General features: G+C 45.9%; 1 long non-coding RNA gene across 1 annotated transcript in view; it reads right to left on the bottom strand.

Moving 5' to 3' along the window:
- LOC134565002 (uncharacterized) overlaps positions 1–1,367 on the bottom strand; it is a 1,777-nt gene extending 410 nt beyond the window's left edge. The window contains exons 1-2 of the long non-coding RNA XR_010083750.1: positions 661–1,367; positions 1–385 (exon numbers count right to left, since the gene is read on the bottom strand). The exon at positions 1–385 is cut by the window's left edge and continues 410 nt beyond it. This is a non-coding gene — a long non-coding RNA (uncharacterized LOC134565002). The remainder of the gene's footprint in view (positions 386–660) is intronic.
- Between the last annotated feature and the right edge of the window lie 70,722 nt (positions 1,368–72,089).

Here is a 72,089-nt window from a genome sequence, read left to right as displayed (position 1 = left end):
CGTCCATGGACCTGAACTGCAACAGGGCTCTTTTTAAGGATGTTTTGGCCAAGTACCAAAAACCAGCCATCTTCTCATTTTGGGACTCAGGTCCCCCCCATTTACCCCTGGGGCCGGGGGCTCCAAGAAGCAGGCCAGAACGTCTCTGGGTTTGAGCCAAAAACATCCACCCAAACACAGTCTTATTTATAGTCAGGAGGGTCCAGGGTCCGTCTATGGCTATCATTATGCAAGAAAAGTCCAGCCTCATAAGCCACTCCTCTTCATTCCGGCAATCGAAGGGGCTTCTTTTCATCTCACATTACCCTCTCGGTCCCAGGCTGTCCTCTCTCTTCTAAAACCACCAACTATGAGAATTCAGCATCCAGGGATAACTCTCTTCTGCCTTAGAAAGAGTTAAAAGCTTTTATCTCCCACCACCAAGGTCAGGCACAGGCGATCGCAGGCACTGCAGCTCTCACAAGCAGCTCCAGTTCGGCACCTTCTCTCTGTGGGGGGGAGGAGAGAGACGGGACCGGGGGGGGGGGAAGGGGGGGGAACGGGATGGGACAGGGAGGGGGACGGAAGGCACCTCCAAAGTTCTCCCTCCACCCCTCCATTCTAGATGGAAGCTGGACCAGCTCCACTCCAGCTCCCTCTGTTCCCCACCCCGAGGCCCACCTTGCTCAGCCAGGCCCACCTTGCTCCCCTCCCCCACCCGGCCTAGCCAGGCCTGGGCAGGGGAGAGGAGAAGACGCTCCCTCTCCGAAAGCAGAGCAGGGAAAAAGAGAGTCCTGCTGGGAAATCCGGCTTTTAACCCCTCGTGTCCTCAGAGGCGTGTCCAACCTCTTAGTGGCCAACAAAGGTGCCAATACTCAGACCTAAGGACTGATTGGTTTGACCACTACTTCCAAAAAAACTCACTTCCCTTCAAACCACGACACACAGTATAAATGTACGTCAAATAGCTGAATAAACAAGCAAGATTTTTAACTCATATTGAGTGCTGTCTTGACTCTGGCTGATTTCCCGGCCAACAAAGTAACACAAACAACACCTGGGAGAGAGGTTGTTATGGGAAAGGGATATTGTTTACCCATAAATGTTATGGGAAGAAAAGTTATTTACACAAAGCTGCTTGGGAAAGGAGAAACTGCTGAAAGGTTTCACTTGGGAAAACCAGCAATTCTCAGGCTTCAGAAAATAGGGCCCACAGATATGTTTTTGTGGAAGGGGCTCATCTTTTATATCCAAGGTTTTCACTACTGGAACACAAAAAAAAAAAAAAAATGCAATTAGTGCTTGCCTGGGAGTGCCACACACCTTTAACAGACTCCTGCAGAAGTATAAACATTCCCTCACGATTGGACATGTTGTACTTACCAAAATTTTACAGTCTCACTCTCTCCAGATAATCTGATCAGAGGAGACTCCCCCCTTGAAATTGTAGGGGAAGCTGCAACAGTCATGTGGCAAGCACTTTGTGAATTAGAAGTTTAGATTCCACCTGAATCTCAAAACCCTCTTTTTAATTAACACTGTCAGTTGCATTTTCAACCAAGCATATTTCCTTTCTTCTCTGTTTCACAGGAATGCTGAATGAACTGCACATGGATGGATGGATTAGGCTGCACCAAACTTGAATGTATACAAGAAATACTGTCATTAGTTTGGGCTGTAATACTATTTCTGCTATGCATAATTATCTGGAAACTGAAATTTGTTTATCAGACATCTTAATCAGATTGTTGGTACAATTTCACTTTTATGTAGCAATGCATCTGTGTAACAGGCCATTTTGAAATCTTATCAAGCCACCTGCAGTCTTGTTCTCAGGGTTCTCAGGGATTCATCAAGGTTTCTGGGAAAATAACAGGATTAAGATAGGAACAGAGAGCCTGAGAAACTGTCCACAAGGAATGTAAACCCTAGATACAGAAGATGTGACTTGATGATGGACATTTGACCAATTAGATGTCCTAAAGGAGATGTACCTGCCTCTTGAACCAGCGACTTGGCCAACCAGGAGTGTGTGCCCACATGGGCTGTAGATTTTAGAATCTATAACTGGGATTGTAATGTAAACAATAAACAGCTTCTGGTGAAATCATATTGGTTTGCTATTCAGTGGCCCATATCCCCCTGTACTTTTACACAACCCATGCTTGCATTTTGTTTATGGGGAAAACAGAGTGTAGGAATTCCTAATTGTAGAATGTAAATTGTGAAATTTGTATAAAAAGTGGTGGCTATGGATAGAAGAGAATGTACTTCTAAAAATACCTATGCCTAACCTAAATTTGTTTACAGTGGCACTCCACAGCAACATCACCTTTTATGGGCAAGAGTGGATCATCACAGATGAGAGTCGAAATCAACACATGCCATCTCTAAAAAGAATTAAAGGAGACATCATTTTGATAGGATGCCAAATTCAAAATAACCTTAAATACAGGACTACACTCTTACAAATTGGCGTAAGTTATGTAGAAGGGAAAGGTGTTGCAAATAATGCTGAAGGGTAAACAACATACAGGCCTACTCTTCTAAGCATGAATGCTGGCCCACCTTTAAAATATTCCATCCAACTATTGTAATGTGTCTCTGGACAGACCCCAACTCTCGACTTAGCTTGGGAGCTTGGATCTATTAGAAATTGTTGTTGAAGAGCCTTATTTACCAACTCCGCCTCCTATCGAACTGTCTTTTTACATCTATAGCATTGATCCTTAATAAAAAATTGCCTTGGTTTAAAAGACAAATGTGTGCCAAGGAAGGTGGAAACCTTACTGGAATGGAAAGAAGACCCCTACCTCCAAATTATTATATCTTCAAAAATTACAGGGCTTCCAAGCAAAAATGTAGGAAAAGGAATAACTGTTCTTTACTAGAAAAAATATATATAACAGAATAGAAAAAACAACAAAACAATAACAGAAGTTTCCCACCCATTAAGTAGTTTCCCCTTTGGTGTAGTTATGACCACAGCCGGCAGGTGAGCACTAGTGTCTTAGGAGAGGCAAAAGGGTGCAGTAGTTCACTCGCAGCCAGCAGGGGGGAATAATGGGCTTAGGTGAGGCAAAAGCTGTGGTGGCTACTCGTGGCAGGCAGGGGGTGATCCGATGAGAGCTCAGGACCTCCAAAGGGGTGATGGCGGCTCAGATGAAAAGGATGAGGTGGGGGAGGAAGGAGTGATCTGGGCACTCACACGGACTGTGCTGCTCTCCTGGCACTGGCAGCCACCAAAGGCTCAGTTAATGGGGCAGCTGAGACTCTCTCTCTTGCAAGCAATGGGCTTACAAGCAGGCTCCAGGGAGAGCTCCACAGCAGTGTTGAAACCTCTGCGCCATAGCAATCCAAGGCAAAAAAACCACAGGACCGTCTCTGCTCCCAGCCGGGAAAAAACTATTAACATCCAGCTAAGAACTGCCAAACCTTTGTTTCCTTGAGAAACCTAACCAACCAAAAAAAAAAAAAAATACAGGCCAAAAGTGAAAAGAACAGGGCATATGCCTTTATTAATATTCAGCTCTTTATTAAAGTGATCAGCTCATTATTAAAATCATCAGCAGGATTGCAAAGTCCGATCGGAGTTTTCCACACTACTGCAGCCATCTGAAGGAGCAGGTGCTGTCCCAGTGGATGCTGAGTCCTTGTTCCCATAGAAACAGCTGGCAGTTCTCTCTGGTCAACCATCAGAAGGCAGAGCACTGGCAGTCAGCTCTTTGCCCTCAGGGAAAAGTTTCAAGAGTTTCCCATTCTCTGCATCAGTCAGCTCAGCTGGCCAGTTCCCATTCCATTCAGGCTCCTCACAGGTCATGGCCAATCTTCAAACCAGGCCAGGAGGTGCATCCACTCCCCGCTCAGCCAGGGCACTATCCAATTCTCTTCTGACGAATCCAGCTTCCTGTCCTGGGGTGCAGTTTCCCCAAAAAAACCCTCCCAGGATCCACGGGGGCGGCCCTGCCCTATCTGCATATCCAAATGCATATGCATTTGTCCTGGTCATAGCCGAAGTTACTCTTGCTAAATGAGGTAGTTACAAAGGACAATAGGGCTATCTAGGTGTGGGCAGCTTCTTTTCACATTTCAATTAGGTAGGGAAAAGTTGCCAGGCAACTTTCCTTCAGGGCAGCTCTCCCTACTCAGATTGTCTGGGGTGTGGGAGGGTGTTACTCTAGCCAGGAGAGGGTCAGTTGTGGGGTGGTTGTTTTGTTGTTTTGTTGTTGTTTTTTTTTTTTTTTCTTTTCTTTCGTTCCTAACAAAAGCATTAGTTATTTAACCCAACGTGGTCTCTCAAATGAGTTAAGCTGTTAATGCAGAATAATGTTTCCACAATCGAACCAATTTGCTTATCATTCCTGAAAACCTCTTATGCAGAGTGAACAACATGGTTGCATAAATGAGTCCTCACTTGCACCAGGCAAACCAGGAGGAATGTGACTGGAATCCTGGGAACAGGACTGGGAGTTCTAAATGGCATAGACTCCGAGGTACTAATGAACAAACTACTAAATTGCCACTGAATTAAACTGAAACAGTCACTGAAACTGCGGGGAAAACAAAAAAACTCTCCAACATTTTTAGTGTTAGAGAATCAAGGCATTACTTTATTCTGGCCAGGATGTGCAACAGAAATAATTTCATCTATATTTTGTCCAGGTTGTGCAGAGAAAATCTTTCCATTACATATAACTTTTACTAGATTTTTCAGATACTTATGCAGTCAAAGCCCTTAGAAATTCATTGGTTCAATGTTCGTTGGTCCCAAGTTACACAGTTCTTAGTATTTGGTTTCTTACTGGTTATGGATTTTTTTGCCTCCAATGCTAATTTGGTCTGCATTCCATGGTTCTCTTATCAGTCTTTTCCAGACCAGGTGTCTCCCGACAGTGCCAGGGGTGATGTTTGGATTTGATGTTCGTTAATGGTTGCTTAAGGTCGTTATCTTTTGTGTATCTTCTGTGCTACTCCCAGTCTGTTGAGATGTTAAGCTCATCATACCTTGAGTGAGGAAACAGTCCTTTAAAAAAAAAGTAACATTCCTTTTCCCTGGGGCAAAAGGGAACAAAGCTGACTAAAGTTGCATTAAAAAATTTTAAACTTTGTATCATTTCCAACAATTCCCCCTTTGGAAGTGATCTTCCCTTTTGGCTTTGGGAACTAATCAATGCCTTTTAACAAATATATTATACCTCAGTGAGAGATAATTAATGAAAAGGACCATAAATTTATAGAGCTGCAATTGTAAGGGAAGGTGAAGATACCCTACCCATTAAATGTCAAATGGTAATTGGGAATAATATGATTTATTTTAAAAAAGAGTAAATTCCAGTCCTTGTGGTACCTAGCCAATCCCATCAGCAGCACAGTTGTGCTACTGATACACAATGCTTTGGTATATGAAATATACCCAATAATTGCATTAGGTTTAAATAGCAATGAGACTATTGTCTTGGTTTGAAAGACAGATATCTGCTAGGAAGGGGGCAGGACCTCCCTAGAGATGGAGAATTCAAATCCCCTCCCTCCAAATTATTCCAATTAAAAAAAAAAATAAAGGAGCTTTCAGACAGAGGTATGGGGGTAGGAATAACAGTTCTTTACTAGTATATATGACAAAACGACAAACAAACAACAACTACAGCATCAATAATAAACAGAACCAAGAACCTTGAGGGCTTTCTTTCACAAAAGCCCAGAGCAGTTTGATCTCGGCGCCCCTGCAGGACTCCGAGAGGCCGAGCTGGAAGGGTGGAAAGTCCCGGACCAGTGGATGAGATGAGGAGCTCTGCGCTGGCAGCTGGAGCAGCAGGGGTGTCCCAGCAGGGCTGGGCAGTGCAGGGCTACAGAGTAGCAGGGGAACCTCAAAGCTCCGAAGAAGCAGCGGCGGTGGGGGGAGGCTGGAGAAAACGAGCCCAGGATTCCTGGGTACATGAGCAGATGACGATAGATTTCCCAGGACGAGACAGAGGCAGAGGGCAGCCTGACCGTCCTCCTCGGCGCTGAGAGCAAGAGTGCCTCCCCCTCCCCCAGATCTGTCTTTTTGCCTTTCCCAAAGCTCATCATCTCTCCCCTCTGAGGGACACTCCCAGGGACTCAAAAACAATAGGTGTAGCCTTGTGCTGCCATATCCCTCAAGTACTCCTTTTGTTCTGACTAAGTAGTCATCAAGGCTTCTTGGAAACTTATGGGAAAAAATTCTGTGAGAAGAAAAAAACCAAATCTAACCCCCACCAACTATCCTCTGGAGCATAGAGCATAGGCCTGTTATAGATGAATAATGGGATGATTTGCTCTTGCAATTAAGAAATGAATATTGTGTGTGTGTATGTTAAGAGAAGCTTTATTGTTGTATGGTTTTGTTATTTTGGTTTGTTGTTTAGATGTCCTCTATTCGCCCCATAGTCGCCTTCCCTCACCCCCCCCCCCATTGTTGCTACCAGACAACCTGGGTTGTCTGTGATGTGGAGGGAGGGTGTGAACATGTGCCCCTTGCATGGGGCAGTTGGGAATGGGGAAAGCTTGTTGCTAGTGAGGCATGGCATGACAACACCTAACCTCAAATCAAGTTGCAAGAAAGTAGTCTCCACCAATGGACTGCGAAGAAGAGTTGACTGACAGACTTTGGGAGGGGCTAGAGTTGCCTGATGCAACCCCCAGGGGTATAAAAGGTGGAGCAGCCATTTTGTGGATGAACTCGTGGCAGCCGGTCACAAACTCCCAACCCACTGTCCTTTACCTTATTCAGTCCTTTGTTGTATTTTGTTAAGGTTTAATAAACCTTTGAAATTTTTAAAAGTGAAGGTCATTTCTCACAGGCTCAAAAAGATGGAAATAAGTAGCAAACTCTGGATACGGATGCATACATTGTGCAGGAGCAACAAGGATTAATTTGTGAAAGCAACACCATCAAAGCCCAAGACATTTGTCTTGACACTGAGAAAACTCTCATTTTGAGATTCATCCTAATGAAAATCCGGAAATAGTACTTGTGTATATTGGTAAAGGATGCGTTTGCATGAGAACCTCTTGTGATTTTGTATTTGTAGATAACCTTACTGTAGATACAAGTAACCACTCTAATATTTGTGCTTGTAACTATCAAAGTTACAGGATGCAATTTTAGTTATTTAGCTCCTGTTATATCCTATAAATTTTTGGACTCAAACCATACTCTGATTCAGGACTTGCAGCCTACTCCAATTGCTATGAACCTCACACTGGTAAAGGAACTGTTACAACACAGAGACGTGAGACGCTTGCTGAAACAAGCCCAAGAGAATGGACAAAAGACTTTGATTACTGTTGAATTCCAAGTGGTATGTAACAAAAGGTTAATCATAAGTAACATTGTAACAAGATGTGCAGGTAAAGCAAGCAAGATAACAAAGAAAGCAAGACAGCAGGGCAAGTGAGACAACAAACACCATCAAGAGCAAGATAGCAAGTTTTAATGAAACTTGCAAACTGCAAAATTACTAAAAACAGGTGTCTTGGTTTGAAAGACAGGTATCTGCTAGGGAGGGGCAGGACCTCCCTAGGGATGGAGAATTCAAATCCCCTCCCTCCAAATTATTATTATTTAGAAAATTAAAGGGGCTTTCAGGCAGAGGTATGGGGATAGGAATAACAGTTCTTTACTGGTATGTATAACAAAACAAACAGACAAACAAACAACAACCACATCATTAATAATAAACACAACCAGGAACCTCGAGGGCTTTCTTTCACAAAATCCCGGGGGCAGTTTGATCTCAGTGCCCCTGCGGGACTCCGAGAGACCAAGCTGGAATGGTGGAAAGTCCCGGGCTGGTGGATGAGATCAGATACTCTGCGCTGGTAGCTGGAATGGCAGGGATGACCCATCAGGGCAGGGCAGGGCAGTTCAGGGCTACAGAGTAGCAGAAAGCCTCAAAGCAGTGCCGAAGAGGCCACAACGGCGGGACAGCCAGCCCAGTAGGGCAGGAGGAGGCGAGCTCAGAATTCCTGGGCACAGGAGCAGATGAGCAGATGATGGTAGATTTCCCAGCACGAGACGGCGTGATGCCAGTGAACTCTTTCCGCAGCAAGCAGCAGCCCGACCGTCCTCTCCGATGAAAAGAGCAAGACAGAGCAGCTGCCCCCAGTTTTGCCCTTTACCTCCCCCAAAACTCATATTTTCTCCCCCCTCTGAGGGAAACTCCCAGAGACCCAAAAACAATAGGTGTAGTCCGGTGCTGCCATCTCCTTTGGCCACTTCTTTGTTTTAATCAAGCATCCAGTCATTAGTCTGCTAGCAACTTATGGGAAAAAATTCTACAAGTGAAAAAGAAGCAAATCTAACCCCCAGCAACAGGTTAGACTGAAAAAACAAGAAGCATCAGGCATGCACTGAAGATAGAGGTAAAAAGTTCAAAGGTGAGGAAGACTAAAGAAGCCTTCATCAAAAGATCACCAGAAGACTGACGACCACCACAGAAGGAACTGACATATGCGTGAAACCAACAAACTGTCATAAAACTATGACACAGCTTTATGCAAATATGAATATATTAATGATATGTTTTAATTGTGACATTGTGTGGAAGGACTTTTAAAATGTAACTGAAGGTTAAAGAAGATCGAGTGAGTTTTTGGTGGAAAGATCCCCCTCACTCCCAGCACTGAATAAACAAATACCTGCTCTATAGCTGTCTGACTATAGAGTTTTATTTTCTTGTCCAGTTTTGGGATTCACTGTCTATCATGACATGGAAGAAATACATTGTGTGATGGAGTGGGTGAAGAAAGATGGAGAACACTGATAGTGGGACACTCTTTTTGGATGGTCACCTACAGCTACCAAAATTCCAACCGAGTGCTTCACACTGTTGTCATTTTATTGATGTTATTCCTTTTGCTTTTTAAACATCGGATGGTAAATTTTGGATGATTATGAAACAATTAACTTACTGACTATACCCCACTATACTTGACAATCTACGTGGTGCCAAAGCATGAAATATTCTCAAACTCTGGATATTGTGAAGCTTGAGTGACTATAGTCACGGGGTGGATTATGTGGGAAAATGACTGGGGACCCTGTGGACAGGTAACTGGAGGTACAATTAGAGGGAACTGAGAAGCTTTATTAGCATCTTAACAGGAATTAGTACAGAAATTATGAGGTTCAATCACAGTTGCTGTTCCCTGGATGGAATGCGGTTAGCATGACTTGAAACCTATTCCATGATGATTCCCCATCACCTGCTAAGGGGAATGGAAGGAAGGGTGGAGCACAGTGGAGACACCAGTGCCAGGCTCTATAGAAACTCTTGCAGGGAAGGGAACTCGATGGTACTTTGCAACTGATAAACCACATACCACCTGTCAAACAATAGGAGATAGGAAATCAGACCTTTGGTAGTGGGAATGGAACCTGTTGGTTATACGGAGAAAATGGCTATAAATGGCTCCCTAAAGGATGGTTTGGTTCCTGTTTCCAAGCAATAGCAATACCTCTCTTTAAGGTACTTTGGAAACAATCACAGGGAAGAGTTAGGGCTAAGAGAACGTTTTCTACCCAAAGAGTACCTTTGATTTCAGAAAGCAAAAGATTATGGTTCACCCTAAGTCCAATGTGCACTGCCTTGTCCTATGGACTTTACATTAAGAAGCTAAATAGATTATTAGAAGTAACAAATGATACTAATAAAATATCAAAGAGCACATCCTATGAGCTCCAACAAACACAAATGGTGGCCCTACAGAACTGCATGGCCTTAGATTATCTGCTTGCTAGCCAGGGAGGAACATGTGCTATTATAGGACAGGGATATTGCGCTTATACCAGTGATGAGTTTGAAGTCCAACAACCAGGAAACACCTTGATAAAAAGAGAATTAGAAGAGTGGCAGAAAGAAGAATATTCTTCTTGGTGGGATTGGTTTACTTCATGGCTACCAAATTGGAAGCTGCTGTGAAATGCACTCGTGGCAGTTGTAATCATTATAGCGTGTGTACTTGCTTGTACTATGATTCAGTGTTATAGATGTTATAACACTTTGTGCTGAAAAATGGAGTATTGAGGCTTGTCTAAAAAGAGACATAGTCTAAAGAAAAAAAAGAGGAGTGCAGTGATTTCACTTTTGCCCATTTCTGTTTCCCAAAATTAGTGTAGTGGTTTGAGTGCCTTCTAGAATTATTCACTCTTTATCTGCTGTGAGATAGGATTAAGAGAAAAGTAAAGCAGGCTCACAACTTAAAAGGGTATAAAGACAGGTTTATTAACAAAACTACAAGAGAAAAAAAATTATAAGAATCAGAATAAAACCTTGAAAACACTTCCCCTCTCCCCCCAAGTTACCTTTCCCTTCTCACAGAACATATAGAGAAGAAATTGGGAACTCTAGGTCAGTTTACCACTTTCATCAGTGGTAAACTGATGTCTTTCATCAGTTCTTTTAGAGAGAGAAGTCTCTTTTAGTCTGCCATGGAAACTTCCCACAAGAAAGAACAGTCTTTTTGTGGCTTTAAATTCTCACAAAAGCAGTTGCCTGGGAAACCTGCATTTGTGAAGTCCCTCTCATATCACAGCCTTCCTGTTGCTGCAATATGGGTCATGCATACTCATGGGGTATCATTTTAAAGATGAACGGTCCCAAAAGCAAACGATTTTCTTCATCTCTAGGAACAGAGATCCTTTCTCTTTCTAGGAGCAGATCTTCATTTTCATCTAATCTCTCTCATAAGATCACAGCTACTTTAATATATACTTAGTCCATTGTCACGGTGCTGTGTTTTGAGACCTCAGCGTCTCCACTCACGGTCAGCCCGGGACACCGTGACACGGGACGAGGATCAGTTCGTGCGCGGTGCTACGATACTGATTCCTGTGGGTTCTTTGATCCTTGGCAGCAGTCTTAAAGTGACGAAGCAGAGGCAGGGTGGGAGGCAGTGAGGTAGCAGCTTTTATTGTGCGGCAAGCGTGATCTCTTGCGCCTGCATCTGCTCTTGCAACTGCCCTGAGGGGCGGTTCTGCGTACACCTTTATACAGATGGTGTCAGGGAGGGGTAAAGGCAAAACAACCAATAGAGGGAATTCTAGGGACCGTTACACAGGTGCAATGTTCAATTTTTGCCAACCAGGGGAGAAGGAGAAATACAAAACTCGCGGGCTCCGTGACTGACAGAAAACTGACAGTTACCTAACTTGCCGCAGGGGTACACGTGGATGAGAGGAAATAACGGAACATATAACAAACTTAATAAACTAAATTTCACACACTGCCACAGTCCATCACAAATGCCTTTGCTTATATCAGCAATCTGAATACTCTGATCTCCCCAATGCATATTTTTTCGACAATTTAAAGGGATATTCTAGAGTATTACAATCTATTACCATGGCTCACAAAAGACTCTCAGCCTAAAACCAAGGCATCTTCTCATCGTCTTCCATCTAAGATGTAGCTCTTCCTTCACAGACTTTGATATCTTCATATTGTCTCTTTACATGTCCCACTCTGGCTTTTCTCTGACTCAGAGAAAGGTTAGTGCTTTGCAAGTTTCATCTGTGCAAGAAAAGAGTTAATATTCTCTCAGGTCTGCAGAGGGCATGATGATTCTTTCCCAGGAAGTGGCCGAAGGTGATAGGATCAGGCCGCATTGAAGCTGGGGCAGGATCTCAGGGTTCTGGCTGCTGCAGGACTGCCTTTGGTGATGATGGGTCGATCCTAACCTATGTGCTTCACCCATGAGGCATGAATTTCCACATGCTCCCTAGAACAAAAGTTTTGTTGATTCAACACCGGCCTGACCTGTTCCACTGCATGGAATGGCAAAGCAATAGCTTTGGCTATTGAAGTGTTTTCTGGAATGATCAATGGTGGTCGAAGAGGTTTGGCTAAAACTGTCAACTCTTTGTTGCGATCTGCTGAAATAATTGAAGGATAAATGATGAGTCCCAGAATGCTGCTTCTGTCTTTGCCAATGATCAAAAAGTCTTGTCTCTTCCATGATGTCCCAGTGACCCCTGTGGGTATCACTGCATGATTTTCATCCATGAAGCACGTTATTTTGGAAGTTGCCAGATTGCATTGTACTCCTAGTGGCAACAACTCTGGATCCCTGGGGATCCTGCAGATTTTCCTGCTGAGGGAGTCTGACGTTCCTCGATGATTGTCCCATTTAGGGAATCTGATTTTGAGTCATCACCATCACTTGTGTCATCGCGCCTTGATGACTCACGCTCCTTTCTGAGTTTCCCAAAAAAGGCAGAGGTCTTCCGTCTACATCTGTTTTGGCATGGCAGTGACTTGCAGGATGTTTTCCTCTTCTGCATCTCAGACAAACATCTGGTGGCTTTGGGGCCTTTGCAAGTTCTGGACAGTTTTTCTTAAAGTGCCCATGTCTGCCACACTTGTAGCATTGTCCCCCTACAAGTTTTGCCGCCATTGCCCCCGTGGGATTATTAAATGGAAGTGTTGCGAGAGCTTTTTCAAAGTTCTTCATCTGTACTTTGAGAATCTTCTCTATCTGTTCTCCCAAGACACTTGCTTGGATGGATGCAACATTCTGAGGTGTTCCCACCTTGCTGCATGCTTCCACCATCTCTGCCAGAGAGGGTTGACCATGCATTGCACTGATGATGCATTTGCATTCTGTCGGCATTTGCAAATGCAAGACTTCGGATCAGATCTGGCTTTGCTCCTTCCTCTGTCACTTGCCTGTCCACTGCTTGCATGAGATGATCAAAGAATGAGGTGAAAGGTTCCAAGGGACCTTGATTTATCTCCGTATAAATGCTCTCTGGAGTCCCCGCTGGTGGAATTTGCACGACTGCTCTTCGCATTGCTTCCTTGATATCTGTTAACAAATTTCGTGGCAGATCTCTAGCCTGCTGACCTGGATTGTCATTTGGTGGATCACCCTCCATCTGTGCCATGGTGAGGGCTGCATTTGGTCCTCCTTGATGTCTGTTCCTGAGCTCCTCAAGAGCTCTTCTCCATTTCACATCCCATATGAGGATCTGCCAATCTGTTAGAATCATCGATGCAAGGGACCTGAGATCATACGGTGTTAAGTCGTATATGTTGAATGTGCTCTTTAAAAGCTGTTTAAAATACAGGGATCCCAATCCATTATCTCACATTGCCTTGTTTAAATCCTTAACCACATCATGGTCCAATCATTCCCATCTTGGGTTTGCACCTTGTGCATCATAAGTCACTGGCATTGCTAAGCTTCCTGTGCCTGTTAAACTGAAGTCTCTTTCCTTTAATGCTTTTTTCTTGATATCTGTCCAATTTGCTCACGACTCCGTAGATATTTTCTTGTAGAGTGGAGTCAACTGTTGTGCCTGTTGCCATGATGCAGCCTCTTCCATCCCGGGACTTGCTGGCATCTGTGGCATTTCCACACCTTGCCAAGATGTAGCCCCTTCATTCCCGAGGGTCACTGACATCCTTAGTGCTGGATGAGGACTGGGGACCATTGGTTCCTGCACAGCACCTAACTCCTGTGCTGCACAATCTGGGGAAAATGTGGACTCAGCAGGTGGCCTTGATGTAGACAAAGAAGGAGTATTTACAGAGGATGAGGGAAAGGTGTGGCTACCCTTTGCTGAAGGAAAAGTTGAGGGGAATGAGTCGGTAAATTCGGATAGAGCTCCAAAGCAGTGTCTCTACATTGAAGAAAAAATTGCTTCATAAGATCTTTTGACAACAAGAGTGGTTGTACATGACTTGAGGAACCAGTTGAAGCAGCTGTTGCTGTTGTCCAAATTGAAATGTCTTTTGAGGTAGTGATGTAATTAATGCTGTCGTCAGCAATAGATGCTTGCTGCTGTGCTTGAGCTCAGATGTCTTGAGTTCCATGGTCCTCAGAAGTTGCCAGAAATTCCCTTTGCTGTTGCCCAGATTGTTGATCTTGCATAGAATATAGTTGCTTTGAAGATGTCTGGTTTTTGTACAAAACTGGGAAAAGTGGCTATAATGTTACAATCCCACCACTAGGTGGCACTACACCAGTTGGGTGCTGCAGTTCAATGCCCTGTCTCTGTGGTTCAGGGAGATCTGCTACCGCATCAGATAGCATTTGTTGTATTTGCAAAAAATCTTCGATGTCTGGGTAAAGTTGCTGAACTGTTCTGGTTTTCGGGCGAGCACCTAAACCCATGGTTGTTGCTGCAAGCTTGCCGGTGGGCAGGAGCTGGCTGCTGGCTGATCCCTGTGTGTTACATCCCCCTGGGGAAATGGTTTCTTCTCCCTCAGGGACCCCTGGAACTCCTGTCATGTAGTCTGACCCTTCCTTCCCCTTCTGACCCCATTGGCTGTGTGCCAGCTGGCCCCTCCCTGAGAAATCTGAGAAAAAGACCCCTGTCCCCCGTCCTCTCTCTCTCTCTCTCTCGGGACATCATCCTGGAATAAAGACTTGCAGCTAAAAGGGTAAGAGAGCCTCTTTTGAATCCTTTTCCTGTCTTTCTTGATATAATCCTCCTAGGCCTGAGAAGGGCTGAGCTAGCTGAGACCCTTTGAGGGAAGTAGGTTTATATCAATTGACGCCCAAGTGGGTGTAAATATAGAAACCCATGCGGAGCTGGAGACCTTTCAGGGTCTTATAAGCTTTTTGGGAAGTTCAATTACCCTAGCCACTTCGGCCACATGTTGTTGCTATAGGTGGGTAGGGATAAGCTCGTAGCTTGTGGTTGCCCAGCCACGAGTGAGCTAAAAGACAGGACCTTCAGTTGCTTCTGACTCAGCATATGATACCACGGACCAGGTAAAGACCTCCGTTTGATCAGTACCGCAAACTGGGAGGGCGTAATTTTACCTTTGCCAGTAGCAGTGGGTGGATTTTAGGACCCTGCGGCGGGGATTTTTTTTCTTTTTTTTTCTTTCGTTTCTGATTGCCGCAGCCCGCGGGCCCGTGGGGCGGCTCCGCACAAGGAGCCCTGCTTTTCGGGGAAACCCCGGCCCGGGCACGTATCCCATCGGCCAAGCAAGGCTGCGGGGACCCCCCGGTGCCACCGGGGCTGGAGAAACGGCGCGGACACGTGACCGCAGCCCCCGAGTTTTCCCCACCTGTTCTCTCTGGTTATAGGAGACACAGGAGTTACATACAGCTGACTGTAGCAGCTGGAGGCTGGATTTTGAGCTAATAGCTTTCAATAATATCGAATCATGGGCATACAGCTATCAGCTCCTCAAAAGAGTATATTAAAACAACTCCAGGACCTTTTAATTAACGTTAAAATTTCCAAAAGGTTGCAAAAACGATTTGTTCGTTGGTTAGAACATGAATTTACTGAAGCTGAATTGTTGCAGATAGATACTGTTCCCTTTTGGGATCACGTGGGTACTGTGATCACAGATAAAGTCCAAAATAATGATCACGCCGCTTCTGTATTTATCCCAATATTTTTGCAAGCTCGTAAACATCTTTTAGAGTTAAGCAAACCCAGCCAGGAGCAAAAACTTACCCCATGTAATCCTCCCTCTAATCCACCTTTATACCCGGGTTTACCTTTGTCCCGGGATCCTTTTAACAAAGCCAGTTTCTCTCCCCATGATCTCGGCGGGAGGGCAGGGGCGGCCCGGGACTTCTGCGAGGCTGCAGAGCCCCTGGGAGACCCTCTCCACTTGGCAGATAATAATGGCGGCTGCCATGTGCCCCGACCTTCCCCCCACGACCCCTTCCCCCCCCAACCCCCTCCCTCTGCCCCCGCCCCCACCCCATACCCCTGTGCCAACCCCTGCTGGCCTCCGGCAGCCCCACCCCACCCCTCCTCCCCCTGCCTCCTTCCCGGCTGTTGCGGCGGCTCAGAGGGGGCCGGCCCCTCCTCCCCCTGCCTCCCTCCCGGCTGCCCCGGCAGCAGGGAGAGGGCCGCCCCCCCCACCCTGCACGGCCACGGCGGGGGGTATGATTGCCACACGGCGGGGGGAGGGGGACAGCCTGGGTTGCCCAGCCAGCACGGACAGAGCATGCCTTTCCTTCCCCACCCCCAAGGGACTGCAAACGCTGTAACCCCGGTGTCCCCAGACACGGGGGGACCAGCAGCAGTTTCCAGACCCTTGGCAAATGCAGACGAACACATTTTCTCTGTCGCTCCGGTTACATATGTAGGTAGGAGGCAAGGTTCTAGGCAATACCAGCCACTCTCCTACCAAGACAAGAAAGAACTATGCAAAGTACAACGTGAGTTTGGCAGGGACACCCCCATCTTTAAAGGGATGTTTAGAGCCACATTTGATTCTAATGAAATGGTCCCTAATGATATTAAAGACTTATTCAGATGTCTGTTATCTCCCTCAGAGTATGATCTGTGGGACAATATGTGGAAAAGAGCTTTAAGAACACTTTTACAGGAGCTTCAGCAAAACCCTAATATGGCTAAGGACACTGAAAATAATGATATTACATTTGAACATCTGTGTGGTAAAGGTGCCTGGGCTTGCTCCGAAAAACAAACCCGAGTATTATCCAAACCAATTTTACTTAGGATTAGCAATGTTGCAGAGAAAATGTTTTATCAGCTACCATCAAGGGAAGGGAAAGGAAGTTATGTCAATGTTAAACAATTTGCTACGGAGAATTTCTTACAGTTTGTTGATCGTCTGAGGATACAGGTGGAACACCAAATACCAGATCCCGTGGTACAGGCAGAGCTGATCAAAGAGATGGCTCAAAGAAATGCTAATGAGACCTGTCGTAGAATTATCCTCACTTTACCCTTGGACCCTCCACCTACTCTGTCCCAGATGATAGAAGCTTGTTCCAGACGGGCAGAAATGTTCTGCACAACTGAAAGACATCCTGGAACAACACACCCACAGCATACAGCCCCTGCTGGACCGCACCCCAGCAGGCAACAGATGCCACCAGACCAGCTGCAGCGCATCATCTGCCTCTGCTGCAAGAAACCAGGACACTTCGCCAGATCCTGCCCCCAGACGCAGAAGCAGAAGAAATTCAACAAACAAAAAAACTGAATTTACAGCGCGTGCCCGCGGTTGATACTACAACGCGCAAAGATATAAATGTAGCGGGACTCACATTGGCAAAAGCTTCTCGTTTAAAGAAAAAGGGGGGGGAGGGCAGGTCACGGGGTGTGGAGGTGCAGAAAAATGTAAATGTTAAATGCTCAACTAACAAGGTTTGGCAGCCACTTGGCCGTTTTAGACTTGTAACTACCAAAGGTTTCCATTTCAGATCTACTGAGTGGATGGTTATAACAGTTGACCTGTCTAACATCTCACAGGACCTGACGGTTTACCACATGGGATTGGACAGTGAGTATTTTGTTATTGGGGACACGGCACACACACCCTTGGAAATTGAGATAGCTCCCATGACCATAAAAGGAAAAATAATAGGCCTCATGTTGTTGGCTCGTTGTACACACCCACCCTTTTATCTGGTAGCGGGGCAAATTCTTGCCCAAGCCATACCGGTTCCAGCAGAGATCACAGCAGACGGTAAATCACCAGAGGTCTACTGGACAGAGGTGGTGGGGGAACCTAAACCCTCTATGATGTGCAACATTACTTGTGGGTCAGAGCGCCTCCTAGTGGCAGGAGTGCTTGACACGGGAGCTCAGGTTACCGTACTGCCACAAAGCATGTGGCCTTCGAACTGGGAATTAGAGCCGGTGGCAGGCAAACTTCAGGGCATAGGAGGAATCTCAATGGCAAGGATTTCGAAAAACGTGGTGCAAATTGAGGGACCTGATGGAAAGGTGGCGAATGTCCGTCCTTTCGTAGCAGATTATAACGCCCCACTGTGGGGGAGGGACACCATGTCCCAGTGGGGAGTTCAATTGGCCATTCCTAAGACACCCCAGGATTTTTGCAAGTAGCCACTGTGGAGCGCCCTACCCAAAAGTTAAAGTGGTTGGAAAACACCCCCAGATGGGTAGCACAGTGGCCTTTGAGTAAAGAAAAGCTCAAGGCGCTGGAAAAACTCGTGGAAGAGCAATTGGCTCAGGGACATATTGTGGAGACAACAAGCCCCTGGAATTTCCCGATCTTTGTGATAAAGAAACCGGGAAAGGACAAGTGGAGGTTGCTCCATGATCTAAGAGAAATTAATAAAATAGTAGAAGACATGGGACCCCTCCAACCAGGGATGCCCACTCCAACAATGCTCCCCCGAGATTGGAAATTGGCTGTCTTAGACATCAAGGACTGTTTTTTCCAAATTCCATTGCACCCTGAAGATGCCCCTAGGTTTGCCTTCTCAGTTCCCACTGTCAATAGACAGGCCCCAATGAAACGTTATCACTGGAGGGTCCTTCCCCAGGGTCTCAAATCGAGTCCTTTCATATGCCAACAATATGTAGCCTCATTACTGTCTCCAATACGCGCACAGAGAAAAGAAGCCATCATCCTTCACTACATGGATGATGTGCTAGTGTGTGGCCCCAATGACTCTATACTCCAACACACGCTTGACCTAGTGGTTAAAGTTTTAACCTCTGCTGGATTTCAATTACAGGAGGACAAGGTTCAAAGGATGCCACCTTGGAAATACCTGGGCTTGCAAATCAGTGCAAGGACTGTTGTTCCACAGAGCTTAGAAATTGGTTGCAATCCAAAAACTCTAGCAGATCTCCACTCCCTGTGTGGGTCTTTGAATTGGGTAAGACCCTGGCTAGGCCTCACAAATCAAGATCTAGAACCCCTCATCAATTTATTGGAGGGGGAGAAGGAGCTGACGTCTCCCAGGGAGCTGACCCCAGAGGCGAAGACAGCAATCGAAAAGGTACAAAAAGCCTTGTCAGAGAGACAGGCTCACCGGTGTGAGCCAAAGGTGCCTTTCCAGTTCATTGTTCTAGGAAAACTGCCACACCTGCATGGCTTGATCTTCCAATGGATCGAGGAAGAGAGAGATTCACTGTTGATAATAGAGTGGGTTTTCCTCTCCCACCAAAGATCCAAGACCATCACAGAGCCACAGGAGCTGATAGCGCAGCTGATTCGGAAGGCCAGGGTAAGATTGTGTGAATTGGCAGGTTGTGACTTTGCATGCATTCACCTCCCGGTCAGACTTTCAGAGGAGGGAAAGAACTCTCCTGAGAGATTGACCAAAGAGATGTTTGAGCATTTGCTGCAGAGCAATGCCAGTCTCCAACTATCTCTGGACAGCTACAGGGGACAAATATCAGCCCATGCCCCGTCCCACAAGTTGTTCAATGAGGAATTCCACCTTATTCCTCATGAGAAAAGGAGTCGGAGACCACTCAAAGCTCTCACAGTCTTCACAGACGCATTGGGTGCTTCCAACAAGTCCGTCATGACTTGGAGGAACCCACGGACTCAGCATTGGGAAGCTGATGTTGAGTTTGTGGAGGGATCCCCCCAAGTGGCTGAACTGGCCGCAGTGGTAAGAGCTTTTGAGAAGTTCTCAGAACCAATCAATTTGGTAACCGACTCTGCCTATGTGGCGGGAGTAGTGTCCAGAGCGGAGCAGGCTGTGCTCAAAGAAATAGAGAATGAACATCTCTTCAGGTTGCTTTCAAAGCTAATCTATTTGATTTCTCATCGACAGCACCCGTTTTACGTGATGCATGTGAGGTCACACACTGATTTGCCAGGTGAGATCGCAGAGGGGAATCGCCAGGCAGACTCCCTTGCTGCACCAGTTGAAAAGGCACATCTCCCTGATGTCTTCCAGCAGGCAAAACTGAGTCACCAACATTACCATCAAAATGTGCCAGCCCTGATCCGACAATTCCAGCTAACACGGAGCCAGGCTCGAGCCATTGTAGGTACCTGCCCGAACTGCCAGCTCCAGGTCATGCCATCGATGGGCATGGGGGTTAACCCCAGAGGCCTGGGCAGCTGTGAGGTATGGCAAACAGACATCACACACATTCCTAGTTTTGGTCGCCTCAAATATGTTCATGTGAGCATTGACACATATTCAGGTGCAGTGTATGCCTCTGCCCACGCAGGAGAAAAATCCATACATGCCAAGCAACACCTAGTGCAAGCCTTTGCAGTGTTGGGAATTCCAAAAACAATCAAAACTGATAATGGCCCAGGGTATGTGTCCAAGGAGTTCCTAGAATTTGTCCAGCAGTGGGGAGTGGAGCATAAAACTGGCATCCCTCACTCCCCCACAGGTCAAGCTGTGATTGAGCGTGCACATCAGACGCTCAAACAGGTTCTGGCTAGGCAGAACTCCTCGGCTTCGTGGATGACACCACAGCAGAAGCTCTGCAAAGCCATGTTCACCATCAATTTTCTGAACTGTTCATTTGAAAACATGAGTCCACCTGTGGTACGTCATTTTAACAGTGGTAATCAGTTTAAATTGTCTCAGCGTCCACCGGTTTTGATTAGGGATCCTGAAACTTGGGAAACCAGAGGTCCCTATGAGCTGGTGACCTGGGGTCGTGGCTATGCATGTGTGGCTACTCCCTCAGGCCCTCGGTGGATTCCCCAGAAGTGGGTGAAACCTTTTGTCCCCAAAAATCCAGCTCCAGCAGAAGGGGATGAGAAGCAAGTGACTGATGCTTCGAAGAGAAGACGCCGCCGGATGGAAGAGAAAGAACCTCCTTAGAGGCGGATTCCTTCTGGCAGAAACAGGAACTTTTAACATGTTTTAAAAATGTTTATTTTTCCCTTCCAGAGAAAACCTACCTCCCACTCAACCCTATGATGAACCCCATCCAAGTTGTCATCCTGCTAATGCTGAACAGTCTGGCAGCTGCATGGATCGTCCCTCAACCACGTCAGAACGTCTGGGTAACCCTGGCACAGACACTTCAGCAAGAAAACATATGTTTGTCCACTGCAGCAGCTAAGAATCCTATGTCTACCTGTCTGGTAGGAATTCCTTTGCAGGCTGGAGAATTTCCAGCAGGCTTGGACAAATACAAGTCCAACGAAATTCCAGAGGCACACACCCCACAACCACACAAAGATCATCAAAAGCAAGGTGTGTTCGCCATGAACCCCTTAGCAGAATGGGTGCAGGGTTTGCCCAGGGTAGCTCATGAACCCCAGGAGTTAGAACTATTGGGTTCCTCCCCTGCCACATACTGCATCCAGTTCTCTATCATCCCAATACCCCGTAACACTGACGAGTACCACCTTATAAAGCAGTTCCGGGGAGAATTTACTGCAAAGAGGTGGTGTCATAATATAAGCCACATTGCACCAGACAACCCATTCCACTCCAAACCCAGAAGCCTCCCTAGAGGATTGTTCTTGGTTTGTGGGGATCGGGCATGGGCAGGAATTCCATCCCGGCTTTTCGGAGGGCCATGTACCATAGGGCGATTGTCCGTGTTGACACCCAACCAAACTTTAATTCGTGAATGGACACACAAAAACAAATCGGCTGACAAAATTCAAAAAAGGAGTGCTGACAATTTGGACCCAAATTGTAATTCAGACATTTTTCATTGGGCAAAGTCAAAAAGAGTTGCTGTATCCCTGTTTCTTCCGTGGGTAGCAGCAGCCAAAGCTCTAGGTGAATTGGGCCACCTAGAGTGCTGGGTGGTCAAGCAGGCTAATTTAACATCCATCGCCATCAGCTCCCTCCTAGAAGACGAGGAGATTACCAGACAGGCTACCATCCAGAACCGTGCTGCGATCGATTATCTCTTGCTATTGCATGGACATGAATGCCAGGAATTTGAAGGACTCTGTTGCATGAATTTGTCCTCAAAGGCTCCAAACATCCATGCTGCCCTCCGAAGCATGAACAACATGATCGGACAAGTGAAGCAAGAATCAGAAGATTGGATCAAGGAACTGTTCAAGGGCTGGGGACTCACTGGGTGGTGGACTTCTGTAGTCAAAACAATTTTGTTATTTTTTGTTATCCTTTTCCTTGTAACCATAGCATTCGGGATCCTACGCTGTTTGATTTTCAAGGCTATTAATGGCCTCATATCTTCTACCTCAGAAGTCAACCATATAGAGTTGGCAAATCTAAAGCGGTCCGGTCTCCCTACCAACCATAAGTGGTGGGAAACCCACACTCCGTGTTAAACAGAATTTGAGAATTTCTCTCTGTATCTTTTTAAACAAAAAAAGGAGGAGATGTTACATCCCCCTGGGGAAATGGTTTCTTCTCCCTCAGGGACCCCTGGAACTCCTGTCATGTAGTCTGACCCTTCCTTCCCCTTCTGACCCCATTGGCTGTGTGCCAGCTGGCCCCTCCCTGAGAAATCTGAGAAAAAGACCCCTGTCCCCCGTCCTCTCTCTCTCTCTCTCTTGGGACATCATCCTGGAATAAAGACTTGAAGCTAAAAGGGTAAGAGAGCCTCTTTTGAATCCTTTTCCTGTCTTTCTTGATATAATCCTCCTAGGCCTGAGAAGGGCTGAGCTAGCTGAGACCCTTTGAGGGAAGTAGGTTTATATCACCTGTGAGAGGGTGGCACTGTGAAAAGAATCTCCGCCCTGTCTACACCCTGTCGCTGCCTGAACTAGTACGGGGGTGAGGAAAGGAATGCCTCTGGTCTGGTCATGCCCTGCCTCTGCCTGCCCTGTCATGGTGATGCCTTAGGGCTGGGTTTTCTGTTTTGTTTGATAGCATTGAGTGGTGCTGGGATCTCTTCACGGGGTGATGGGGGTAGGGCAGTCTTGTCCTGGAGGGGAATTCAAGGACATTGTCTCCAAACTCCAGGCCCCAGCATAAACAACGTGGAAGAGAAGGGCAAGCAGGGAGGATGGTGTTCTGTGATTTGGGGTTGTTGATTGGACAGTGGGTTGTTATATGCAAATGAATGGAAACTTGTAAAAGGGGTAAGATCTCGGGACAAGCCCCTTTTTGTCTCCATCTTGGAAACATCCGGGCTAGGCCACTTCTGTGGCTCTGGAGACGCCAGGGCATAGTGTTGAATAAATACTCACTTTGTTCCTTTCAGTCTGTCTAGCCTCTCTTTCAGCCTGTCAAGGCATCAACGGCCACACCTGAGAGAATTCCCTCTCCCTACTTCCACCCAGGGTCCGCTCCACCCTGATCTGTGCTACCAGACTCAGGTGAAATCTGTCCCATCTCGCTTTAGATTGGTCTGTGTCAAAAGACAACAGGAGAATGAAGCTAGAAGTTGTCAGTTTGTTTCTTTAACAGTATAAAAAGTTGGGCTACTGGTGATGCATCTTTCTAATCACTATAGGCATTCTTTTGTAGTAATGATTATGTGTGCTGCTTATCCTTTTGTAATTCTTTGCAGTTTTGCATTATAGTAAATTACACTATTCCTTAAGTTGATGTTTGTGTCTGAGTCTCTGAACCTACCCACTGGCAAAGCACTGGGATGCTGTCAGAGCTACTCTGATAAGAACTAAGAATGATGAAAATTCATGATGAGCATGTCCCGTGTAGGACTCGTGGACTACTGTGCATCAAATCCACAAGATCATAGACTGATGTTGGGGATTAGATTTGGTTTTTTTTTTCTTCTCACAGAATTTTTTCCCATAAGTTTCCAAGAAGCCTTGATGACTACTTAGTCAGAACAAAAAGGAGTACTTGAGGGATACGGCAGCACAAGGCTACACCTATTGTTTTTGAGTCCCTGGGAGTGTCCCTCAGAGGGGAGAGATGATGAGCTTTGGGAAAGGCAAAAAGACAGATCTGGGGGAGGGGAACTCACTCTTGCTCTCAGCACCGAGGACGATGGTCAGGCTGCCCTCTGCCTCTGTCTCGTCCTGGGAAATCTATGGTCATCTGCTCCTGTACCCAGGAATCCTGAGCTCGTTTTCTCCAGCCCTCCCCCCACCGCTGCTGCTTCTTCGGAGCTTTGAGGTTCCACTGCTACTCTGTAGCCCTGCACTGCCCAGCCCTGCCGGGACACCCCTGCTGCTCCAGCTACCAGCGCAGAGCTCTTCATCTCATCCACCGGTCCGGGGCTTTCCTCCCTTCCAGCTCGGCCTCTCGGAGTCCTGCAGGGGCGCCGAGATCAAACTGCTCTGGGCTTTTGTAAAAGAAAGCCCTCAAGGTTCTTGGTTCTGTTTATTATTGATGCTGTAGTTGCTGTTTGTTTGTCGTTTTGTCATATATACTAGTAAAGAACTGTTATTCCTACCCCCATACCTCTGTCTGAAAGCTCCTTTAATTTTTTTTTTTAATTGGAATAATTTGGAGGGAGGGGATTTGAATTCTCCATCTCTAGGGAGGTCCTGCCCCCTTCCTAGCAGATATCTGTCTTTCAAACCAAGACAACTGACTACACCAGCCTCCATGCTGGCAAGTTAGGCAGGGGTACTTCCCCATCTCCAAGATATATTATTAAAAAAAAATTGATATACAATTTATAAGCACAGTCTCTTCCTCTTTGTTTGCAGAACCATCTACAGCCCCTCATTCAAGGAGACAATTTGCTCAAATATGGGGATGAAAGCTGTAAAATGTCAATGCTAGGTCTCAAACAGTGAAATTTTTAGGTTTCTTATTGGTGTATGCCCCATCCCACTGTAAAAGGGGGAGTCAGGGAGAATTCTTTTTGATTGATTTCTCAGATGAAAATAAAGCACAAACAGGGCAATATTATATCTGAGAACTGTTTATTGATAAAGAAGGGTAAGTGTTCCTACCAAATGGCAATAGAAAAGAGAGCAGAGAGGGAAAAAGAGAGACAGAGAGGGAAACAGAAGACACAGACAGATCGTTACCACTCTACCCTGGGCACCCTGTGAGCATCAACTCAGCAGATGGAATGTGTGTGCTGTGAGCAGTGATGAGCCTGAGCGGCTCTTGTGACCAGCTGGGTGCAATTTCCAAGTGGCAGCGGCAGCTTCTTTCCGGTGTCGGTGAACGACGGCTGCGGGCCCGCTGCTGCAGGCTATTGTTTTGGGCAATGCAGAAAACACGGCTGCAGCGACGGATGTGGCCTTGATGCAGGCAGCATCTGCTCTGTTGGGGAAACAGTGGAGTACTAGGTTGTCATGGCGATGAGCTCCCTCAGGGAAATGGCAAAGCAGGGCAGGACAGGTGCAGACAAGGAAGCAGGACTGCAGGGTGAAAAAGGCAAGGGGGGAGGAGGGCCAAGCCAGCCCTTCAGGCGAGCCCCTAATCCCTCCAAAAAACCCAAAGAAAAATGTTCCCCATCATGTTGCAGTTAATTGCTTTTATGTGCTAAGGCTTCTCCCATAGTCTGATGTCTTGGTTTGGAAAGACAGGTATCTGTCAGGGAAAAACTGGAGTTTCCCTTGGAATGGTGAATGTAAAAACTCCTCTCTCTAAATTATTGCAATTTTGCAATTAGGAGGTTTCAGGGAAAAAATATGGGAATAGGAGTAACAGTTCTTTACTAGGAATATTAAAAATGTAAATGCAGTAATACAAAAAAACACCCAACAAGCAAGCAAACAAAAGTCCTAGAAAACCCTGACAGAGTCAGGAATATGACCTGACACCCTGTCAGCCAGGGTATTGGAAGCAGTCCAAATAAGTCCTCCTGGAGAGACAGATGTGGTTCTGTTGGAGTAGAGATGATCCTGTAAACAGGTTCAGTGGCAGTGAGAGGCGTCCGGTCTTCCTCTGAGAATCCAGTGAAAAAGAGGATGTCTGGGGTCCTTGTGTCTCTATTTTTATCTGGGTAGGGAATGGTTGGCTCCTCCCCACTGGGTGGTGCATCTCACAATGGGATGATGTAATGTGTCATGTCATTGGTGAGCCTTAATGGCCCATTAACAGAAGATATCCCCCGGAGGGTGGACAAAGCTGATGTAAGAGATAAGAAACACTGCCCCAGCTGGTTTTAACAGCTGGCCTATTATCAGAAGGCATTTACTCTCCTCCCCCCTAGAGTTACAAGAGATAAAGAAAAAAGAAACCATCTCCCAACTGGTTTCAACAGATGAAATAGAATACACTTTTTTTTGGTTACATAACCCGAGACATCTGATTTCTCAGGATTTTTTCCCAGACATCTGAGCATCTGCCCCCCCAGCAAGTGGGTGGTCACTTGCAGCCTGATTGAGGAAGCTTTCTCTCCCTTGATTGTCTGTCAGGCAGAACCTCCCCAGGGACAGGACTCCCAATTCATCATGCATACAGCCCCTAGAGTAATTTTTCACCTCGTGTAGAATACATGTTGAGGCATAAATAAAAATCACATTGGTTCCTCTCAGTGTATAATGGGAAATAATAAGTCTAAATATAATATTTTCAATTTCTTTTGATTGGCCCTAGTTTGCTATGAAGGCATAACATGAACCAGAGCCGCATCTACACCATTGGGATGCAGCAAACTGCCATTACTAAACATCTTTTGGACAGGCTGCCATCTTTATAGGCAAAAAATTTAGTTTTCAAGAATGGAGATGAAAGGGCATTGGGAAATGCAGTGCAATCTTTAACCTTATTTCAAAAGCAGGTGTTAACAAGCTGCATATTCAACAAGGAAACCCCCAGTGATGGCACTGCAGCTGTGTTATGGGGTAGTATGATTAATTCACCTCTGTAGCATGAATGTTGATTAAATCTGAAAGAAATCTGAATTAGACATCTTAAAAGTACTATATATGTCACTGTAATTGTCTGTGTTTATACATGTATCTGTTTTGAATTTCAGAAAGCAATCATTGCAATTATCACTGCAAGCCTAGCTGATAAGGACACACTCAGGAGGCAGAGGTCTGGGTTCAACAGCAGCAGGGCAGGAGAGCGAGAGCCCGAGAGCAAGTTTGTTTACAAAACTCAGTTTTATACATTTCCTATGGGGCCTGTGGATTGGAGGATGGAATTCCACCTCTCAATCCACATTGGTCAAGCCAACTGTCAATCACCTTTCTCCTCCCACCTAGAAATATGTAAACAATGAGTTAGCAAAACATGGCCAGTGTTTATAGTAAGGAGCGTGAGAAGCTGCACGCTTCTGCTTTAGTATGAACGCTCAGCAAACTAGGAAGATCTCAGGGCAACAGCAATGTCCTGCTGTCCTGGTTCCAGGAGTAGGGTGCCAGTTGAGCGCTATGAGGGAATGACCAAACTGTGTATTCTATCCCCTCTCCCCCACCATTTCTGATGAACTGTTCATGATGGCTCATTTGCAGTAGCTGCCCAGTGAACACTGGACACCTCAGACTACAAGCTGGATGTTAAATGAGATAAGGAAAAAGAGGAAAACCCTGCTTAGCAGGGTAGTGTTTCTTTTTCTTCACACCAATGACTCAGCTGTAATAACTCCCTCTGGAGAAGCACTAGCGCAGTCACACCCAGCATGAGGGGTCATCTCTGCTAATGAGCCATAATGGACTCAATGGCACTAGGAGAATAGGAGAATAGGCAGGTGCAAGCACTTAGACCATCAAAGATTCCCCAAAATATCCCATGACTCACTGTATTACATCATCCATTGTAAAACACCCACACCTGGGGGATGTGGGAACCGAGCTAGCTGTGATGGATAATACCTTGGCCCAGGTAGCTTATGCAGAAACCATAAACCTGAGACCATGGGAGGTGGGATATGGAAATTAGGATGTGAATGGCATCATTCCAAAATAGGTCATGTCTCTGGTTCTGGTTCTCTGTTGGTTCAGGACCTTTGACATATAAAGTCATGCCCCTATCCCGCATTCGGGATTGGATCCTTGCCCTCAGATAACCTTATATATTGTTAAGTTAGCCATGCCCCCAGGTCTTTGAATGCTGTGCCTCGGACTATGAGGTCTCTGTGTTTATTTTACCACCATTACAGTTCTATTTTCGGGCACTCCATCGTTCCTGCTCCTCTATTTTCACCATGCTCCACCCGGCCAGACTGGACCTGGAATTGCAATGCTGACTGTGATAGGGGGAGGTACTGAGCATTCCCACCTGAACCTAAGCATATAAAATATTTGGCTTGAGGACTTTAGGTACAACCACTCAACAGATTTGGAGGAGGATCAGAACTTCCAAAGGAAATATAGGTTGGATGTTAGGAAGAAGTTTTTTACTGACAGAGTGATAAAGTACTGGAATCATCTGGCCAGGGAGGTGGTGGAGTGTCTTGGGTTATGTAACAAAAAAAAATGTCTATTCTATTTCATCTGTCAAAACCAGTTGGGGAGATGGGTTTTTTTTCCTTTTATTTCTTGTAACTCCAGGGGGGAAGGGGGCGGATGCCTTCTAATAATAGGCCAGCTGTTAAAACCAGCTGGGGCAGTGTTTCTTACCTCTTTCATCAACTTTGTCCACCCTCCAGGAGGAATATCTTCTGTTAATGGGCCATTAAGGCTCACCAATGATTGACATGACACACTATATCATACCATTGTGAGATGCTCTACCCAATGAAGGGAAGCCAGCTGTTCCTACCAAGATAAAAACTGAGATGTAAGAACACCAAGCATCCTCTTTTCCACTGGATTCTCAGAGGAAGACCGGACTCATCTCACCTCCACTACAGGATCATCTCTACTCCAACAGAAATACATCTGTCACTCCAGGAGGACTTATTTGGACTGCTTCCAACACCCTGGCCTACAGGGTGTCAAGTCGTATTCCTGACTCTGTCAGGGTTTTCTAGGACTTCTGTTTGTTTGCTTGCTTGTTTTTTTGTATTACTGCATTTACATTTTTAATATTCTTAGCAAAGAACTGTTATTCCTATTTCCATATTTTTTGCCTGAAAGCTCCTACTTGCAAAATTGTAATAATTTGGAGGGAGCGGGTTTTACATTCACCATTCCAAGGGAAACTCCAGTTTTCCCTGACAGATACCTGTCTTTCCAAACCAAGACATGGAGTCATGATCCCTGGATGTGTTTAAAAAAAAGACTGGATGTGACACTCAGTGCCATGGTTTAGTTGAGGCAGTGTTAGGGCTTAGGTTGGACTCAATGATTTTAAAGGTCACTTCCAACCTAGTGATTCTGTGATTCTGTGATTCAGCAAGACTGTGACTCACTCAGACTGACAGGGTGCCAGGTTGTATTCTGGGGGTTTAAACCAGTTTCCTCTGTATCATTTTATTTATTGTAATCTCTCTACTAAATTGTCACTCTGACCCGTAATCTCTCTTAAGATAGAGTGGGATTCATTTCTCCTGCTGGTTTATTTTTAAACCAGCATACCTGCTCAACCAGATGGTGGAATGTGAAATTTGGATTTGCACAAGCTGTTGAGCAGGTGCAACTGTCAGTCTTAAGTGTTCCAAAAGCTTGGTGTAGTGTCCATAGGCCTCTGTGCAGTAGCTATTGGGGGCACTCAGTGAATCCCACCATAGCCAGCACCAGCACAGGAGGAAAGGACTGTCACCAAATGTCTGAAATATAAGAATATTAAGAATATCTTTGAAATTTTCAGCCGCAAAGGTCCAGTGTTTTTCACTGTACACTCTGAGTTGAGAGCCTTCTTAATTCGGGTGCAACGGATCCAGGAGTTACGTCCTTTCATTTTTACTGCTCTTTGTGTTGTCAATAGAACTAGATAAGGTCCTTTCCACTGCTTCTGAAGTGGTTCCAATTTCCCGGTCTTGATGTATACTTGATCCCCAGGCTGAAATGAATGAACTGGGGTCTAGGGTAAGAGGTTCTGAGAGAATGATAAACCTTTCAATTCATTCTAGGATTTTCCCAACAAAACTAAATATTGCCCTGTTTCTTGATTCCAAATTTGTTCTTTGGATCCAGGGTGTATCCAGGGAAAGTTGCAACAGAACATGGTCTCCCAATGTCTTGGTTTAAAAGACGAGTGTCTGCCAAGGAAGGTGGGAACCTCCCTTCAAATAGAAAAAGTGTCCCCCCTCGCTTTAAATTATTATAACTTTGAAATTATGGAGCTATCAGGCAAAGATATGGGAAAAGGAATAACAGTTCTTTACTAGTGTATATATGTATAACAAGGAAAACAAACAACAACAACAGCAGCAACAACAAACAGAAAAAAACCCGAGACCCAACTACAGCCTTCTTTCAGAACCTTGGAGCTGGAACAGCAGAGGCGAGCAGACCCCAGGGTGGCAAACAAAATGTAGCAGAAACTCTACAGCCATAGCAGGAGCCACGGGGGTTTGGGCAAACATGGGCTGTTGAGTTTAAGTGTAGCAAAAAACCCAAAGCAACGGCAGAAAAACAGCAGGGTTGGGCAGTGGCAGCCAGGCTTCTGCAAGCAACTGCCACATGCAGCCAAGAGACCCGTCCTCTCGGAAGGGGGCTTGCTGCTCCAAGGTTCCTGCTGCAGTCCATTTTGCCATCCAGAGGGGTACTGGGACCAACTGCTCCTGTGAGTTTGTAAAGGAAGCCCCTTTTCTATCTCTCATGCCGGCTCACCTGCCATTACCCACATGGAGAGAGGTGGCTGAACTGAGACCACAGCGCCCCCTGCAGCTTCTGGGGAAGCATTGCACCTGCCCTGCCTGGCTGGGAGCCAACAGCATCCCTGCTGGCTGTGGCCATAACTACACCAACAGGGAAAGTGCTTGACAGCCAAAAGAAGGCTCTTGGATGAGAACAGTTGCTGCTACAGGCAGCAGGTATCTGGGCCATCCCTGGCTAATGTTGTCAGGTTGTTATGAAAAGTACCCCACAGTCCTCTTGAAGTCTCCTACCTTCTGAGCCAGAACTCCAAGGGTGAGGTTCTGTCATTTGTGTACAAAAAGCTCAAAGGGCTTTGTCAGACATAAGGACTATCTTTAAGTTAGAGATTGCATGTTCATTCTCAGGCCTTCTGAGGCCTCCTTAATTCGAGATCATCCGTCTCAAGAATGCTGTTACAGGTTGGGGTACTTGGCAGATGGTCAGTTTTCTGCCTGTTCCCAATATCCACTGTCCTGGAATTTTTTCAAACCCTAGGTAGGTACATTGCTGTTTCATGACTTGAGCTTTTTCCTGAGATACTTTGTAGCCTCCTTGGCCTGGGAAATTTAGAGGACTGCTAGCCAATTTCATGATTTTTTCATTCATTAACACACTGTAGGACCAATCCTTCAGGATTGTCCTTCTTCCAATTCTCTAATTCTTTTGCTAATTGATTCCCAAAATTGTTAGGTGAGTTGATTTTGCATGGCTTGACTTTTTGGTGAGGAGGGAAGAAGACAGCCAAGGATGTGATTTTTCTGTAGGAAGCTGCTAGAAGCTTCCTCCGTCCCTGGCAAAGCCAATCACAAGCTATCTCTGAAAATAGACATGCTGCTAAGCCAATTAAAGTAGTTGGTAATGCCTCTGTGATGCCATATTTAAGAAGGAAAAAGCATGTGCAATTCCTCTTTCTTCCTTGGAGGGGTAGGTAGGCTCTGGGGGTGGCCTCGCAGCATAGGCCAGGAGCAGCCTAGCAGCTGGCTCCAGAGGAAACCCCAAGGCTGGGAGTGGCCACGGCCAGGAGCGGCCAAGTGGCCTCCGCCATCTCAGCAAGTCCAGCAGTGGACTTTGCCTGCCTGGCTGCTTCTAGCCTGCCGCACTGAAAACAGAAGAACAGCATCAGCTTCTCCTTTTTGGTGCCCCCCATGAAGAAAGGCACTGAATGGAGCCGGCATCAGGGCAGCCGGTGCCACCCATGAGGTGCCGGCAGGGACCACTTGGCCAGCAGTGAAGGGCATGATTAGTAATTTCCCCGATGCAGAGCCCAGACGGGATCAATCTTTCAGCATTGCGGAACTCTATAAGAACTTTTCAATTGATAGAACTTGAGAACAAATGAACCTATGGACAACAATTGTCTCTCAAGTCAGAGAAAAGGAAAAGGTGAAAACATATGAGAAGAACAACATGGCGACACTAAGGTCAGTGAAAAGGAGGGAGGGGGAGGAGGTGCTCTGGGTGTTGAAGGTGAGATTCTTCAGCAAGCCATGGTGAGGAGTATAATACAGCAAACTGTTTCCCTGTAATTCATGAAGTGCATGGGGGGATGCATAGATCCACTCGTAGTCTGGAAGAAAGTGTGCTCATGCTGGAACCCATGGATGCTGAAAAGCTGTAATCTAGTGGGAAAAGACCCCTGCTTACAAAGACAGAGACAGAGGACCCTCGCTCCCAGCCTAGAACACCTCATCCTTAAAAGACTATACCCCATGAACTAATGACCCACCCAAACAGTTGTGGGATGACCGCTTTGCCCATGGGAGGGCCTCACATTACAGCAGGTCAGGCGGGACTGCTACTTGTTAAAATTAGAACCAATTGGAGAAGTTCACAGAGAACTGTCTCCCATGGGAAGGACCCCATGGCATAGCAGAAGAGAATCTTGTCCTTAAGTGAACTGAAGAAAAAATTTTTAGAAGCGACAAACTGAAAAAACCCCCCATGTTTTGTCTCCCTGTGCTGTTGGTGGAAGAAAGGATGGGGAGGGGGGAAAGGTGTTCTAAAAGTTTTTTTTAGTTCTCATTATATTTTTTTTAATGTTGTTAATAAATTTTTCTTTATACCTTTTGAGTTTTGAGTCTGTTCTGCCCTCAAAGTGTTTCTTCCCAATCCTTACCTCAACTCATGAGGCCCTTTGGTCTTTTCTTTCTCCCTCCTCTGCTCCACTATAGCAGAGGAGAATGAGTGGAGAGGTTTTTTTGTGGATGTCTGGCATTTAGCCAATGTCAAATCCCGATATTGGGCTATTTTTAAATCCTTGTGGTAGTCTTCCAACTAGTTTGTGGTTTTTCTCAGTCAAAGGCAAAAATGCCCTGACTTTGCTTATTGAGAGGTATGCAAAAGAAGGCATTATTCAGATCTATTGCTGTAAACCATTGATGATATTCTGTTAACTGGCAAAATGGGAGTGTTATATTCCAATTCACATTCTATCACTAATCCAAGTTCCCTGAAATTCTCTATTAGACTCTCGATTCCCATTCTAGCTTATAATTTTAAAGGATATTGTTTCTGCCTTACTGGTTGTGATCCAGGTTTTAGGGTAATGCCTACAGGCTGTTTGTCTGGTATGGCTTCTGGTATTCCTCCAGATTTGCCTGGTTCCAATATTCCCTTTAACATAAAAGTTCTTGTCTTGGTTGGCTTTTTAGTCTTATGTACCAATAATTGTATCTATCCGTCTTTAAATATAATCTGAGACCAGATCTCTTTCCAAAAGAGGAATCAAACACTCTGGTATATATAAGAACTGGTGGGTTATCCAACGCTTGCCTGTTACGTGAGGTCGTTGATTGGAGACAAATGACATTGATAGTGGAGGGTTAAAAAAATAATTTCTGTATGGCTAACTATGGGTGGTGGGGAGCTAGAAGAAGCACGGCCTGAAACCTGACGCAGCCTGGCCTTGGAACAAACGTCAGCTTACTGCAATTAGCCACGTACTATTGTTTTAACTGAATCAAGTGTGACTCCAGCCCGGGAGATGATTGGAAAGCATTGTTTTAACCAAATCAAGTATAACTCAGGGTAAAGCATAAGCATGATTTAAGACAGTAACTAAGAATTAGAGCCAGTAGCTAAGGGGGGAGGGTGCTAGTTAACGTATGTGTAACTTGAAGGTATAAAATCACAAACCAACTTTGTATCCTCGGGCACAAGATTTGGGCGTCCCACACGCTCAAATAAAGAACTGCATATGATTGCCTTTGTGTGGTTATGTTTTCCTACGCTAACAACATGGCTCACCCAGGATCAGCGACAAAGAACTTGTTTTATTGTTTTGAACTTCTTTTTCTAGGGGATTCACATTTCCCAGGCTTGGATACCCAATTGGTTAGGATCTCTGCACTGCTCAGCTCTCTGTCCAGTGATATGTTTGCATTCAGGATTGAACAGGATTGGCTAAGGTCCCCATGTAACTTCAAATCTACCCTATCGTTGTTTACCCAGGGACTTGTTCTAAAATGAACTAGGCTTAGCCAGGATGGATTTTCTGTTATGGCCAGATTTATTTGTCCAGCTACAGGCCAGCTGAGCTGTGACACTTGCCAAATTAAAAATTAATAGAGTTAAAGAATCTTGGTGAAACAGGGAAAGCAGAAAAACAAGCAATATTTACAATTTCCTTATTTTCTTTTGTTTGTATTTAGCTTCAGTGTCTATTAAAAGTCTATCTTCTCTATTTTGTTTCTCCAACTCTATGGTAACCAGGGGTTCAGCTGGAGTTCCACCCTGTGGTGGTTTTAGGTTTGAAAATTTGAGATTTCCCAGACAGTGCACCAAATAATGTGGTGGGTTGAGCACTGGCCAAATGCCAGTGCACCCACTAGAATTACTTATTCATTTTCTGCTGTGAGATTGGATTAAGAGAAGAGCAAAGCAGGGTTAAAACTTTAGAGGGTGTAAAGAAAAGTTTATTTAAACAGAACTGGAAAAAAAAAAAGAATCAGAATAAAACCTTTAGAACACTTCTTCTCTCCCCACAACCTTCTTTCCTTTGCACTGACAACTTACAGAGACAAAACCTGGGACATAGGTCAGTTTACCACTTCTAAAAATAGTCTTTCATCAGTTTACTTAGGGAAAGGAGTCTCTTTCGCCATGTCATGGAGACTTCTCTACAAAAAAACAGTTCTCTTGTGGCTTTAATTCTCACAAATAGCAGCTGCCTGGAAATCTGCATTCAAGTCCCTCTCATCTCAGGCAGCCTTCCCACAGCTGTGTTCATGGGCTATGTCAAACTCATGGGGTCCTATTTTAAGGATGTGCTATTCAAAACCAAAGGTTCTCTTCATCTATCTCTGAAATCATCTTCATCTCTGGGAAGAGAGGTCATCTTCTTTCCCTGGGGGAAAAGGGTCTTCATCACTCTCATCATCTTTGTTCAAGTTTCTCATGAGATCACAACTGCATCAACATTTACGTGCTTCAACACTAATGCCTTTGCTCATGTCTGCAATTTGAACACTCCATCCTCCCATACTTTTTTCATTAATTACAGGGATATTTCTACTGCATCACAGTCAGTCACCATGGTCTTGCAAAAGAATTTCAGCCTAAGACTAAGGCATCTCCTCATTCTCCTCACATCTGGGACTTAATTCCTTCACTGACCTTGGTGTCTTCATGTTGTTTCTCTACGTGTCTTCACTCTGTCCTTTTCTCTCACTCAAGAGAGGATCAATGCTCTGCAAGTTTCATCTGTGCAATGGAAGAGTTAATATCTCACCTGGGGCCTGCAGTGTCCATGATGGTGTAAGCAGTCCCGGTGATAGATTCAGGCCGCCCTGGGGCTGTGCCAGGATCTCAGGGGGCCCCTCCAGAATGGTGGCAGCCTCTCTGGAAGCATAGCTGGTCTCCAGCCCCTGCTTTGTTCAATTTTAGCTGCTGGCTGATGGCTTCCCCTCCCCATGCCCTGTGGTTTCTGGTGAAACTCAGCACCGGTAGAATTTCAGCCAAGGCACGGGCTGGTCTGGCCACACTGGAAGGGGGGGAGGGGAGCCCAGCCAGTGCTGCAGCAGAGGCAGGGCCCCACCTGGCTCGGCCCAGCCAGGCCCACAGGCCATGCAGCGGAGCGGGGCTGGCCCCACTGGCACCCTATTATCTGTTCAAGATCTGAAAGGAAGAAAGCTTTTCCCGGGCTTTGTTTGATTTTTAACATGTGTTTGCAGAGGCATGTTCAGCTTTCTAGTGGTTTAACAAGGTATCAATATTCAAACCTAGTCACTGATTGGTTTTGTGAGGCAGGGACGAAACTGTTAGCAGCTTCTCGTAGAAAAATCATTTCCATGTGGGGCTTCTTCCCTCCTCACTAAATGTCAATCAATGCAAAAGCAGCACATACCCACAAACATGATTACAACTGCATACACAAAAGTAAAGCAAGATGAATAATACTCCAAAACCTCAGCAAACTCACTCACACTTCAACACTTAGATTTGTAACAAAGTGTCCTGGTTTAAAAGGCGGGTGTCTGCTAAGGAAGGTGGGAACCTTCCTGGAATAGAAAAGATGACTTCCTCCCTCCAAATTATTGTAACTTTGAAATTATAATATGGGAAAAGGAACAACAGTTCTTTACTGGAATATATATACACACACATATATAAGGACAAACAAACAACAACAGCAAACCAGAAAACCCAATAACAGCCTTTTTCCCGCTTGTCAAGCACTTTCCCTTTTGGTGTAGTTACAATCACAACCAGCAGGGGACATTGTTTGCTCGTGTCGAGGCAGAGGGGCTGCAGTGACTCCCCCACGGCTTCAGAGGGTGCTCCGATGCAAGTCCTGAGCCACCCCAGGGGTTAATGGCATCCCTGGGAAGAGAGAGAAGGTGGAGGGGAAAGCAGGGTTGTTTTCGTGCATACCTCTTATCAGTGTTATAAATAACTATGTAGTTATTGTCTTTTGCTATTATTAGCTTTCATAAATTATTTTGATATAGTACAATTTGTAATTCCTTTTTAACTGCTTTTGGTATAGTATAATATGTCAGCCTTTTGTGGTTAACACCCTAATCCCTGTGTAGACTGTATATCCTAGTGTGATAAATATATATATATAATATTTTTTTTATAGTTTAGGCTTTTGCATAATATTAAAATAGAGGCTATGTACCATGTATTATAACACTAACTTTTGCAGAAGTAATTGTAGTTGTGAAATAATAACTATTGTCTTTATTTTTCTAACTAACTGACAATAGTAAAATAGCTGAGGTTGATTGAAGAGCCAGCTGGGGATCTATTTGCCAAGGCTTAAGGCTGAGGTCCCATCTGGGTGGTCAGTTACTGCCACCAAATGTCCAAAATATTGGAAAAAGATGAATAAGACTCCTTAACACTAAAGTGGTGTTAAAGAGGGCATCATTTATTCAGGCTTGAAGTGCACAAAGTATACTTCTAACCCTACACAGACATGTGGGTCTACAAGTGTGTTGCTTATATACAGTTGTTACATGCATATTATAATTTACCCATTACCATAAATCCCACCCCAAGTTCCCAGATTCAGTCCTTTGTTTCATCTATTGCTGCATTCTTGAGCCAGATGTCTTATCTTCAAACCGTCTTTGCTGGAGAAGCAATGTTTGCATGCCTTGTTTCTCTGGTAAAAGTTTCACAGGCACAGTAATAATTAACCCTTTTGGTATCAGGACTGACCAAGAGCTGTAAAGGGACTGGGGTCATCACCAGGTAGGTGTTTCACAGGGAAGGTGCTGACCTACTACCTCAATATTTTTCGCAAAGCCAAACAGCTCTGGCAACAATTAGTCCAAGGAAGGACCGCTGTAGGCTGTTAAGGTGATTTTGAAAGGCTCTGTCAGACAATGTGCAGCACACAGGCCTGGCCCCGATGCCCGCAGTGCATCACCTGGCCCCATCACTTCCCCACCCTCCCAAGCCAGAAGCATTCACCACACTTCCCCCATGAGGCACCAAGGCAAGGGTCTAGGGGTGAGTGTTAAGGAAACTTACCTGTCTGTCCATTTAGGAGTTGCTCTGGCTGTCACACTAACATGAGACTTTAAATGCTCAGCCAGAAGTCTCTTCGCAGACGGTGGCTCCAGTGAGTCAATGGATGCCCACTTGACTTCTGCACACCCCACACTCAGTCAGACAAGGTTTCCTTACCAGCTTGACCCCAGGTTTCCTGGAGCAGTCTCAGATGTCTCAGTCCATAAAGCAATTTATTCATGGCACAGTAACACAGAAGCAGCCCAAGCCGGTGCCTCCAAGGAGGGACTCTGAACCAAGGAATCTCTGGGCTTTTATACCCTCACAGTCTAAGGACGAGATAGTCTGGAGTTTTCCTACTGAGTTCTTGGCTCCTGCTGTGTTTCTGAGTTTCCAGACCCCTGGCTGTGCCACAGGTCCCTGTGCCCTTTGTTCTGGAAGGTGTCGGCAGTTCAGAGGCTTTTGCCTGGTGTTCCTGCCACCCAGAGATCAACCTGTAGCTTGCAGTGCAGTGGCACACCGAGTTACCTGCACTGAATGTATTCCTCAACAGTAAGGAGGGGCAAGGCAAGGCTGAAGGGAGGGGCCTTGCTCAGGCAGGGGAGGGGACAGTCTGCCATCAGGCTTGGGTTTTTTTGATCCATGAAAATAGAAATGTGCAAGGAATCACAGAATCATTTAGGTTTAAAAAGACCCTTACAATCATCGCTTCCAACCATTTACAAAGTCCATTTGCAAAGGACCTCTTTTAAAATGCTGTTGCATTGGGTTTGCATGGACAAGCTTTGGGAGCAGGGAGCTACAGGGGCAGCTTCTCTGAGAAGCTACTAGAAGCTTCTTCCATGTCCTGCAGAGCCAAGCCTTGGCAACTTCAAAGACAGTCATGCCACTGGTCAAGGCTAGGCAAATTGGAAAAGATGGTAACACCTTTGTGATAATATATTTAAAATGAATGAGGGACCTGTCTTTACATACAAACTGTGGATCTGCTGGTAAATAAAGCTAGATACTGAGATATAAAAGAAACAATGGGAAGGATTCCACTGATTGATAAATGGAATGAGAGATTTGTCTTTACAAACAAACTGTAGGTCTGCTGATAAATAAAATTAACTACTGAGAGATGAAAGAAACAACGGGAAGAACCATAAATTCCATAAGGAATTCCACTAATTGACACAAGGAAAAGACAAAGGGGGGGAGGTGATACATTAGAAGGGGGTCTTAGGTATTAGGTGTTTCAGGGAGTCTGTACCTCTCAAGTACTTCAGGCAATGGGGAAAGAGAGAGGGAAATGCAGCTGAGAAATTAAGATAAAAAGGAGGCTGCCTCCTCCAAAACCAGCAGGGTGAGATAAGGCAGTTTTATTACAGTAAAAGAAAGAAATAAGCAGAGATCTGCATGTGCATGGGCTAAATAGGAAAAAAAGTCAGTCTACTTCCCATCAGCAGCGATGTTCAGACACTTCCTGGGAAGCAGGGCTTCAGTACGCGTAATGGTTCCTCTGGAAGGCAAACACTGAAGACTCACGAATGCCCCCCTTCCTCCTCTCTTCCTTAGCTTAAATATCTGAGCTGACATCATATGGTATGGAATATCCCTTTGGCTAATTTGAGTCAGCTGGCCCGGTTGTGTCCCCTCCCATGATCTTGTCCACTCCCATGCCCTTTGATGGGGGAAGGAATGTCAGAGGGACAGCATTTGGCAGTTGCCAAAACACTGGTCTGTTATCAACACCTGTCCAGCTACCAATGCAAAATAGAGCACAGTAAGGGCTGTGAACTTTACCTCAGTCAAACCCAATACAATCTCCACCCCTTATTCTATACAATGCTCAGATCCCATATAATCTATATACTTTCATTACTAGAATCCTTAACAACCAATCCTTAACAACCAATCCTTAACAACAATCCTACAACAACCATACATTTTATTAACTACTATCACCTGTCCTTTCACGTCCCTTCAGGTGGTGTCCCTTCCAGCAGGATGTGGGGTCAGGACAGGAGAGATAGTACACTTGATGGCTGACAGTTGGGCACTGACACCATCCCTGTTCATCATCACATTCTCTGTGCTCCTCGCAAAATTCATTCTTTGTCAGTTCATGTCCCTCCTGCTACTTTATCTTCTGTAACATACCACTTACACTATAGGTTATTCTTACTCCAAGGTTAAATCTCCTTGAGGTACTGTTTTGGTTTGGAAAGACAGATGTCTGCTACGGAAGGCAGGAGCCTCTCTTGAAGATGTAAACTTTCTCTTTCTGAATGATTATAATTTTGAAATTAAGGGGCTTTCAGGCAAAGATATGGGAATAGGAATAACAGCTCTTTACTAGGAAAACAAAAACAAAAATGCAGTAGCATGAAAACAAACAAACAAACAAAAACACACTGACAGAGTTGGAATATAACTTGACACTTTGTTGGTCAGGGTGTTGGTAGCAGTTTAATTAAATTTAATTAAATTTTTGTTTTTGAAATGGGTCTTGTCTGACTTGATTCACTTAGGGGTGCCATGTCTCCACAGGACTTGTGTTTTTAGGCTTAAGATGGTGTTTTGAGCAGAAGCGTGAGGTACAGGGTAAGTCTTTAACTATCAAGTGGTGGCTTTTACTATGGTCAGTACATAGCATTTGCCTTGGCAGGTTTGGAGAAGGGTGATGTAGTTAATCTGCCAGGCCTCCCTATACTTATATTTGAACTACTGCTTACTATACTATAGGAGCTTTACTTGCTTGGTTTGCTTGATTGCAGCACATATTTTACAGTTATGGATAATTTGAGAAATACTGTTTATGGTTAGATTTACTTTTTGGTCTCATGCTCTACTTATAGGTAGCATTTTTGCCTTGATGACCTGAGGCATCATGGGCTTATCGAGCCAGGAATAACTTTCTCATGTGTTGCTAATTTAAGTCTATTTTTGCCACTTTTATTTTTGCAGCTTGATTTACTTGCTTGTTTTAGTGCCCTTTATTAGCGTGACTCTTGGGGACATGGGCATCTACACGACAGACTTTTACAGGTAGCTTTTCTGCTTGAGTGGCAATGTCTTTTTACTTATTAACAGCCTAGATAGTTAGGTTTTTTTTAAGCTGCCAATTGGCTTTTTTTTTTTTTTACTTTTCTAGCTAACTTTACAGAGCATTAGCTACTATTTACAAATCGGTATAAAGGTATAGCTTTGGCCACTTCTCTCTTTTAGCAATGTTTAAGGTTAGCTGAACAGCTGTGAGTTCAGCAAGTTGACTTGATCTTTTTTTATTTCAGTAGCTTTTGGGACTTGTTGTATGGGGCTCTATACAGTTGCTTTTTACTTTCGGTTCATTTTTAAGATGTGACAGGAACTATTAGTGAAAAGAGTGTATTGTGGTTTTTTTGCTGATAGTTGGTTATATGGTGGAGCTTTTTTAGCTCATGTTACTTGTTTCTGCTCTTTTTCATCTTTGAGACTAAAGTTTTTACTTTCTGGCTAGTTTGTAATTATTTTTAAAATTCCAGGGTGATTTGGGATTCTAATACCGGCACGCTATGTGATGAGGGTAGTCTATTTGCTTTATGTGGTGTCAGTGGCATGGTGGGTAGAGGGAACTTTTTATTTAAACATCTACTTTAGCACTGTAGTCAGGGTGCCAGGAGGAGTTGTGCTTTTGTGTTAATTACTTTTGAGACAGCTTGAATTTCTTTGTAGGCAGCCAAAATTTCCTTGTCTGTGGGAGTGTATTTGGCTTTGTGTTGGCCGGGGAACCAGCCAGAGTCAAGACAACACTCAATATGAGTTAAAAATCTTGCTCGTTTATTCAGCTATTTGACCTACATTTATACTGTGCTAAGCATATCATGCACCTAACTCTGAACATCATTGGTTAAACCATCGTGTTCACGCGTCCTTGCAGTATACATAATTGGTTCAGAAGCTCTGTCCAAGAGGCTTAATGCTGCAAATCTTCCCTAACTTATGGTCAATGCATCCTGTCTAGCATCCTGTTACAGCTATTGTTCCAAGCTTTACTTCCTCCTTATCCCATCTAAGGAATGGTTCAAGGACGCTTCATCTTCTACTCATCCCTTAAGCTAAGAGCAGGATTGTGCACATGTCCCTGCTTTTCCAGCCATGCATCCACAGCTTTGGACCCTTTGTAACTGGCTCTAGAATCTTAGTGGTCTAAAGGCTGGGAACAGTTAAAGATCGGGGACTAAAGAACGGGGTCTGACCCAATGTGGGTATATCACACGTTCTTCCCTTTATTCCTTGAGATGGCAGGTTAAATACAGACAGAATAGTTTACAAGAACAGGTGCATTCTGATAGGCAGTGAGAATGCAGAAGTATGTAAGCTATTGCAGTTTAAGGTAGCCACCGTGTCTTCCCAGTAACTGTTCCATGCTAGTAACACCCCTACCTTAACACGTTCCCAGTACCAGATAACCTTATCTGGTACTACGTATGCTGGACGTACTAGGCCTACTAGGCCCCGGCCTGAGGCCTGGTCTGAGGCCCAGCTGTGGATAGCTCTGCCTTATGATCTAAGTTATCCTGTTCCTGCTACAGTGGTCGGCCTCGAGTCTCCCCAGGCATTTTCTGTTAAAGGCTCCAGGGCAAACTTTTTTTTTTGGCTGCAGAATAAAGCACATTCCTTACTTTTGGTCTGGTCTTGACTGGGCTAAGGGCTACTGCATGAGAAGTTTTCTGTTTGATCTGGGCAAAGGCTTGTTACTGTTTAGGGCCTTAGTGGAAATCGTTCTTTTTGTGGGTAATAGGTAGAGAGGGTTCACGATTTGGCTGTATTTGGGAATGTACATCTAAAAACTTATGGTGCCTAGGAAAGCTTGCATTTTTTTCTTGTTGGTTGGTGGAGACATTGCCGTAATCTTATTGATGACTTTAGTGGGAGTCTGACGCTGACTATCTTACTACTTTATCCCCGAGAACTGGATTTCTTGGGTAGGTCTCTTGACTTTGGTCTTTTTGATGGCCAAGCCAGCTTCCAGGAGAATCTGGATGATTTTCTCTTTTTTCTTAAATATTTCTATTGCCATGTTCTCTCACACAATTATGTCATTGATGTATTGCAGATGTTTTGGAGCTTTACCTTTTTCTAGTGCAGCTTGGATTAGTCTGTGGCAGATGGTGGGGCTGTGTTTCCACCCTTGGGGCAGTTGGTTCTAGGTGTACTGCCCACCCCATCAGGTGAAAGCAAACTGAGGCCTGCATTCTGCAGCCAGAGGAATGGAGAAAAACATGTTAGCAATGTTAATAGTGGCATATTACTTTGCTGCCTTGGACTTTAGTTCATACTGTAGTTTCAGCATGTCTGGCACAGCAGCACTCAGTGGTGGAGTCACTTCATCCAAGCCACAGTAGTCTACAGTTAATCTCTATTTTCTGTTAGACTTGCGCACAGGCCAAATGGGGCTGTTGAAGGGTGAGTGGGCTTTACTGACTACTGTTTGTCTCTCTAGCTCACGGATTATCTTGTGGATGGGGATCATGTCATTTTGATTTAATACTGCTGGTGATGTACTCTTGAGGTGTCAATTGGTACTCGTTGCTCTTTCACCTTCAGGAGTCCTAATACAGATGGGTTTTCTGATAGTTTTGGGAAGGTGTTTAATTGCTTAATGCCTTCTGCCTTTATAGCAACTATTTCAAAAGCCTGAGTCTTTTTGTGTCTTTGCAATAGCCGTTTTGGAGGAAGTCTATGCCCAAAATACATGGGGCCTCTGAGCCAGTCACAATAGGATGCTTCTGCCACTTTTTCTTAGTGAGGCTCACTTTGGCTTTTAACAAGGTTAATTGCTGCGATCCCCCTGTCCCACCATCAATGGAAACAGGTTCTACTCCCACATCTCGATGGTATTGGGGTACACTGCGCACCAGTATCAACTAAAGCTTCATATTTTTGTGGCTCTGATGTGCCAGGCTATCAGATCTACATTGTCTAAAAGACCCGGTTTTCCCATGTTTCTTCCTGGCTAGAGGCAGGGTTCTTTTAGCCCTGGTTATTATTTCCTTCTTGGGCATACATACTGGAGGTTTCTTCAAGGGGATCTGACAGAGCATTTTCATTTCTGTAATACCTGGCAGCTTGGTCATGGGAAGCTGAGGCTACTTTTATTTTAGTGGAGCTTTCTTGGTTAGCGTTTCTCTTTTTGAGTTGACGCACCTGCCTTGCCAGGACAGATATGAGTTTCTTATCCTACTTTTTCATGTCTTTTTTATGGTTATGCAGAAAGAACTACAGGTCAGCTCATGGGGTGTACCCTCTTTCTTTAGCTAGGGGAAGTTGGGCTCTGACTTTGGGGCTTGTGACTCGCACTGGTGCTGCACTGATCTTTTTCATCTTTTCCATCACCTCCCTTATCTCCTCTGAGTTCTTTAACTACAGCAGAGACATGAGCTTGTATTGGGCAATTGATCATATTCTCATAATTTCTAAGCTTGTTAGCAACAGAACTCACTGTCTCTCAGTTGTTATCAGCATTAATTGTTGCAATGAAGCTGGTGTATTGAGATGGGCCTAGATTTGCTAGATTCTACAACATTTGCCCTGTGCACTTGACTTTGTCAAGGTCATTATTATGCTGTCCATCCCTCTCAAGGACTGTCTCTAATACTGCCACTTTTTTAATCTGTTGAATCTTTTCCTTAAGAGTTTTCCAGCACATTCTATGATGGTATTCCTGTATTTTCTCTCTGTGGACAAACTTCTCTCTTACACTCATTAAAAGCTGCTCCCAGAGGGAAAGGGGCCTTGGGTCCCTTACGAATACCTGATTCACACCTGACTCCTGGGTCAAAGGTCTTAAATTCTTTGCTTCACTACTATCTAGTTGCATGCCTGTACTTATAAGGTCTCAGACCTGAAGTAACTAGGCTGTATAAGCCTCACACCCTCATCGTACAATATCTTTTTGCAGATTAGGGTGTGAGGGTCAGTCCAAAGACCCTTCGTTTGCCTCCCAATCGCCACAGAAGGACGAGGGGGAAAGGGAGCTGAGACCATAGCCAAAGTCCTGCAGGTGTGCTCACTGGTCCATGGAAAGAACAATGGATCTGTCATGGGTGCCTGGGCTGTGTTTGCTCTGAACTAGCTGTGCTGTACCTGTACCTGTTCCCTCAACAGAGCAAGACCACACTGCTCACAAGAACTCCCACCCCCCTTTTTCCTGGCTTGCTGCCCCCCACTTCGAAATGGACTATAATAAGCTCCCCCGAAAAAGAACCTTTGAGATCTCCCCAATGGAGAAGATGGATCTATTAGCGAGTGCCACGAGGACTTTGAAGGTGGTCTATTGGCTCAGCGTAATGAGGACTCGCGTCTCCCATTGGTAGCTATAACCCCCTCTTTTTCTCTTTTTCTCCTTTCTCTTTCTCTCCTTTTTCCTCTATCGCACATTGTTTGTGGGTATCAATAAAAGATACATTGATTTTTGGTCAAAACTGAGTTCTCTTTGCCTCTTTTTGCACTTTGAAATCAAAACAAACCATCACGACCATTAAACGGATTGTGACATACAGAGACTTTCATACAACAAGGACTTGGTGATGATCTCAACTTCTGGCTCCCCTGCAGGTTGTGAGGGCCCTCCTTTCTTATCCTTATTACCTGGGTGCTCAGATTTCATCTTAGACTTATTTGCTTCCACAGGGGCGACTGCTACTGGCTGTGACTGCCCTTGCGATTCCGCTGGAAATTGGATGGTTGTAACATCTGTGGATTCTACTGCTGCACCATCAGACTCTCTCTTGGAGGCAATGGGAAGGGTTTCCCACCAGCTGGGGAAATGTATTCTTTTAGCATCTGGCCCATCTTGCGTATCTCCTTTACCAGAACTCCCACCCAATCTGGGTGGTTCATTTCTGACGTGGGCAGTGGGGCAGGGTCAGGCTCTGGGGCAGCATCCCTAGTCTCTGGGGTAAGTATCAGGGTGGTTATCCAGGTCAATCTCTCCTTATCTCTGAATGCTAAAAAGAACGGGTGTATTAGCAACACCGGCCGCTATATGATATCATTAGCATTCAGAGAAGATTTGAACCTTTTGAAAACTGGTGGGGTAGACTCAAAGAACTGGGTTAAGGGGTGGGAAAAAATTTTCCCAGTGTCATTTTATCTCAGTAGGTACCATTATTAAAGTAACTCTAAAAACATACAGTTAGTGTGTGATAGCTCTGAATCCATGTGCCTGCCTTCCAGAGGAAGTTAAAAATCTATGAATTCTTCACCTTATTAGCCCATAAAGCAAACTGCAAAACAGCCACAGTAGCCTTAGTTATAGGACTTATGTTTAGGTAAGGGTCAGCAAATGGGAGAAATATAGCCACGACCACGTGCCACCCGAACCAGGGTAAGCTAGACTACATGATGCTGCCTAATGAGGTTTCTATATCCAGCACACAAAAAATTAGGTCACTCAGTGTGGTAGTTTGGGAAGTTCAAGAACCAATCAGTGACTAGGTATGAAAATTGACAGCTAATACAGCCACTAGAGAGATGATATGTCTGTGAATATACACAGGGTTAAATTTGGAGGAATCCCAGGAAATGGCCCTTTTTCTTCCAGCCTCAGAAGAGGTAAGCCAGCCTGGCTCCCTGCGCCATTGGCCTGGGCCAAGGGAGATGTTCCCCCGGGCCCTCGGGAGCAGCCTTGAGCCCAGGCTGGGCCACCCCAGATGAGACCAAGGGGCAGAGGGGGAGACATCCACCAGCCTGGCTGCTAAAATCCTGGCCACCATTCCTGAGTCCTCCCCCATCTCTGCAGCTTTGAAATTCTAGTGGCTGCCGCCTGGCAGAGATCACATGACCACCGCAAGCCCTGGGCAAGATATTAACTCTTTATTTGCACAGATAAAACTTGCGGAGCATTGACCTTTCTCTGAGTAAGAAATGACAGAGTGATTGAAACTTAGAGAGATTCAGCATGAGACTAAAGGCAGTGAAGAGAGAGTGAAAGACTACTTAAGACTACTTGGGAGAAAGGATGGAAGAGTTGCCTAGTCTGAGGCTGAAAGTCTTTTATGAGCCATAGTAATAAGCTATAATATATTAGAATATCCCTTTAAACTGTGGACAATATAAATTGAGGAGATGATTATTCAGATTGTAGATTTGAGCAAAAATATTTGTGATAGACGAAGTGAATATTGATCTTATGAGAAGCTGTGATCCCGTGAAAAGCTTAAACAGAGAGAGATTGGATGAAGAATAAAGACTCTACCCCTAGGAAAAAAGAAAAGAGATCTCTGTTCCACGAGATGAAGCAAATCCTTTGCTTTGGAGTTGTTGTATCTTTAAAATGACACCCCAAAGCGTACATGACTGATATGCAGTTGTGGGAAAAACTGCTGATGGGAGGGACTTCATGGTTTGCAGAATTTCCCCTAGGCGGCTGCAAATTTGTGACATGGGATGCACCAGGAGACTGTTTTCTTGTAGCAATTTTTCTATGGGAGTTCTAAGAGAGACTCCTCTCCCTAAGAACTGATGAAAGATTATTTTAAGTAGTGAAACTGACTGTAAATCACGGGTTTTGTCTCTTTGTGTTGTCAGTGGTAAAGTGAACAGTTTGTGGGGAGGGAAAAGTGCTTCGAAATTTTCATTTTAATTCTCATTCTTTTCTTTTAGTGTGTGTTAATAAATCTGTCTTTATACCCTTTAAGTTTGAGCCTGCTTTTATTTTTCTTCTAATCCTATCTCACAATAAAGAAAGAGTGGGTGATTCTGGTAGACACTTAAACCACTACAAATAGTGCATTAGCCGAGAAACCAAAATTGGCAAACGTAAAACCACAGTACTCAAGAACTATTATTCTTTTTTTCACCCTTTTTCTCTCAATGCCCTTGGGCCCCACTTTTTTGTTTGTTTGTTTGTTTGTTTGTTTGGAAAGAGAGGTGTCTGCTACGGAAGGCAGGAGCCCCTCTTGAAGATGTAAACCCCCTGCCTCCGAATTATTGTAATTTTGAAATTAAGGGGCTTTCAGGCAAAGATATGGGAATAGGAATAACAGCTCTTTACTAGGAAAACAAAAACAAAAATGCAGTAGCATGAAAACAAACAAACAAACAAAAACACACTGACAGAGTTGGAATATAACTTGACACTTTGTTGGTCAGGGTGTTGGTAGCAGTTTAATTAAATTGTGGCTGCAGTCTTCCTGGAGTGAGAGATGTGGTTCTGTTGAAGCAATGATCTTGTAGAAGGGTGTTTTCTTCTGAAGGTCCAGTGGTGGTGAGATGGGTCCGGTCTTCTTCTGGGAATCTAGTGGAAACAGATTGCCCTGGTGTTCTGACTCTTAGATTTTTATTTAGGTAGGAATGCTGGGCTCTTTTCTTTGGGTGGAGCATCTCACAATGGGATGATGTAATTTTATCAGTCATGCAGTGAGACTCAATGGCCTATTAACAGAAGATATACCCCTGGAGGGAGGATGAGTGGTGGAAGAGATAAAGAATATTGCCTCACCTGGTTTTAACAGATGGTAATGGAATACATACTTTTGGTTATATATTGCATTGCAACTTAAGACAGGTACACACCGGGTCTCCCCATCCTCCTGCATCACCCACCAAGTACATCCAGGTCCTTGGGCAAAGACAATCCCACAAATGAGTCTGCCTTTTCCCATGGGAGAAGCAATCCACTCTGACTTCCCCAGCCACTTCCCTATGCAGGGACCTTATCTCCTTCCACAGTGTCTAAGGGCTTCGACTGGTCAGGACCAGGGCGGTGAGCAGATCCCCTAGTATTGACTAGCCAAGTGGGTTCTGCCAACTTCACATCCCAGGGCTTCCATTACCCATTACCTAATGCCCTTAGCACAGTTTTTAGCAGCCCATTATATCTTTCAGTCTTCCCAGAGGCCTGTGGATAATAGGGAATGTGATATATCCACTTAATGCCATGGTTCTTTGCCCAGGAGTTTAAAGGATTTTTTTGAAAATGAGTCCCATTATCTGACTCAATTCTATCTGGGGTTCCATGTCACCCCAAAATGTGTCTTTCAAGATCTGAAATCATGTTCCAGGCAGTGGCATGGTTTACTGGGTACGTTTCTAGCCAGCCAGTTGTGAACTCTACCATGGTGAGGATATAACTCTTGCCTTGGCGTGTTTGTGGCAATGGCCCAATATAATCAGTTTGCCAAGCTTCACTGTACTGGAAACCCAGCCACCACTCTCCACTCCAAACAGGCTTCACTCGTGTGTTTCGCTTGATGACAGCATATGTTTCACACCTGTGAGATAGCCTGCATGGTCAGGTCCATCCCTCGATCACGAGCCCATCTGTATGTTGCATCCCCCCCTAGATGCCCTGATGTTTCGTGGGCCTATCAGGCTATAAATAGCTCAGTCTTTCTTTCCCAATCTAGGTCCACTTGAGCTACTCCAAATTTGGTAGCCTCATCTACCTGTTCATTGTTTTGATGCTCCTCAGTGGCACGACTTCTGGGCATGTGAGCATCTACATGATGTACTTTCAGTCATGTTTTCTAGTCTTGCAGCAATGTCCTGACACAATGTAGCAACCCAGATGGGATTACCCCTGCACTGCCAATTGCTTTTCTTCCACTGCTGCAGCCATCCCCATAGGGCATTAGCCACCATCCAGGAGTTGGTATAAAGTATGGGTCACTTTTCTCACTCAGCAATCTCTAGGGTTAGTTGAATGGCTTTCACCTCTGCAAATTGGCTTGATTCACCTTCCCCTTCAGCAGCCTAAATGATTTGTTGTGTGGGACTCCACAGAGCAGCTTTCCACCTCTGATGGTTTCCTATTACTTGGCAGGATCCATCAGTAAATAAAGCATAGCTTCCTTCATTTTCTGGTAACTTGTTATATGGTGGTGCTTCTTGGGCATGAGTCACCTTCTCAGGCAGTGCTCCAAAATCTCTGGCTTCTGGCCAATCCAAATTCTCTTCTAGGATTCCTGGGAAATTGGGTTTTCCCATTCAGGCTCATTGTGTAATTAATGCTACCCACTTACTCTGTGTAGAGCTGGTTGCATGATGTGTTGAGGGAATGTTTCCTTTAAACATCCAGTGTAGGACGGGCAATTGTGGTGGCAAGAGGAGACATGCTTCTGTCCCAACAACTTCTGAGGTGGGTTGAACCCCCTCATAAGCTGCTAGTATCTCTTTTTCAGTTGGAGTATTGTGGGCTTCTGATCCTCGATAACTCCAACTACAGAACCCTAATGGTGGACCTCGAGTTTCTTCTGTGGTCCTTTGCCAGAGAGTCCAGGTGAAGCCCTGCTCCCCAGATGCAGTGGAGAGTATATTTTGCACAGCTGGTCCTGTCCAAACAGGCCCAAGAGCTACCGCACAAGCTATTTCCTGTTTGATCTGCTCAAAGGCCTGTTGTTGCTCAGGGCCCCACTTGAAGTGGTTCTTCTGCTGGGTCACTCGATAGAGGGAGCCCACAAGCTGACTATAACCTGGAATGTGCATTCTCCAGAATCCCACAAGGCCCAGGAAAGATTGTGTTTCCTTCTTATTAGCTGGTGGAGACATAGTTGCAATTTTGTCAACCACCTCTGTAGGCACATGACCGCATCCATCCTGCTATTTTATTCCCAAGAACTGGATCTCCTGTGCAGGTCTCTTTACCTTACTTTGTTTTATGGCTAGACCAGCTTTCAGAAGAATTTGGATTATTTTCTTTCCTTTGTCAAAAACTTCTGCTCTACTGTCCCACACAATGATATCATCAATATATTGTAGGTGTTCTGGAGCTCCGCCCTGTTCCAGGGCAGTCTGGATTGGGCCATGGCAGATTGTGGGGCTGTGTTTTCACCCCTGGGGCAGTCAGTTCCAGGAGTATTGGACACCCCTCCAGGTGAAAGCAAATTGTGGTCTGCACTCTGCCGCCAGAGGGACTGAGAAAAATGCATTAGCGATGTCAGTTGTGGCAAACCATTTGGCTGCTTTTGACTCCAGCTCATAATGGAGTTCCAACATGTCTGGTACAGCAGCACTTATAGGTGGTGTGACTTCAGGCCCTGATAGTCTACTGTCAGCCTGCATTCCTCATTTGACTTCCACACTGGCCATATGGGGCTGTTGAGGGTGAGCGGGTTCTACTGATTACTCCTTGGATCTACAGTCAACAAATTAGTTCATGGAGAGGAGTTAGTGTCTCAGTTTGTGCGATACTGCCGCCAGTGCACTGTCCTGGTAGCAATTGGTACTTGTTGGTCTTCTACCTGCAGCAATCTTACAATGAAGGGATCTTCCCTCTGTCACTCCAGAGATCCAGATGGGTTCTGCACTCATGTGCCTTGGTGGCATCAGTGTACACTGTGCACCAGTATCTACTAAAGCTTTATACTTCTGTGGATTTGATGGCCTGGCACATTGCCCAAAGTGATGAACTTTACCTTGGTCAGACCCAATATACATGGTGAAGCAAGTTGTCCTCCTGCAGGCCATGGAGGTCCGTGGGGATGCAGGGATACATCCACAGCCCATGGAAAGAAGCCCGCACCAGAGCAGCCTGTCCTTGAAGGACTGCACCCCATAGGAGAGTGACCCATGCTGCAGCAGTTTGGGAAGGATTCAGACAAGCAAGGGGCAGTTATAGGACCCTTTTTAGGTGATTTAAAAGAGCTGATCAAGCAGCTCCTGCCATCTTTCCAGCAATTCAGGGGAGCAAGGTGTGGTCACAGGACCATTTGCAGGAGATGTAAATGGTTCTAGGGAGTGTGGTACGGCAGTTTGCATGGCAGCTAAAGCAGGAAGGGCACAACTCCCTCCTGGCTCCAGTTGGTGGGCTATGTGTTAGGTAGGTGTGGTGTTTTGGCTGGAGTTTTTTGTTGGTTTGGGGTTTTTTTCTTGTTTGCTTTTTTTCCCCCTCAACTTGACTAGATCCAGCAATGGTTTACAGTCTAAAGCCATTGTTGCTGCTGCCAGCAAGTGTGCTAATACAAACAGAACCCCCAAAGAAGCACACAGCTATCCAGGTCAATGGCTGCAGGGAGTGTCTGAGCCTAGTGTTAGTACCAGAGGACAGCGCAAAAGACACCTGCATGCTGTGTGAGCAGGTGAATGATCTGCTCTGTCTAGTGGCTGAGTTTAAAGAAGTGGAAAGGCTAAGGAGCATTAGGGAGAGCGAAAGAGAAATAGACTGGGGTTACACCCTGCCAACCCTGAGAGAAGCTCAGCATGAGTCAGAGAAGCCCTGGCCTTACTGACATCAGGCAGAAGGAGACCTAGCAGATGAGGGGAATGGAAATGGGTTCCTGCTTGGGGAGGTAAAAGAATCCCCTCCTGATCCCCATCACCTTCCCAGATGCCCTTACAGAACAGGTACGAGGCCCTGGATCTAGAGGGACAAGCAGATGACACTAGAGAAAAAAAATCTGTCTTCAGGGTCTCCCAATTGCACTCCATCTATTAGATCAGAACCTCAGGTATTTGTGGGGAGACAGATAGTGCTAAAGGCAATCTTGCCTCTGATATATTGCAGCTGTGTTAATTACTCAAGAATGGGAACAGCCTTGCCCTCACAGCTATGGGTGTGATAAAAGAGTGAGTTAGGTGGTTAGAGACAGTTGGAGTCTGCTGGCTGTGCTGTGAGGAGGAAGGGACAGGAGGTCGGGCAAGGGACAGAAAGGGTTAGGTGGCCATGCTAGGGACAGGAAGGAGCGAGTTGGAACTACAGAAAAGAGAAGAAGGAGAGAAAGAGCTAGAGCTGTGTGGAGCTGAGGAAGAGCCAGATCTGTGTGGAGCTGCCCATGGGAGGCTACACAGAAAAGGTATGAAAGACTTCTAGATAACAAGGAGCTGATGCTTCAAGCCTTCTGGAATTTTACTGAAGCGCTCTGAGTGTCGTGGCCGTCTCTACAACCACAGGTATTAGGAATAAAAGAAGGGTAGTTGTAGTAGGTGACACTCTTCTTAGGGGAACTGAGGGGCCTGTATGTTGACCAAACCTATCCTATAGGGAAGTCTGCTGCCTCCTTGGGGCACAGGTATGGGGTATCACCAGGAGACTCTGTGAACTAATGCAGCCCTCTGATTATTATCCACTGCTGATTGTCCAGGTTGGCAGGTTGGTTGACAAGAAGGGTACCAGGGTAATTAAAAAGGACTTCAAGGCTCTGGGTCAGTTGGTTGATGGGACAGGAGCACAGGTGGTGTTCTGCTCAGTTCCTTCCATAGTAGGGATGAATGATGAAAGGAACAGGAAAACCCATGTTATCAACAAGTGGCTTAAGGAGTGGTGCTATCAGCATGATTTTTTTTTTTTTTTGATCATGGGGCAGTTTTTACGATACCAGGCCTGCTAGAGTCAGATGAGCTTAATCTATGTAGCAAGGGCAAAAGGATTCTAGCCCATGAGTTGGCAGGGCTGATTGAGAGGGCTTTAAACTAGGTTTGAAGGGGGAAGGGGATAAGACCAGGCTCTCCAGAGATGAGCCTAAGGGTGTTAAGCCAGAGTCAGGGGTGAAGTCAGCAGCCCAGCTGAAGTACATGTACACTAATGCACACAGCATGGGTAACAAACAAGAGGAAGTGGAAGCCATTGTACAGAAGGAAAGCTATGACGTAGTCACCATCATGGAAACATAGTGGGATGACTCGCATGACTGCAGTGCTATAGTGAATGGCTACATGCTCTTCAGAAGAGACATGTAAGGTAGGAAACATGGAGAGGTGGCTCTATATTAGGGAGGCTCTTGACACTGTAGAACTAAATGATGCCTTAAGTTTTAGCTTTCATGTTGTTCAGATTCTGTGCTGCCTAGGGGTGTAGTTCTGAGCATCATATTAACTGCTAGTAAGCTCTCTTCACAGAGTAGGTAGACAAAACAAAACCCTTTTCTGATGAAGACCAAGGACAACGAGTACAAGTTTCAGGCCCAAAAGCATAAACAGTGGTGGATTGAAGAAGGAAAGCAAGAAGGATGATACTTCACAACCCAAAGCTGCAATTGGACAATTAAGCCCCAATATGCAAATGAACCAAAATTTATAGAAGTGTAAGACCTCGTGAGCGGTTGTCCATTTTTGTGACCATTTTTAGTCCACCTTGGGTGTAGCCCTGGTCAGGCTCTTGTCCTGCTCAAGGTGTACCCTTAAAGGCCCTTCAATAAATATCTACTTTATTCTCTAGCTCTGTCCAGTCTCTGTTCCAGGTCAGCCTTCCCAAGGCATCATGAGATTAATGACAATAAGGTTGAGTGCCTATGGGTAAGAATTAGGGGAAAGGCCAACAAGGCCAATATCCTGATGGAAGTTTGTAATATGTCATGATGGGCAGAAGAATTTTAAAAGAAAGGCCTCAAAATCAGGCTTGCTCTCTGAAATTAACAGCTAGCCTGTCATCTTTTCTAAGTGTAGTTAAGCAATTTGCACGTTCCCATGTGAAAACAATCTTGGTATGAAAACTTGTTAACATAACAACCTAATCTTGGGTTGAAAAACAAATGCACCTGCAATAACAAGGGATTTGTCCTATGAGAATCAGTAAAGAAAATATGTAAACAGTACAAGAATAGAGAGATTTGATAGACAAGTTTTAGCAGTGCAGATGGATGGTGACATGCTGCTACCCTCCTGAAAGCATCTCTGAGGAAGTCGCTCAGGTAGGCACACAAACACTTAAGTCCACACACACACCACAGATAAGTCAGCGAATGAGACAGGAAGGGTCTTCTGTATAGAGTTCCAGCAGGGTTTATTGCAGCCCCATGCTGAAGGGGTCAAGGGACAAAAGACAAAGATAATGGAGTGTCCAGGGTTAAGTATGGGGTCAGGGACCAATGGTCTGAGGGCACGGGGCAGTGCAAGGGCAGAGCAAAGGGCAACAACCAATAGAGAATAAGAGGGTGGACAATCAGTGATACAAAAACCAATGGGGAAACAGGGAAAGGAGAACCCTCTAGAAGCAGGACATGAACAACAGAGGTGGGCAAGGCCAATGGGCCAATGGAAAAAGCAAAACTGAGGTAGATTAACATAGTGCTGCAGAGCACCATGGGGGAAGCCTTTTTCTCTCACCCTAAGTGGTGAGGCATTCTTGAAGTCTAAGATAGATTCCTTCAGTGCATTGCCCTGGAAATTCCCCTGATAGGCTCAAAGGCTTCCACAACTCCTCTGTTTTGTTTTACTAAAAAGGCTTCCCCAATGGATTTCTGCAGACAATTCACCAAACAAGGAAACATAAGTAGAACATTAAAAACGATGATAACAACCCACAGAATCCTTTCAAGAAAAGATGAAACCCATCCTGTCAACCCCCATCGTCCAAAAAGCTCATCGACCCAGTGTCCTAGAGTGACTTTATGATGCTTGTATCCCCAATCGTCTGTTCTGTCTGTGCTGTATATTGAGTTCTGTGCCTTTAAGACTGGCTCAGAGCAAAGCAGAGAAAGAAGAAGCGCCAAGTTTGTTTTGAAAACAGCTCTCCTCCTACACATTTCTCTCTCTAGACGGTGTTCATCTGAAGCACAGACGGGTGCCTGTGACAAAGATCTTTTTTTTGCCTTTTAGTTAGTTTTAGCTAGCTAGGGCAGAGAAGTTCCCTGGACTATTTTTTTTTTTCCTTTTTCTTGAGACTCTTTGAATCTGCTCTGGACTGAAAACCTCAGAGAAGCACTGAGGGCTTGCACCTGCGGCCCACCGGGCCTGGATCTCCAGAGGGACTGGGACTGATAAAGAACTGAGTGAGCTAAGCCACCCACGGCAAGGATTTTTCTCAGGTTTACCATCTCTGTTCGGAGCAGCAAGAAGTTTTATTGTTTCATATTATTCATTCTTTATGTTTGTAGGCATATTGTTGTTAAATAAATAGGTTTTTTCCACTTTTCTCCAAGGAAGTTCTTTTCCCGGACCGACTAGGGGGAGGGGCCTTTTGAGTTTGCTTTCCAGAGAGACCCTATTTGGAGGTTTCCTCCCAAATTTGCCCTAAATCAAGACAATACCTTTTGTTATTGGTGCCAAACATGGGGCTGGAGAGGGTGGAAAAAACTTGTATTGATTATTGATTGCATTTTGGTTGTACTTTGTGTGGGGATAAAACAGTCAGTAGCCATGTTGCTGCTTGAATTCATAATGTCTCTAAGAATGGAGTCCTTCTTGTGTTTCTGTTCCCTAGGCTTTTTTGAAGTTTTAATACCTTTCTGGTCCGTAGGTTTGTTTTCTTATCCAGAAATAGCTCCAATGTTGTCTCTAGCCCATAGCTTTTACACTAGAGGTGCATGAATTAAGATTGCTATTTTGTTAGGCTTGGTGATCATGATTTATAGGAAGTTTATAAAGGTACTGGAGTTTGTGCCAGGTATGTTTGGTTTGTGGTTTCTTCGTCCTACCCTGCTTCCTAGTTCCAGTAGCATGTTTTGGGGATTTATTAGTAATTGTACTCAGTTTGTTAGAGGAGGAGTAGGGAATGAAGCTTTTCAGCCTTCCCTTTCCTTCTTCTCTTTTGAATCTGTTACATCACTTTCTGAGAATGTTCAGTGTCCCCTGAATTTTAAAGATACCACCTTCCTGGTATTTCATTTGGTAAGCTTCCTCTGTATGGTTTGTAGCTTGTCTAGAGTGAGGTCTGAGATGTCTAGAGGGGTTGATAGGACCCCTGACCCAGAAATAAACCCAGAAGTAGACCCAGGCATGGAAAATCCTGAGTAGTGTGGAGAATGGGAAAGAATGGGCCGAACCTTGAAGAAATTTTCTGATCCCCCAGCTTGGGAATTTTCACGTGAACAAATTCAGAACCTAGATGAGGTGGGGAAATATCTAGAGGAGTACTGCCATGATGACTCTAAGGAGAAAAAGCTCATTGCAATAAGCTGGGCCCTGGCATATGCTTATCGCACGCTGCTAGATACTGTAAGGCAGCAGATAGAGGCAGGGGAGCAGAGAGATAAATCAGCAGCTACCCCAGCCCCTCAGACTGTAGCCAACACCCCAACTACTCAAGCAGCAGCTAAACCAGACACTGAGCCTAAGACACTGACAGTCGCTGAGGGAAAGAAGAGAAAAAAGCACACACGCAAAACTGATCGACCAGTAGACAGTGATCCAGGTGATGGACCCTCAATGCCTCCTGACACACAATCAAAAGCTGAACCAACTGGCACCCAATCAGAAGCCAAAGCAACTGATACACAATCAGAAGCTGAACAAACTGACACAAAACCAGGAGTCCAACCAATTCACACAAGATCAGAAGGCAAATCAACTGGTACAAGAGCAGGACCCCAACCAACTAGCACAAGATCAAAAGCCCCACAGACTGGCACAAGATCAGGAGCCACTATTGAGTCCTTTTCCCTGAAGGACCTTGTGGCCTAAGAAAAGATTAAACTCGACGACCTGATGAGGCTATAATTAGTTGGTTAGTCCGTCTTTGGGATGCTGCAGGTGAGGCTACAATTCTGGACGGCACTGAAGCGAGGCATTTGGGATCCCTGTCACATGATCCAGTTATTGACCAAGAAATTATGAGGGAGGCTTACCCTTGCAGTCTCTGGGAACGGGTCCTGGGAAGTGTGGCACAAAGATATCTGTGTGCAGATGACCTCTATATGCAGCAAACCCAGTGGAAGACCATAGAACAAGGGATTCAACGCTTAAGAGAAATGGCAGTGACAGAGATTGCCTTCTCAGATGACCTAAATATTAGGAACCCAGACTTGATACAATGTACACACGTGATGTGGTGAAAACTTGTGCGACTTGGGCCACAAGAATACTCTTCTGCTTTAGCAATAGTGAAGCAGGATGACACTGAGGAGACTGTGCAGGATATGGCAAAGAAGCTCTGAGCGTATGCAGATGCTGTGCATGGTCCAACAGACGCAAGAATCGCAGCTGTGGAAACACGTCTGCAGAAATTAGAAGACACAATAGAGGAGCCACAAGAAGCTCAGGGAAGAGATGAAGGAGGGCTTTCTCCAAATCTCGGCAGTACAGATCAGAGTTTCTAGCACCAAATGCAGACGTTCCCCAGATATGGAAAGAAGGGGCACTCTACGAGCTGAGCTGTGGTCCTTCCTGTGTGATTCTGGGGAAGACATGAGGAGATGGGATAGAAAACCTACTGCTGCTTTGGCACAGCAGGTGTCTGAATTCAAAAACAGCAAGACTCAAAGAGGAAGTTCCACCAAAAAGGAAGCAGCTCCAGTTACCCAAGTGTTGGAGTCCAAGGCATCCCTCTGGTCGCCCTGGAGGGTCAGGGGCCTGGTCAAAGGGGTCTGCGACCCGGGCAGGGGGGTTTGGAACGTGTACATGGGGGTCTGGGATCTGTACAGGGGGGTTTTAAGCCTTGGCACAGAGCCCAGGGAGATGCAGGCTTTGACTTCAGTTCATGGGAGAAACTACCTACATTGCAGGAGGAGTTACAAGTCACCAAAGTGTGAAATAGATAGTAATCAGTTTATCACTGGGGGTGCATGTATTTTTGGGTGTGTGGACTTGAGAGGACAAGATGGAGGATTTAGGGCGTGGTCCTGTCCTTCTTCTTCTTCTTCTGGTCCGACATTTCTGCTGTGAAGGTGGCATGTTTGGATAGGGTCAAAGTAGATATGACCTGTCTAGCATAGATGTTGGGTACTGGTGATTAATTGTAAAGAATAGAAACGTAATATGTAGTATAAGAGGTCAAGACCCTCCCAGAGGAGGGGAGAGCGTTGCCCCTGCTGCTGCACGGAGCTCTGCAGGGCACGAGAAGAGCTTGTGAGGTAAGAAAGAATAAACAGAGAGCGAGACCTTGAACACGAGAAACCTGAAGACTCCGTGTGTTTCTTTGCACCCGGCTCGCGACTCATCAAAGGGCAGAGACAATTTATCACCCTAATCTCGGGGTTAAACCCGAGATTCTGGTGCTCCCTGGGTGAGCAACGAATACCCAGTGGACACACAGCAAGCCCTTTGATGGTGAGGCATCAGACGCTCGACTGTTGAGAAGATTATCGAGACATCTCTGCAGAGAAGCCAATCTCCAATTCCTTCTGGACCGACGGAGTTCTGAGGGCCCCGGACCCCGTCATCCTGAGACCTACTGGCCAGTGACCAGGACAACCCCAGACCGAATCGGAGAGCGACAACAGCAAGGCTATAGGCCTTTGGTAAGACCGGTCAAATCTAGAACATGGGAGGGGCTACTTCCCAGGAGCAAGTGAATATTCTGTCAGCCTTACAGGCTGCGATTGCTGCACATCCTGTGGCATTGTCTGAGAAGGAGTTACGGGCACTCCTTCTGTGGGTTCGCTGCAATTATCCTCATTGCGAAACCCATGTCCTGTTTGAGCCAAGCTTTTGGCAGGAGGCAAACAGGGAATTATATCACAGAGCTACGACAAGAGATAAAATAGCCCAAAAGATTTTACCAGCAGAAAGAACTATGCTGGAGGCTATCTCACAGAACAAGGGCACATCACAGCCGCAGCACAGTAATGCGGGGGAGAACAGTAGCTCTTCTGCTGGCCCTCAGCCAGCGGACTTGACTCCCACAGGAGATGTGGGAGGCGATCTTCAAGCGCAGCTTTCCCCGAGTTCCGCCGAGCCACTCGACTCACCATTACCAGTCCCAGGGAAACTGAAACTTCTGATTCTCCCCAGCGACCAAGAGGAGGACACAGATATGTTGTATTTTGAAGCCTGTCCTCCAGCCACAATCCCTTCGCCCGACGAGGGAGCAGGAAGTCCGAGACAGAGCCCACCTTCAAGCCCTTCCATTCCCTCACCCCAAGGTCCAGCAGGGGTGGCTGAAAAAACACCACAGGGGGCTCCTGCGCCGCTTTTCCCTGCTTTTGCCCTGGGTTCGAGACGGCAGGATGGGGAGGCTGCGGTCCGGGTGGTGGGCGCGCTTTCGGCGCTCGTCCCAGCCACGCCGGGCATGGCAGGCGGGACTGCGGGGCACGGGGCCGATCTCCCGTGCCGTGACCAGTCACGTGAGCACACGCAGCGTGGGCCAGGGCACTCAGAAGACATCCCATCCCGGGCGGGCACAGACCGCGGGGAACAGCCGTCCGCGGGAGAGGCTTGCGAATTCGCGCGGAGCGGGACTGGATTGGGGGAGGATGGGGCGTGCCCACCGAGGAAGGGGCGCCCTGCCGTGATACAGGATGCCGGGGGGGAGAGGAGTGTGCTTGGGACCGCAGGCATGGAGCAGGGAAAGGGGAGCCTCTGCCATGAGCTTGCGTTGGAGGGGAGAACCCCAAAGGCGATCGGGACGGGGCAGCCGCTGACCGTGAGTGGGGAAGGGGCGTTTCTTCAGCCGCCGCCATGCCGGGACAGGCAGAGACGGGGCGCAGTCAGCCTGGAGGCAATCCCTTCCATGCCCTTGCGTCGGGACAGGCAGGGATGGGGTGTGACAGGGGCAGAGATTTTCCCCAAGGCACCACCCCCACACAGCAGCCACCACTGAGTCAGGCCCCACCCACTTGCGCCATTGTGATACCTGCCCAGCTCACACACGGCAAAGCTGAATCTGCTGCAGCGTTTCTGCATTTGGGTGCACGTCCAAAAGTCAAAACAGTTCTACAAAAGCACCCAAGAGTTGAGAGTCTCTTGCAAGCACAACGCCTGCTAGTAGAAGCGGTTGCTGACCTGCCGGAGCCCACAGGCACCGAGCAGCAGTACCAGGCTGGTACCGATGCAGCACCACCTAGTGGCGGGATCCCCACATTACACCAGTTTTTTCCAGGTTCCTATAAAAGGCACATTTCTCCTAAGCCAGTAAGTTTTACGCATGATGATCCATTCCCACAACAGCAAGGGGATTTCATGCCAGCTCCAGAGGACCAAGGAGCACCTCAAGAGCAACAACAAGTGCCGAGTACTGATGACAGCATGATCTACATCACTGCTTCACAGGGCACTCCTGTGTGGGGAACAGCAGGTGCTTCAGCTGACTCCCCCAGTCATGCACAACCACTATGGTTGTCAAAAGATCTCGTGCAACAATTTTTCCTTCAGCTATTTCTCCAATTTAAGGAGACAGCTTTGGAGATTTGTCCAGACCTTCCAGCCCATTTTCCTCACATGTTCCCTTCAGCAAGTGGTAGCCAGACCCTTCCTGGATCCACTGTAAATATTCCCTTGTTGTCCACATCACAGCTACCTGCTGGGTCCTCACCTTCTGTCCTGGGGTGACAGGACATTTTTATGCTTTGTATCCCAAATCGTGTGTTTCTGTTCCCATGTTCTCAGTTTGTTTTGTCTATAGCTGAGCCCCTCCCCCGGCTGCTTGCTTTTGGCTTGCTTGCTGCTAGCTTTAGGCTGCTTTGCTGGCTTTGCTCTCTTGCTTTCTGCTTTTTTTGCTTGCTGTTTGCCATTTTTCTGCTTTTGTTTTTCCCCTTCTTTCCTTCCTCCCCTTCCCTGAAGACATCGGACCTGCTTCGGGCCCTGATTCGGGAATGTCAAGGGACCCCCCCCGGAGTCTGCACCTGAGAGAAGCTTTGGCACCCTCCCCAGCAGAGACTGCTCACCCTCTCTTGGACTGGTGAAAACATTTGTTGTCATCTCGGACTGTTTTTCTTGTGTTGGGGAGTGGGTTTTTTTGTTGTTTCTTAATAAACAAGTTTTTTCCACTTTTCCTCTGAGGAAATTCCTCCCGAACCCGGTGGTGGGGGAGGGAGTTGTGAGGATTTTCCCCTAAATTAGTCCTAAACTAGGACACCTTCCCTTGATAGTGCTGCACAAGGTCCACGTGCTGCACAGGTACCCCAGATTCATTTTCCCTCTCCAGGAGATCTGCCAAGAGGAGCAGCAACCTTTGGGATTGAAGGGGCTGCATCTCAGCTAAGTGCAGAGATTCCACGGATGCCAGCAAGCTCCAGGTTGGGAGAAGCTGCATCACAGCAATTGATTTCATTTTATAGACAACCATCTGCCAAATTACAGGTACATGGCGCACAGGTACCCCGTGCATCAGACTGGACTGAAATAAAAAAGAGAGCTTTAAAAGAAAGAGACTTTGACTTGACAAACACAGAAAGTATTGCATTGCCAGTCACTTATGATGTGCAAGGTGGAAACGCAAGATGGGAACGGCTGGATCACGAAGTAGTGAAGGATCTAGTCAAAGCCATCCACGACAATGGATTGGGATCACTTTACTTCAAACAACTGTTAAAAGGGACATTCAATTTATACGATTTAACACCATATGACATCAGGTCAGTTGTTTCAATGATTCTCACAGACTCAGATTCTTATCTAGGACGTGAAATGGAGAAGAGCTCTTGGAGAGCTCAGGAAGAAATACCAAGGGGGACCACATGCAGGCTTCACAGGGGCACAGATGGCAGGTGATGCACCAGATGACGATCCTACCCGACAAGCCAGACTTGTACCACGAGATGTGTTGATAGACATCAAAGATGCAGCGCGGAAAGCAATTCTGCAAATTCCACCAGTGGGAACACCAGAGAGCATTTACACAGAAGTAAAGCAAGGACCATCAGAATCTTACACCTCCTTTGTTGACCGCCTGACACAAGCACTGGACAGGCAAGTAAATGATGAGGGAACAAAGCCACATCTACTCCGAAGTCTTGCATTCGCGAATGCCAACACAGAATGCAAGTGCATCGTCAGTGCAGTGCATGGTCAGCCCTCTCTGGCAGAGATGGTGGAGGCATGCAGCAAGGTGGGAACACCTCAGCATGTTGCATTGGTTCAGGCAAGCATCTGGGGAGATCAATTGGAAAGAGTCATCTGTTGGGAAGGATGAAGTAGAAAGACCTTGCAAATATGGTGGTTTAAATTCTGGGAGTCTGAGTTCAACAAGCGAGATAGAAATGAAAGCATGCTTTGAAATTTAGGGTGTAGGGTACAGAGCCATCAGCTTGTGAACAACGATGTGTTAAGCTGAGGGCCAGCTCCCTTGATTAAACAATCCCCTTCTGCTTGCCTTAGGTAATGGGACATTTCTATTGGCTGTATGTAAATGTTGTTATCTTGTATTAGATTGGTTGGTCCAACACAGACTATTCAACTTGGAAAGACATTTAATGTACGGTATTCGGGACCTCGCTCTCTGTTCCTGCTCTCCTGGCCTGCTTTAGCTGTGCCTAGCAGCTACAAGCAAGGCCCTCACAATAAACCATGTGCTACCCCTGCTACTTTGCTTATAGAGATACTTTGTCGCTGACTCTACCGTCAAGGAGATACTCCTTCATTTGGTGCCCAGACGTGGCTGAAAGCTGGATCCAGCCTTTTCCACCCATGGGAGACTTCTCCATGGACGGTAACTAAATAACCAGTTTTAGCCACCTGAAAGTGTCGCGAGCACTGCTTACCGCTGCAGCACAGCGCCATAGCTGGAGCTCTTAACATCTGCTGAGGTACACCTTGAGCATGGGAAGCTGTTAGCAGTCTCCTCGAGCTCAGAGGTCACTACCTGGTATCCTCGAGCACGGGGCCGCCGTTGAGCAGCGGCTCCTTGGAGCTCTCCTGAGGATTTGCGTATCTACCCTTGAGCCCTGTCTCGCCGTTGCTGGCAGCGGCGTGCCTGGAGCTCTCCTGAGGGGGAATCTGCAGCGTGTCAGAGCACACGCGAGTGTTGCTGAAAGCACCGCCCGCACTACAGCTCTGAGTGGGATGTCCCGAGCACGGCAAGCCAAAGCCGGTGCTCTGAGGAGGGATGTGAAGCAGCGTCCACGCCTACGGGAGTGCCTGGCCAGCACTCCACGCCGTTCGAGCTAAGGACCCTGCTTTGGTGACACACAGGTGAGAAAAAAAAAATCAGTCTAATAATGGGGCAATCACACTCTACCAGTGATAAATATCTTTATAAGCAACTAAAGCATTTATTGTACTCCAGTCAAAGTAAGTTACCAAAAGAAGAGCTAAAAAACCTCTTAGAATGGACTTTGATTAATTTCCCAAATGTTGACCGGTCAGCTGTATTCACCAAAGAATTTTGGGACACAGTCGGAAATAAGCTCTTTAATAATATTTCCCGCCATGATTTCGCGGCCGCGGAGCTCGTCCCAGCCTGCAGGATGCTTGTAGAGGTGCTTGCTGCGAAGGAGCAACCCGCGGTAGCTGCTTTGAAGAACGCCGTTCCCACCACGAGTTTGCAGCAGGACACGCCTATCGCCTTCCAGCCGAACCTCGTGGCTCCGGTACCCACCATCCCACTCGCCCCTGCCGCCCCATCCCCTCTCCCCACGTCCCCTGGCACCCCACCTGCCCCCACTACCCCTCCCTCCACCCCGACCCGCGCCATCCCGCTGCTCCCTGCTGTCCTGGCTCCCGCAGTATCGACCCCCGGTTCCACCAGCGCCGTCGCGCTCCCGCCTCCCTGGCCGCAGCCGCCACCACCGCGTGTCCCCCACAGCGCCGCGCTGCTTCCCCTCCCCCGGCAACCGCCGTGTGCGCTGCCACAGGAGCCCGGCCGCCCTGCCCGCCTGAGCCAGTCCCCGAGCTGGCAGCTGTGGCATCGCGGCCCCCCAGCCCCTGCGTCTCTTCCGGTGTGCACGTGCCCGTGGCTCCCTTTGTGCCCCCCAGGGCTCCAGCGCGATTCCCCGGTCCAGGCGTTCCGTCACGGTTCCCCTGTCCCAGCGTTCCGCTGAGATTCCCCAGCCCCGGCGTTCCGGCGACGTTCCCTGGTCCCGGCGCGGCGGTGCGGGACCTCGTGGACGCTGCGCTGACAAACCGCAGCCGCAGCCGCGGCCAGTGCCGCGGCGCTCTGCCTGTCGCTCGCCCCGGCCGTCCCCATGTTAGAGACGGCACCCTCCTCCCTTAACTCCGCCGCTCTGGCCCGATCCCCCGGTCCCGCTGCCCCTGTTAAAAATAAGACGCTTGACACGGCCAATATATCAAGCAGCAATTTAATAATTAATTAATTAACATGGTAAAGTGTGAGCAAAGAGGCAGCGCTGGGTACAGTGGCAGGGGTTTTCCCTTCCAACTGCACACCCATTGCTGGATTTGATGGTATTTTATACATATTCATAAGCTTTCTCAGCAGTTTCCATTTCTAGTTTTAACGTCACAATTCAATACCTAACAGCCATAAATCTATAGATTGTCCTGTATAATTCTATAGACCATTGTGATCTATTCTGATATTTCAATACTCCAGGATGTACTTCCAGGATATGTTTTTCCAGGTGGTGGGATCTGGCTTCCAGATGTGGGGGTCCCATCTCTATTTTCAAGTCCTTCAAATCTCCAAAGTTGATGTCCAGTTTTCCTCTCCAGGAGCCATAAATCAGTGAGCTGAAGTCATATCTTCATGTCCAGGATGTTTTCCCACCTTGTGTGAGGCTTGAGCCCCCTCCTTATTTCCTTCTTTTGTCTAAAAAAAAACCTTTTTGCACTCTAAAACTACAGTTTAAAATTCTTTAATACAAAGCAAGCTTCTAAAGTTATAATTAAAGAACACTAATTGCAGAATAGCTTGAGACTTATAATAGATAATTGCAAGCAAAAGATTTATTCAAAAACTTCCTTCCATGCTTTCCTCAGCTATTTATTAGAACTCATCTTTATAACTGTCCCATGGCTGTGTTCCATCACTATGATTACACAGATTTTCTTCATTTCCCTGACACGAAACATAACTTTGTATTTCACAGTCCCCACTCTGCTTGTATAAATTTTTATTTATCTTGCTTATTCGTGTCTGGGTTTCGAACCTGGCCAAAACTTTAGCAACTTTTCCCTCTTCATCCTTCTTCTTTAATTTCATTATTTTGGATATTTTAGATGTTTTCCCAAAATGGCCAAATTCCCCTGTAGCTAGTTCAGGGTCTACTGGCATCACAGCGACCTGCATACCTTGTATCACAGAGTGGATAAGCCGAACAAAGCATGGAATTAAGCAAGGTAAAAACAACAATCCAGTCAATGAACATAATATTATAAATATTATTTTCTTCCACCAAGCCCCCCCTCCAAACAACTGGTCTCACCATGGAGCTTGAAGGATAGAATTCTATTGTTGAACAGGCATTTGTTTGTTACTTAAATATCTTTCAGGGTTTTGTGGCTACCACTGATTTTAGAGAAATTTGTGGTATACATTTTCCTGCAAGGGGTTTCCCCTACCTTTGTCCTAAAAGCTTTCCCTTTCTTGGCTATGCATTCTTGGCCTATCACTACATTTGTCAATACCTATCCTTCTGTCCGTTCTTCAGGTTTTGTAATTCCTGTTCGCTTCTACTTTAAAATTTGTGCTACTTCTAACCCTTCTCCTCTCTAAGGCTATTGCCCTGTCATTTGTGTCCTACCACAAATCCAGCACTTGGAAATATTTAATTCTGTTACAATTCATTGCATTAAATCCATAAAAAATTTCTCCAAAAGTGGAAAGGTCTAACTCTGGCAGCTGTTTCTTTAATTTCTCATACAAATTTGGGGAAGCAACTTTAGATTCAGAGTGGGTTTTCAACCCTTCTACTGCTTTCTGCACTAAATTCTCCCCATATTAAACTTCTCCCCCATCAGTGTATCCCCACATACTTGCTTTGGTAAAACATATATATTCTTCTCTTCTTGGACATGTCTGGTAATTACGGCCAGCTCCTCCTCTTGCTCCTAAATTCTTTGCCATCCAAAATTCTCTTCCTTGCTCTTCACAAACCCTTAACTGACTTTCATCATAACAACCTTTGTTTATATGGGTGTGACTAACAAAGGATACCGTTGTGACTCCTCTCTATTTCACCGCCTGGTGACATGAGTGACATTTATCAATTGCCATGGCAATGCTTACACACATGATCAGGTATATAACGACAGGTCCAGTATGACATGCCTTTCCACCCCTCCAACCTATTGGGTTGCTGCCAACAGTTGGGAATTTCATCTTCTTGGTGGCAAAGGCAGAGGTCAATCTGGTCTTGCCCTCTATTTATTCTTACCTGTGAATTGTTGCCAGGCCCACTGAAGCTTAGCTCTGTGCCACTCTCTTATTTCAATTTGGTATCCGTCTGGTATCCAATTGTTGTAATCACACTCAATTTTTTCCAATTTTGCCTTTGCTTCTTCCTGCAGATCGATCCCAGCCCATGTCCTGTGCAACCAGGTCCCCCACCAATCCTTATCACCTACTTTGATGTATCTTTTCTCTACTGCAGCCCTTAGTGTTCTATCTGTCTCTATCTCATCTCTACAACTCCAGCAAAGGGTACTAGGGATCCTTGCCCGCACCAAGTTTGTATACCACAATTTCTGACACTCAATGCACCTGAAACAACCCCAGGGAAAACATTTACAGTTTTGGGTAGGACATTTCACTTTCCTTGGAAGGTTTTGATTCTGAAACCTCAGGTACAAGAGTTTCTGAAACATGCATCAATCCTTTTTAAGTCTTATTTTCAGTTCTCTAGGAGCAGATGAGATTTTCCACTGAAGCTCGGCCGGTGCCTCTGTTGGTGGTCCCACTGGTCCTTTAATCGTGATGTGTGGGTCCAGCCTTTCTCTGCAGTCTGGATGGCTGTATCAGTGGTTAAGGGGTTAAATATGGGCCTTCCCATTTAGAAGATAAGGTCTCCTCTTTGCAATTTGCAGCTTTTAACCAGCACTCAATCACTTGGTTTTATTTTATGTATGCCAAATCCTAGAGGGGTAGATTGAGCCAATATTCCTTTTTCTCTCAACTCTAATACATGTTGTCTAATTGTTTGGATATATTTTCTGAATAGTCATATCTTTAACTATTACTGATGTTTGGGGTATCTCCTGGGAATATGGCATGCCATAAAGCATTTCGTATGCTGATAGCCCAGTATCTGCATTAGGAAGTGTTCTTATATTAAGCAATGCTAAAGGTAAACATTTTACCCAGGACATTCTGGTTTCAATCATTAATTTGGTTAAATGCTGTTTTATAGTTTGGTCCTTCTTTTCTACCTTCACAGAGCTCTGAGGGTGCTAAGGGGGTATGGTGTTCTCAGGAAATACCCATGGCTTGTGTTACCCCTTTGATGACACTAGAGGTAAAATGGGAGCCTTGATCAGAATCAATGGCTCGAATAACCCCAAATCGGGGAATAATTTGTTCTAGTAGTATTTTAATTACAAATTTGGCCGTGGCCCTTACAGCTGGGTAAGCTTCTACCCAGCGAATTAGTTGATCTACTACTACTAACAGATACTTCCACTTACTGACATTTGGAAGCTCAGCATAATCCACCTGAACTCTTTCAAAAGGTCTATAGGCTATTTTCTTACTGCCCCCCCCCCCCCCCCGTTGAAGTTTGCCTCATTACCTTTTTGTTGACTCTCTGACAAGTAACACGCCTCTGTGTTACTTGCTTTGCTATTTCAAAAAAATCCCAATACACCCATTATATTTTAAAAAAATGATCACACAAGGCTCTGGTTCTTCAATGACTATGCTGATGTAATTGGCTCAAAATCTTTTGTGCATAGGCTTTGGACAAAATTTCCCACCTATCTAAGAGTACTCCTTTTCTTTGTTCTTTCTTAGTATCTAATTTCTTTATAGCTTCTTGGGAGCTATAAAATTTTTTTGGACTTCTCTTTGAACTTTTGTTATAATATTCAACTGAATTGTTTCTTTCAATTCAAAAGCTGCCTCTTTTTGCAGCTTGGTCAGCTATGACATTTCCTCTTGCTAAATAGCTTGTGTTTCTTTGGTGACCTTTTACATGTGTAACAGCTATTTTTTTTTTTTTTTTTTTTTTTTTTTTTTTTTTTTTTTTTGGTCTTTTTAATGATTCAAACACTTTAAGTATTAATTCTTGATAGATCAACCATTTTCTTTGGGTATTGATCAAACTTCTCTCTTTCCAAATCTTCCTAAAAGTATGTACAATTCTAAAAGTATACTTTGTATAAATAGTCTCCACTTTGTCTTTTAACAGTTCTAAAGCCTGGTATAAGGCATATAGCTCCCGGGCTTGTGCGGGCCAGCTGGAACTTAACCTTTTCCTTTCTACTGTCAACATGTTTCCTCCCTTTACAATTGCATATCCTGACCTCTGCTTCCTTTCTAATACTTTGGAGGAGCTATTGATGAAATATTTCTCCCCTTCAGATAATTTTATTTTTTTTTTTTATTTCAGTTAAATCTGGTCTTACTTTAGTTTGTAATTCAATTAACTCTAGAAAATCATGAATCTGTTCTCCAGTTAACTTCTGATATAAAAATTTTGCTTTTTGACTATACTTTTTTATCTACTGCCTACAATACTTTAATAGCTTTACCAGCTGTATTATCTCTCCCTTTGTTCTGGGAGAAGGTAAGGCAAGTATGCCCGATACTCATTCGGGGTCCAGTTTCTTTGTTCTTTTACTTAACTAATGACCCAAATACTTCATTTGTGCTTCTACAAATTGCAACTTGGACATTGAAGCTTTCAAACCCTTTTTCTCTAAGAAGTTTAATAGCTTAATTGTGGCTTCTTGGGCCCCAGGAACTGATCTAGTTTATCAGACATCCCCATTTCCTTTTTAAGGGCTCTCACATCCCCAGTGGTCAGTGGTACTGATACATATCTAATAGCTGTCCTCCCCTTCCCCCCCTTGGTATCTTACTATCAGTACCTTCCTTAATGGATACAACTGGTCCCTTTTGCTCTCATCATCACTGTCCTTGCATCTTTCTGCCCGAACTGTCTCCCTGCTTCTATGTGCAGGTGGTGAATCTGGAGGACGAGGCAGAGCCACAGGGGCTTGAGGTGCAAGCGGTGCCATAGGGGCTTGAGGTGCTGGGGGTGCTGGATTAGGCACCTCTGGTGGGGCAGCTGGTTGTGGTAGATAAGGGGGGAGGTTGTGTAAGTGGCCTCATGGATTCTTCTCCTTTTTTGGTTTTTAAAGCATACAGGGGAGAAGGCCAGGACTTCTGCTATAAAGCAGCATAATCGCTCTCTTGGTTAATTGGATCCTTTTTATTTACACAGGCATTCAGGGCCTGACAGATCCACTCCTCAGATGACCTGTACATTGGCCAGTACAAATTATCAGGTCGTGTCATTTCTTTAGTCCATTCCATCATACAGTATTTTATCATTTTCTCTTTACTTTTTCCTTTCCTGGATTTGCATTCATCCTAAAATTTTAACATTAACCCCAGGGGACTGTCCTGTGGTAAAAAGCTCCCTCCTTTCCCAGTACCATTAGTACTTCTATTTGCCTGTTGGTTTATACCAACCCCTGGGTCCTTGCCTTGGCATTGACCCACCCTAAGAAACGGGTATTCCCTCACTTGCCTCGACCACACTCTTTCTGACTTCAGTAATGAAAGGCCTTCCTATTTTCTCACTTGTCTAGGATTTCTTTAATAAAAAGTCCCTTCAACCAATACCGCTTCCCGCCTCTGATTTACTGTAAAGAAATCCCCCCCAGCTATTGCCGCATCCCGCCCCCGACCTTTTTATATGAAAGAATTCCCTTTACCAACACTCGCTTTGTTCCTTCACCTGCCGCTCCCCTCGCGGAGACACGGAACCGAGGTTAGAAGAACTCCACAATCACTTCGTGGTCAGACCACGTCTCACACACACACCACTCACACTCTCACACGTGTGTACCCGTTCTTAGCCCACCTAACCAAGCGATACTTACAGCCTCCTTTTCTCGCCTGGGTCTCTGTGCACGAGTTATTACAGGTGAATTTCACTGCAGCTTTATCCGGGAGCTCAAAATCCTTTGCTCACAATTTACTTCGAGGATCTCCTTCTCCCTGAAAGATTCCCCAGTCACTCAGGGCCACCTGAGGCAAAAGCCTGCAAGGTGGGGCGCCTCCCCGAGATCAGGGGCCTCCCTCAATGGATTGGAGATGCCCGCATTCTCCACCAAATTGTTAAAAATAAGACGCTTGACACGGCCAATATATCAAGCAGCAATTTAATAATTAATTAATTAACATGGTAAAGTGTGAGCAAAGAGGCAGCGCTGGGTACAGTGGCAGGGGTTTTCCCTTCCAACTGCACACCCATTGCTGGATTTGATGGTATTTTATACATATTCATAAGCTTTCTCAGCAGTTTCCATTTCTAGTTTTAACGTCACAATTCAATACCTAACAGCCATAAATCTATAGATTGTCCTGTATAATTCTATAGACCATTGTGATCTATTCTGATATTTCAATACTCCAGGATGTACTTCCAGGATATGTTTTTCCAGGTGGTGGGATCTGGCTTCCAGATGTGGGGGTCCCATCTCTATTTTCAAGTCCTTCAAATCTCCAAAGTTGATGTCCAGTTTTCCTCTCCAGGAGCCATAAATCAGTGAGCTGAAGTCATATCTTCATGTCCAGGATGTTTTCCCACCTTGTGTGAGGCTTGAGCCCCCTCCTTATTTCCTTCTTTTGTCTAAAAAAAAACCTTTTTGCACTCTAAAACTACAGTTTAAAATTCTTTAATACAAAGCAAGCTTCTAAAGTTATAATTAAAGAACACTAATTGCAGAATAGCTTGAGACTTATAATAGATAATTGCAAGCAAAAGATTTATTCAAAAACTTCCTTCCATGCTTTCCTCAGCTATTTATTAGAACTCATCTTTATAACTGTCCCATGGCTGTGTTCCATCACTATGATTACACAGATTTTCTTCATTTCCCTGACACGAAACATAACTTTGTATTTCACACCCCGGCAGCTGCGCTCATGCCCACAAAGACCCCAATGTTTGCAGCCGCCGCGCCCAGAGCCGTGTCTCCCTCTGCGCCCGCAGCAACACCCCAGCCTCCCGCCCCCAGCCGCCCCGGAGCTCCTCCGTTGTTCACCGCACCGCCGCTGCTCGCCGCCCCGGGCGGGGCCGTGCCGGCTCCGCCGCAGCCCCCTGCGTCCGAGCTGCTGTGTGACGTCGCCCTGCCGCTTCTTGCCACTGCGGATGCCCCGTTGCAGCCCACAGCCATGGCTGCACTGCCCCCCGCGCCCCCAGTCCCAGCTGCGGCGCTGATGAACACAGACAGGCAACCCCAGCCTAGCACGTGCGCCATGATGCCGCACCTCACAGAACCGCTGGGGCGGCCCGCGCATGCGCACTTGCTGCTTCCCCAGAACCAGCACGCCCCGCCTCCGCCCCCCACAGCCTTGGCTGCGGCTCTGACACAGCCTCCCGGTCCCGACCCGCCGCCTGCCATGGTGCAGCCCCAGCAGGCATCCCTGTGCCCTGCTGCGCTGCTCCCGCCGACCCCATGTCACGTTGCACGACCGCCGATGCCGCCGCCGCCGCCAGAGCCAATTTTCGCAATTCTAGAACTGTATTCATCCACGCTGCTAGCCCGGCCAGTTCCTGCTCCGACAGCCCCAGCTGCAGCCTCTCCGCAAATAATCCCTCCCCCAGCTCCGCCCGCCATGCCACCACCACAGCATCAGCTCACGGCTCCCACGCATCTGCAGCCCCCAAACATCCTTCCGCCGCCACCCGCCGAGTCTACACACAACGCCGCTACAGACGATTCCTGCACTGCCTTGGATGCATCCTTCTGCGCCACCCTCTCTGCCATATGCTGCTGTCCCGGGCACAACCACATCTTTCCGAGACCCCTCACCAGCGCACGACCCTGCCCAGCTAACAGCTGATGTGCCTTCGCTGTCAGCTCCTCTGCCTCCGATGCCTGCTGCTCTACCCCAGCCACTGAATCTCCTCGGTCACACAGCTGCGTTCCCGCCTTCCGCACCCCTAGCACCGAGTGAGACTTCATTGTATCACAATTCGTCCATACAGTCCCAGCCAAACACACAAACTGTGCAACGAAAAGGGAGAGAGTGGAATACGACAGCTGCTTCAATAAATACAGGACAGACAGAGAACTATTTTGTCCCTGCAAATGACAACCCTTTGATCCAAATACAAGAGAACCCCGAAAAACAAACAAGTTTGTTCCCAAGCAGCTCTACAGGCCCCCCTGTGTTTGGGACAGATTTCTCAACCCAAAATGAGACATTAAACCCTGAGTATTCACTAACATCAATCTCAAAAATACAAAACCCCCAGAAGTGTTTTGACAGTTCCCAGTTCACAGACTGGCATGAAGTCAGATGCCAGATTT

This window comes from Prinia subflava, assembly GCF_021018805.1.
Source record: "Prinia subflava isolate CZ2003 ecotype Zambia chromosome W unlocalized genomic scaffold, Cam_Psub_1.2 scaffold_31_NEW, whole genome shotgun sequence".
Taxonomy (NCBI): domain Eukaryota; kingdom Metazoa; phylum Chordata; class Aves; order Passeriformes; family Cisticolidae; genus Prinia; species Prinia subflava.
The sequence above is the reverse complement of the archived record's forward strand: the minus strand, read 5'-3'. Positions and strand labels throughout refer to the sequence as shown.